The sequence below is a fragment of the Antechinus flavipes genome, chromosome 3 (assembly GCF_016432865.1).
Source record: "Antechinus flavipes isolate AdamAnt ecotype Samford, QLD, Australia chromosome 3, AdamAnt_v2, whole genome shotgun sequence".
Taxonomy (NCBI): domain Eukaryota; kingdom Metazoa; phylum Chordata; class Mammalia; order Dasyuromorphia; family Dasyuridae; genus Antechinus; species Antechinus flavipes.
In genome coordinates this window covers 496432522-496504610 of record NC_067400.1, presented here as the reverse complement: position 1 = coordinate 496504610, position 72089 = coordinate 496432522, and the positions used below count along the sequence as shown (strand labels likewise).

At 32.5% G+C, this 72089-nt stretch overlaps 1 protein-coding gene across 3 annotated transcripts; it reads left to right on the top strand.

The window, feature by feature from the left end:
- Window positions 1-25323: 25323 nt before the first annotated feature.
- On the top strand, window positions 25324-44270 carry DCUN1D5 (defective in cullin neddylation 1 domain containing 5). 3 transcript variants are annotated; one of them, XM_051986886.1, is made up of 8 exons: window positions 25324-25714; window positions 28201-28292; window positions 34664-34734; window positions 35204-35295; window positions 39896-40004; window positions 40099-40203; window positions 41436-41538; window positions 43941-44270. In XM_051986886.1, the coding sequence occupies exons 1-8, from the start codon at window positions 25629-25631 to the stop codon at window positions 43994-43996; spliced, it is 714 nt and encodes a 237-aa protein (XP_051842846.1). In that variant the 5' UTR covers window positions 25324-25628; the 3' UTR covers window positions 43997-44270. The 3 variants fall into 3 exon arrangements, with proteins under 3 accessions (XP_051842846.1, XP_051842847.1, XP_051842848.1); XM_051986887.1 differs by lacking the exon at window positions 25324-25714 and adding an exon at window positions 26189-26929; XM_051986888.1 differs by lacking the exons at window positions 25324-25714; window positions 28201-28292; window positions 35204-35295.
- The last annotated feature ends 27819 nt before the right edge of the window (window positions 44271-72089 follow it).

Here is a 72089-nt window from a genome sequence, read left to right as displayed (position 1 = left end):
GGCTACAATCATCCTTCATGCCCAAATGAAGACTGATACCCTACTTTCACCTTTCTATTATGTATTTTCATTCCCCTTTAGAATGGAAACTCCTTGATATACTGTCCTTTTTTTTTCTTTTCTTTTCTTTTCTTTTTTTTTTTTTTTTGCTTTTATTTGTACTCAGTGCTTATCACATTCCAGCACAGAGTAAGTATTAAAGTGTTTAATAAATGTTTGTTGAAAGCCATTCTCCAATTGATAAATAGTCAAAGGATATGAACAATTTTCAGAGGAAGAAATTAAAGCCATTTCTAGCTATATGAAAAAATTCTCTAAATCACTATTGATTAGGGAAATGCAAATTAAGACAATTCTGAGATACTACTACATATCTCTCAGATTGGCTAAGATGAAAGGAAAAGATAATGTTAAACGTTGGAGGGGAAGTAGGAAGACTGGGACACTAATGCATTGTTGGTGGAATTGTGAATTGATCCAACTATTCTGGAGAGCAACTTGAAACTATGTCCAAAGGGCTATCAAAATGTGCAAACCCTTTGATCCAGCAATGTCCTACTAGACTCATATCCCAAAGAGATCATAAAAAAGGGAAATGAACTCTCATATGCAAAAATGTTTATAATAGCTTTTTTATAATGGCAAGAAACTGGAAACTGAGTGGATGCCCATCAGTTGGAGAACAGCTGAAAAAGTTATGGTATATGAATGTTATGGAATATTATTGTTCTGTAAGAAATGATCAACATGGTGATTTCAGAGGGTTGTGGAGAGACTTACATGAACTGATGCTAGGTAAAATGAACAGAACCAGGAGAACATGGTACACAGTAATAAGAAGATTGTGTGATGATCAACTATGATGGATGAGACTGTTTTCAACAATGAGGTGATTCAGGGCAATCTCGAAAGATTGGGACTTGTGATGAAGAGAGCCATCTGCACCCAGAGAGAGAATTATGGCAACTGAATGTGGATCAACATCATATTTATACCTTTGTTCTTGATGTTGTTTACTTGGCTTTTTCTCATTTTTGTCCTTTTTGATTTGATTTTTCTTGTACAGCATGATAAATGTGGAAATATATTTACAAGAATTGTACCTGCTTAATCTATATTGAATGATTTGCTGCTTAAGGGAGAGGAAGATAGAGAGAGAAAAAGGAAAATCTGGAACACAAGGTTTTGCAAGGGTGGACGTAGAAAATTATCTTTGCATGTATTTTGAAAAATAAAAAGCTACTGTTAAAAAAATAACAAATAACAAATAAAATAAATGCTTGTTGACTGAATGACTCTTATGTCTATAGAATTCCTCTACTTGATCAGTCTTATTTTGAGGGTTTTTTTAATCTAGATCTATGATTTCATAGATTTAGGGAATTCTTAACAAGAAAACTTCCCTTTACTAATTCAGACAGCAACTATACTACAAATTATAGACAATATTTACTTATTATTTGTATATTATATCCCACAGTAGATTGTAGCCCACTTCATGGAAAAGATTCCTTTTTTACCTATGTATAATATCTTGAATCTAGTAGGTACTTAAAATATTTATTTAGCATAGTTATTTGGTTTGATTTCAGAGGGCAAACTGGGGCTAATGGGTAGAGATTTTAGAGAGACAGGTTAGTTCCCTGTAAGAAAGTAAAAGTTTCCTAATATTAATAGCTGTATAAAAATAGAATCCTTCTTGAGGAGGTAAAAGGCTCCCCATCATTGAAAATGTTCAAGTGTGGGCTGGTTGGCCACTTGTCAAGGATAAATAAAATTGTCAAAGGGATTCTAATTTAAGCATATAGATTTGCCAGAATACCTCTTAGGTTTCTTCCAACTGTAACATTCTTTTCTTCTGGTTCTGACGTCTTTCCTTTTAACTGATATATAAGGGCCTTTATGACTAATTTATATGATCTGTTTTCAAAGACTCCTGAAGGTAACTGGTATTTGTTTTGTATATCATGATTTTAAGTAGCTACAAGAGCTAATTTGATTTGAGTCTAATATTGAATTAATCTTTGCAATTATCTTTGTGAAGAAAATATTTTGATTTTGACTTTGTATCCTCAAATCTGAGCATAATGCATGAAGAAAGAATAAACACTTACCAACTCCTAGCTGAATTAAATTAAATATTCTACCTTCTGTATTTTTTAGTTGAATGATGTCATTTAAGGCCTTCCATAGTAAAGAGCTCATTTTATCATCAAACTTTTTTTCCCATATTAACAGTTGACCAGGCATAATTTGGCTAAAAGCAATTTGTTATGGAAATTCTGTTTGCAAAGTAATCTGTACAAATGTTAAAAGTTTAAAAAAATAATAATAAGTAAAATGTGGCAGGGAAATGTTTCAGTTTTCTGTAAAAATGATGGAGGTCTTTGAGGTTATTTCCAACTCTAGATTAATGGTATTTGACCTCTGAACACACTGGCAAAATCCTGATTGTGACTAGATGTGCCTATTGGCCATAATATTCTATAGATCTGAGCACAATCATCCAAAATGAACTTAATTTGTAAGTTATGCCTAGTTAACCAATACTTTTTGAATTTCCTCCTAATGCACCATCACCAGGACTGAAAAAGAACTGCTCAGAAACCAGGTAAGAATTCATTGATGGTTGCCTACTTATAGCTGTTATAGTCAAGTCTCTTAGATAACTAAGTCTGAGCAGAAGAGTTCAATTCACATAAGGGGCTAGAAATTATGGTGGTGATTGTTTGGAAACCCTTCTCCTGCATGTTTTTTGAGATCCAAAAATTTGCAAGAAGTTTCTGAGCTCACCAATGTCTACATACAGAGGATAAATAACTGTGGAGTTTAAATTTCATTGGTAAGTATAGAGGTTTGATTAACTTAGCTTGTGGAAGGAATGAGGGCAAAGGAGATGGTCCTATCACTATGACCCCTATCTTTTCCTCCTCACTTGTGACCTCCTATACTCCAGAGTAAGTCAGGTGGTATAGTAGGAGTTCTTTTAGGGGAAGACCTGAACATCACTTTCAATCAGAACAGGCAGAGAGGCAGATGATTCTCCCTTCACAAGCTTATCCAACCCATTAGTCAATTAACAAATTGAAATATTAGTGTAACATGTTCAAGGAAGGAACCTAATTATGGCTGGGAGAGCATCAGAATAGTCAAACACTGTGCTTTCTCCTTCACAGTAAATCTGGCTGCATGCATTTGTAATTATCAATTGAATGAAGTCTTTAGAGGCTTGCCTGATTTGAAATGAATCTCTCTAAGTTATCCAGCAGTCATAAATGGAGTAACCCATTGCATTGTGGTCTCAGAGTTTGAGAAAGTTTTCTAGGTCAGGAAACCGAACAACTTCCATGTTCAGCCAGAAAATCTTTCTGGAGGTCAGATCCAGTTGATTAAAGTCTGGGAAACTCATTCCAGTTGTAACTAGAACCAATCCCTTTTTCTTTATCCTACAACCATGAGATTACAAGCCAATTTTTTTCCATTTAGAAATTTGCCTTTGCTACTACAGAGTAATAGGAAAGAACCTGCGTTCTCTTGTAGAGACAGTACTGTGAAAAAAGTTGGCATCATTATATTCTGGAGGATCATATAAGATATTGCTTGCCAAAGGAAGTGGGGAACTGTCACTAATGGGATTCTGGGATGATGGGTTATAAACAAAAGGGCTAGAGAAATGGTTAGGGATTTGACAGAAAGAAAAAAGGCTTTGAATGGTTGCTATAAGAAAGGAGATAGGGAGTCAATAAAAATAAAAATATTGCAATATGGAGTGCCCAGATGATTTAAGGTACCAAAGATTTATAGTAAATAAAAATAAATGGTAAATAACACTTCTGTGAGTTTTTCCAATAACATACAGCAACTTGGAAGCAGGAATGGAAGACTCAAATTATCCCTAGAACTGACGATTTCTAGGAGAGGTACAGAGGACAATTAGGGGCTAAAGGAAATAGAATTTTTGTTTTTTGGGCCCAGATCAAGAGTGTAGGTAACTCTCTGGTATGAAAATGTACTCCATTAATACAGTTCAGCAACTTATATATAACTTAAAGTCTTAGGGAGTTGCTAAGATTTCTGGTCTCTGAAGTAAAGACTAGGGTCAATAGCAGTTTATGGCTTGACCCCAGTGAGCATCTTGATTTTCCTGATAGTGGATTCTGGGATTTATGTACAGAATAACCAGCTTAAACCCTTATCTCCCAACACTCTCCACTGTTTCTGCCCTACTATGTTAGTCTTCCAGGATCATCCCTTCTGAATCCAGCTCATAGTAGTTATAATACAACTCCAGTTTTAGTATCAGCCACAGCAATTATATGGAAACCATTGGGAAAACACAGTATACCTTTGTGGCTAGAGCAAGTGCCCATTAAACGGTGGGATACTTTCCCCTTTTCATTTTGAGTGGAAGCCAGACATGGATCCACTGGAACAAGTTACATTTTCTTTTTGTTCTAATTCATTCCTTTTCCAAATTCCAATTAACATTGATACACCACCTATTTCCAATTATAGTTAGCCTTAGGGTCATCTACAATTCATCACTTACTCTCTCCACATTTTCAGTCAGGGGATTATTTTGTTCTGTCTCCATACTCTCCTCAAAAAGATACTTTATTTCTATTAACAGTTACCACCCTAATCCAATCTCCCCTCACCTCTCAAATGGACTACTCAATGGTCTCCTAATTGGTCTTCCATCTCTAAGTCTCTCTACTCCAACTCACATAACTGCCAAAGGGATTTTTATTTAAGTTCTAATTTGACCATATGACTCTTCTACTCAATAAACTCCAGTGGCTCCTTACTGACTCTAGCATCCTATATTACTTCATTCCTTTCAAGATTCTATTTTTAATGTAAGTTTTATAAGGTATTAATTCAAAATTACATATATATAGTTAGAAAATAGATATATATTGGGATGACGTGTTCAAAATTTTTTAATGAAAGGGATAGATGATCAAAAATTACTGGACTAGGGAAATAAGAAATTAAATGATTTATACAACATTCTATATCTAGTTGAGTCTGCAGGAGGATATGAATGTGGGTCTTTGTGACTTCAAAATCAGCTTCTATCCATTACAGGACAATGCCTCGAAGTTATTTATTTTTCTCTCACTTTTATATCCTGCATGTTTAATTGAAAGTTTTGTTTTGTTTTGTTTCTTTAATGTGGCTAAGGTCATCATCCAAAAAGATCTTGGTGACACCATGACAGCAAACAGGTTCTGGCAGGAAGTAAACTGGGACATATACCCATGGGTGGTCCCATCCTCATATAGAGACCAATGAGACCCTGCTTTACTTTTATTTCCATTTTTGTTCAACACATTTGTTTCTGCTACATTGAAGGAAGTTTTCTTAATAATGGCTATCAATGAGTCATTCTTAGCAGGTTCGGGGATAAAAGCCAGCTTAATAACTGGTCATGAATCATTTCTACTCGATGTCCTTCAAAACACTTTCTCTAGCTCAGTGGAAACCAACGTGTTCATTAATTTGTGTTTTATACACCACAGCAATAACAAATTTCATAGATATATAAGGTAAAACCATTTGTATATTTATTTTAAAATCTAAAATTGTGTTCTATTTTTGTACTTTACAAAATTTTTAAATAGTTTGGTTATTTTATGTTAGATGTTTGTATTTTATCGATACAAGATCAATAAATATTACTTAACATTTTTATTGTACTTTTTCAATAAATATTTTACTTATTTACTTGTTGGTTAATAAGTTGTTTGATGGTTGGTAAGGGAGTCTTCAATATAAATTAGTCATAACAAACACTCAAATTTCAAAATACAAAGGAAAAAAGGGATGAAGCTGGGGATGATTACCTCTGACTAAAAAAGAGCCATCAGCACTTTCACAAAAGCAAAACAGACATGTTAATTCAGGGATTTTTGTTTTGTTGTGTTTTGTTTTTACAGATTTCTGAGGATGGATAGGTTAAGAAAGCCAGGATGGCAGAAGGAAAATTAGGAAAAACAAACTAAATGCTTTAAGGAACTTTTAGGCCATATGGAGTAGTAACAGAAAATAAATTATCATGTCCCAATAGGAGGAGGATCCTGTAACTACACCAGGATGCTGAAAGGAGAAGTAACTCCATATAATCAGTTGGTTGGAGGAACTGGGAATATTTAGCCTAAGGAAGAAAAGAAAAAAGATTACTTTCTTGAAGCATTTGAATAACTTTATGGAAAAGGGAGGTAAGAAACTTATTTCTGCTTGACCCTAGTGGGGGGGAAATAGTGCTAATTTGTGGAAATTACAAACAAAACAAAACAACAGATTTCAGTTTGATGCTAGAATATTTTTTGTAATTAGAGTTGTCTTAAAGTGGAATTATCGTCCTAAGATGGTACCTCTTAAAGCAGAAACTGAATGATTACTTTCAAAGAATGGTTTAGCAAGGATTTTTATTTAAGTAGATATTAGAATGTAGAGGGAGAAGTCATTTCAGTTTTTTAGATTGGAGTATAAATATGAGGATCTTGCATTTGTTTATTTGTAGTGTTCAGGTTTTTAAAATATCCACTAACTACTTTTGGTAGAAAATTTATAAATTCATTTCTTTTCATTTACATTTTTTATTATACCTTTTTATTTACAAGATATTTGCATGGGTAATTTTTCAGCATTGACCCTTGTAAAACCTTCTGTTCCATTTTTTCCCCTCCTTCTCGCCACTCCCTCCCCTAGATGGCAGGTAGACTAATACATGTTAAATATTACATTTTTATTATTAAGAAAAGTGTAAATTTCTTTGTTTAGTTCAACCACCCTTCATAGTATTTTGGAATGGGAAAGCCAGCAAGTTTTCACAATAATACAGACGTATCTTATGTTCTGTCCCTATTTTGTCATAATTTTGGGGGGGAAAAAGTTCCTTAAATGAGCTTTTCTTGGTAAAGTTGATTGCCACTTAAAAAAAACTTGAAAAAATGTATGAAACTCATTTTTTGTATTTTAATATAATAATATCTATGAAATACACAATGGATCTGACTTGCTTGAGTAGTCATTTTTTAAACCAGTTTATAGATCTGCATTTTATCCTGTCATCAAGCTCCTCCAGGTTACTGTCTAATCTAATTCTGCTGTATTATATAAATTTCATTTTTGTAAAAGTAAAAATTTCTCTTACTGTAGAATTATCATCAATAGGTTTTAAGAAGATAAACTTCCTCCAACATCAGTTTCAATGATATATTGTACATACGTAATCAGAATGGCATTTTTAAGTAAATATATTTCTTTTTTCTTCTTCAATACATTATAGGAAAATGCCAGTTTCTTAAATGGTGACAAAAGTCTTCAGATATATAGATAATTCCCAATATATCATCAATGCGACTCATTCCAAGATGTCTTATATATAATCAGGCATTGTTTTAACTATATCTGTAATTTTAACTATATCTGTAACTGGAGGCAATACTGATATTTCTCCTATTGAATAAGGATTTTGACTTCTAGTAGTTCTATAAGCAACTTTATATAATACATCCAATCTTTTTATAAGGCACAAATGATTTTTACAAGTTTTTTTGTTTGTTTGTTTGTTTTTTGCTTATTAAAAGCATTTATTTTTTTAATCACTGAATCTCCTTATCTTCCCCAGGTTGGAAATGCTGTGGTCATTAACAATCTGTACAGAAGCTTTGATTTGCTATTTTTAATCTGAGCCAGTTTGCCCCTCCTTAGGCAGTCTGGTGGTCCCCCACTCCTGGACCTTTACTATCTTTGTTCATGAAGTGAAGATACTGTGTAAGGGGCACATAGGAGTTGGTATACATGGAAAACATCCAGCCTCTTTCAGTTCTTGAGACAGTCTTTGAGTTCTCTTTAAACTTCTAGTTGCATCAGGTTCTAAAGTTACTCCAGTCACTTTGGGCTTCCATCCTTCAGAGGGAGATGGATGAGACCAACTCCATTTCAGGAAGCTAAAGAAAAAGCTCTGGGAAGAAGCTGACATGGGAGGAGCTGGCAGTCACTGTCATGTCCCTAACTGTAGCTTATTACAGTAAGGATTTTGGGAAATTTCCCTGTGAGTAAGATTGAGAAAATTCTTTCTCTTGGTTGAGCTGAATTATTATGCTCCCAGTGGGAGAGCTCCTTCACTCTATATTGTCTGGTCTATATATTTTTCTATGTACACCTTCTCTGATTTGTTATGCTAAAATTTTGATAAATGGGTTTCTTGGCTGATTGCTATGTGTTTTCATTGTAGAGCTGGTTAATTAATGGGAAAAGAGTCAAGCATTGGATATAAAAGTTGGTATCCTTTCACAATCACTCTATGTTAAAAGAAGGATCAGAAATTAGATTGAACCTGATCACATTCTCTAAACTAATAATTTTTATGAGAATAAATATATATAATTCTAATCAAATACCTCCTATCTCTTAGAGAAAGGAGGAACTGGAGGTTGGGGGATGGGGAAGGAGAAGCTAGAAAGGTCTCTATTCTGCCCTGCTTCCAGCCACAGATACTCTCATGCTCCATGTAGCAGGCTCTACAACATGTGGACCTTGCTACACATGAACTTTGCCATATTATTGTGTCTAGCAAGAATATAATTTGGGGGGAAATTCCCACTTTCTAATTACATTCTCTAAATACATTTTCAAAGTTTAATTTATTGGATTTCATTATATTTTCATCTTATGTATATACATAGAAAACAATTTTTTTATCAATAACAATACTTGTGATTCTAAATTATGATTGTAGTATATTGTATTTTTTAATTTTTTATTTTTTTCCATTTTGTCTTGTCTTAGTTTGTACTAAATAACTTGTTCAGCTGCTAAAATATATTTTTTCCCTTCAGATTGGATTGTAGCTATTAATTATAAAACAACTATTGACACCCATTGACTCAAATTTGATTTCTTTTGTGCATCCATCTTAAATTATTCACTGTGCTGCATTTGTACTCAGTTGAAACAAATTTTCCAGGGTGTTAGTCTTGCTTTTTACTTTGATCTAAACTTGTTTTTATTGAAGGAAAGGTTTTTAAATTTTTTTTATTTATGCAGAAAGTCCATTAGAAAATATACAATAATTTTGACCATTGCTATGTGTTCCTTCCCCCAAAGAATCTTGTGGGAGGAGGTATTTAGGGATTTCCCTGAAGTATGAAAAACTCTGGAGTAGAATAAAAGAATTACAGAGATTAGTGACTCTTTTATAAGAAATACAGAGGTAACTATTATATAAATAATAGGAAGGGCTACTATTGCTGGGGCATATATCTGGGATTTGAAGCTTTGAAGGATTTTTCAAACATGATGATAATTATCTATGAAACAATCTAAAGACTATGAAGTCCTCAATCAAAAACTGAAGACTTTAGAAATATAGATAGTGTTTTTCCTTCTGATGATTAAATTCTGATAGTTAAAGGTTGAGACCTTAGAAGAGAAAATCATATTTAGGAGGTAAAGGACTATGATGATGGTCTCTAAGAATAGATGTGGTATTCGAACCATGGCTTAGAATATAGGCTCAATCCTAGAAATAGAATATTACCTAAAATTCACTGGGAAAAAGTTAACTTGGACAAGTTCTTATAAATCTGATCAAAAGGCCTTTAACTAGAAGAGGGAGGATAAGAAAGATTGGGAGGAGAAAGCAATTGCCAATATAGATCAACAAAGAAGATATTAAATACCCTGTTAAAATAATTTGCTCTGTTATGGCTCAGAAACAATATAATGGTCCTTAAATCTTTTCAGCCTTATAGAATTTATTTTAGACAAAAAGTTTAATTTCAATCATAACTGCTTTGGGTCTTCAGTTAGGAAAATTACTAATGGTTAGAGAGATTGAACTCTCTGTCTATATTTATGTAGTTACCCCTGGATTCTTAACAGATGAGGCAAAATTAAGTTTTCTAAGAAACATTTGGATACTGAAATATCAGAAAATGTTATAGTACCTATGGCTAAATAGGCATTGGGAAGGTAACCTGGAAAAGAGGTGACAATTTTTTGCAATCTCCTATAATCTGGGTCATCTGCTCCAAGATGTCTACAGATTCAATGACCCTATTTTTTATTTCTCTTTTCTGACACAGCTCAGACCTAGTTAAATTAAGTGCTCCTTAGAGTTGTGCTAGAAAACCACATACTCCATTTTCTGGAATTCCTTCCCCTTTTCAACTCTCTTAATAATTAATAGACAAAACCCAGAGACCAAGTCTACCGGAATAGATTTCTCATTTGGCATCATTTTACTTCATTCAATGGCTTTCAAAGATTTTTTGCACTTAGTCTAAGGTCTTTTGATTGATTGATTGGTTGATTAAGACATGTTTCTACTTAAAGTATAAGAACTAAAATGAAGTAAAATAGTTTCCACCTCTTTATGCTTTCCTTCCCAATTTGAACATTTACTATTATCAGCAAATCTGTTGCAATTTTGGCAAATGTCAAAACTTGGATAGCTCTTTTGTCACTTGAAGAAGTTCTGTTTTAAATGCTTTTCCTCTCAGTGCTTTATATTAAAAAATGTTAGGAGAAGTTCATAATCAAATGCTTTAATTTAATATTCTTCTGTATCTATAAGAATTAAGCTGTGATTTTAAAAAAAAAATCCATTGTCCAACTCTGATTCAGAAATGGTTTTCTTTCTGAGATGGGCAGAAATGGAAAAGAACATGAATCTAAGAGTCTTTAGAAAAGTAGGTCCTCTCTTTTAAGGCAATCAATTCCCATCTTGCTAGCATGACTATCACATTCAAATCAACAAAAATATTAACAGGCTGGGCAAAATAACGAAATTAACTAGTGAACAACAAATTAAGCTTAATTTTTTAATGTCATGTGAAACTAGAGGGTTGTTTTGATTTTCATTTCTCTTATTATTAGTGATTTGAAGCATTGTCTGATGCTATTAATTGGCTATTAATTACAATTGTTCTGAGGACAGTTCATTCATATTTTTTGACCATTTAAAAATTGAAAAATGTTTTGGTTTTCTATTTATCTGTGAATTGTCTATGTGCATTGGATAGTAAAGACTTGTCAGAGATAAAGATTTTTTTTTCCTATTCAACTATTTCCCTTCTGTTCTAAAAGCATTAAGATTGTTTCCCAGAATTAATAGTTTTCAATTTCATGTAATCAAAATGATATATTTTACCTTTTTATGATTTCTGCTATCCCTTGTTTCATTAAGAATATTTCTTCTAATCTTAAAGAAGGGAAAGGAACCTGTATGTGCACAAATGTTTGTGGCAGGTCCCTTTGTAGTGGCCAGAAACTGGAAACTGAGTAGATGCCCATCAATTGGAGAATGGCTGAATAAATTGTGTTATATGAATATTATGGAATATTATTGTTCTGTAAGAAATAACCAGCAGGAGGATTTCAGAAAGGCCTGGAGAGACTTACACGAACTGATGCTGAGTGAAATCAGGAGATCATTATATACTTCAACAACAATACTATATGATGATCAATTCTGATGGACCTGGCCATCTTCAGCTATGAGATGAACCAAATCAGTTCCAATGGAGCAGTAATGAGCTGAACCAGCTACACCCAGCAAAAGAACTCTGGGAGATGACTAAGAACCATTACATAGAATTCCCAATCCCTCTATTTTTGCCCACCTGCATTTTTGATTTCCTTCACAGGCTAATTGTACAATATTTCAGAGTCTGATTCTTTTTGTATAGCAAAATAACTGTATGGACATGTACACTTATTTTGTGTTTAATTTATACTTTAACATATTTAACATGTATTGGTCATCCTGCCAACTAGGGGAGGGGTTGGGGGGAAAGAGGGGAAAAATTGGAACAAATTTACATTCAAGGATTTTGATAAGGGCTCATATTTAAAATATATAGAGAATTGATTCAAATTTATAAGAATTCAAGTCATTCTCCAATTGATAAATGTTCAACAGATATGAGCAGACAATTTTCAGATGATGAAATTGGAACCATTTCTAGCCAAATAAAAAGATGCTCTAAATCACTATTGATTAGAGAAATGCAAATTAAGACAACTCTGAGATATCACTACACACCTCTCAAATTGGCTAAGATGACAAGAAAAGATAATGACAAGTGTAGGAGGGGATGCAGGAAAACTGGGACACTGATGCATTGTTGGTGGAATTGTGAACTGATCCAAACATTCTGGAGAGCAATTTGGAACTGACCTCAAAAAATTATCAAACTGCTCATACCCTTTCACCCAGCAGTGTTCCTACTGGACTTATCCCAAAGAAATCTTAAATGAGGGAAAGGGACCCACATGTGCAAAAATGTTTGTGGCAGCCCTTTTTGGAAACTGGAAACTGAATGGATGCTCATCAGTTGGAGAATGACTGAATAAATTATGGTAAATGAATGTTATGGAATATTACTGTTCTATAAGAAATGATCAGCAAGATGATTTTAGAGAGGCGTGGAGAGATTTACATGAACTGACACTAAGTGAAATGAACAGAATCAGGAGATTATTGTAAATAGGAACAGCAAGACTATATGATAATTAATTGTGATGGACATAGCTTTTTTAAACAATGAGATGATTCAGGTCACTTCCAATGATCTTGTGATGAAAAGAGCCATCTACATCCAGAAGGAGGACTGTGGGAATTGAGTGTGGACCACAACATAGCATTTCTAGTCTTTTTATTGTTGTTTTCTTGCATTTTATTTTCTCCCTCATTTTTTTCCTTTTTGATCTGATTCTCTTGTGCAACAAGATAATTGTATAAATATGTATACATATATTGAATTTAACATGTATTTTAACATGTTTAACATATATTGGATTACTTGCCATCTAGAGAAGGGGACACAGGAAAGGAAGGGAAATTTTGGAACACAAGCTTTTGCAAGGGTCAATGTTGAAAAATTATCCAGGCATAATATTTTGAAAATAAAAAGCTCTAACAATTAATTTAAAAAGAATATTTTTTCTATCTCTGTTATTGAAAGCATATGATCTGATTTCTTTCTAATTTTGTGTATTATGTTTCTTAATATTATTACATATCCATTTTGAAATTATTGTAGGATACAGTACATGATGTTGGTCTAAGACCAATTTTTGTAAGATTACTTTCCAGTTGAAGATTTTTTACAAGGTCTTATCAATTGCTATTTGTTTTCTAAGTAATTTATTTTCAGGATTTTTTGAATATTGAATTATTGAGCAATTTTTCTGATTATTCCTAGTTTAATGTGTAACCTTGATCTAGTTCTTTATTTTTTAACCAGTACCAAATAACATTGATTGGCCAGCTAGCTGGTGCAGTAGATAAGAGTGCCAGGTCTAGAGTCAGGAAGATCTGAATTCAAATCCATTCTCAGACATTTACTATCTGTATGATCTTAAGCAAGTCATTTAACCTTGTTTGCCTCAGTTTCCTCCTCAGTAAAATGAGCTGGAGAAAGAAATGGCAAACCAGTATTTTTGCCAAGAAAACTCCAAGGGATCACAAAGAGACAGACATAATTGAAATAATTGAACAACAACAAAATGATGTTTATTACTGATACTTTATAATATAGTTTGAGGTCTAAAAGTATTATTCTATCATCATTTGCAACTTTTTTGCATTATTTATTATATTATTATAGTATTTTTTTGTTTTTCCAAAGAAATGTTCTAATTATTTTACCAAGTTCTATAAAGTATACCTTTGATAGTTTAATTAATATAGCATCAAAACTATAACTTTGGAAGCATTATAATTTTTACTATGTTTGCATGGCTTGGTAAAACGTTGAATATTACCCCCAGCTGTGTTTAAATTGCTTTCTATTTCTTTACGAAGCACTGTGAAATTCAATATATCAAATGTATTTTGGTAGATTGATTCTTGAATGTTTTATGTATTTTGTATATTTTTTCAATATCATTTTTCTTTCCAGTATTGTCTGCAGGATTTCATTATTATTTCATAGAAAATCTGTTGGGTTTTGTTTTTATTTTTTACCCTGGAATTTTGCTGAAGATATTGATTATCTCAATTTTCATCTTTGCTCTTTCACTAGGATTTTCAAAGTGAACCACCACATAATCAGCAAATAGAGACAAAATTATCTTCTCCTTAACTATTTTTCCCCTTTATTTCCTTTGTCATTTTGTTACTGATAAGATTTCATTAATTATATGAAACAATAGCAAGAAGAATGAGGATCATTGCCTTATCCCTGTATTTATTGAGAAAGCTTCTAGTATATTCTCCTTGCATATGTTGTTTTTTTTTTGTTTGTTTGTTTTAGTTTTTGGTTTTAGAGATGGTTTGAATTTTAAAGGAATTCTTCACTTACACTTTCTAGTGTTTTTTTTTTAAAATTTTTATTTAATAATTACTTTATATTGACAGAATCCATGCCAGGGTAATTTTTTTTTTTACAACATTATCCTTTGCACTCGTTTCTGTTCCAATTTTTTTCCCCTCCCTCCCTCCACTCCCTCCCCTAGATGGCAAGCAGTCCTTTATATGTTGGATATATTGCAGTCTATCCTAGATACAATATATGTTTGCAGAACCGAACAGTTCTCTTGTTGCATAGGGAGAATTGGATTCAGAAGGTATAAATAACCCAGGAAGAAAAACAAAAATGCAGATAGTTCACATTCGTTTCCCAGTGTTCTTTCTTTGGGTGTAGCTGCTTTTGTCTGTCATTTATCAATTGAAACTCAGTTAGGTCTCTTTGTCAAAGAAATCCACTTCCATCAAAATATGTCCTCATACAATATCGTTGTCGAAGTGTATAATGATCTCCTGGTTCTGCTCATTTCACTTAGCATCAGTTCATGTAAGTCTCGCCAGTCCTCTCTGTATTCATCCTGCTGGTCATTTCCTACAGAACAATAATATTCCATAACATTCATATACCACAATTTACTCAACCATTCTCCAATTGATGGGCATCCATTCAATTTCCAGTTTCTAGCCACTATAAACAGGGCTGCTACAAACATTTTGGCACATACAGGTCCCTTTCCTTTCTTTACTATTTCTTTGGGATATAAGCCCAATAGAAACACTGCTCACTTTCTAGTGTTTTAAGGGAAAATGACTATTGTCAAAGATTTATTTTGCATCCTTTAAAATAATCAGGAGGATTTGGTTGTTTTTGTTTTTTAATGTGTTATGTCCATTGTTTTCTTAATGTTGAATCAATCTTGGAACCCAATTTGTTCACAATGAATGATTTATTGGCTGAGTTGTTAGTCTATAAGAATTTTATTTTATTTTAAATTTTGGAGTAATATTCATTAATGATATTGGTCTGTAATTTTTTGGTTTTTTTTCTTTCTATGCATTATTCTTCCCTGGTATAGGTTTTAGAAGTATACTTGGCTCATAAAAGGAGCCTAGTAGAGTGCTTCCTTTCTCAATTTTTGCAAATAATCTATGTAATATTGTATTGGTTCAAATTGTTCTTTAAAAATTTAATAAAATTCTCCTGTGACTCCACTAGGGCCAGAAGTATTTTTTTTTGAGTAGTTCCTTTTCAGCTAGTTCTATTTCTTTTTCTGAGATTGCATTATTTAAAATCTCTATTCGGTCTTCTGTTTAGGTATTATATGTTCTTCTGTTTATGTTTACTTTAGGTATTTCTTTTATATTCTTTACTTTATTAGCTAGTAAGTTCCAATCATCCTTTTATCTCTTCTGGCATTGTTGTGATTTTTCCCTTTTTAAATATTATTTTATTGGTTAGATTTTTGTTCTTTTTTAATCAGGTTGGCTAACTGTTTAGAGATGTTACTGACCTTTTCAAAGAACTAATTCTTAATTTTGTTTATTATTTCTTTACTATTTTCTAATTCCATTATATCTAGTTCTCTAATTTTCAAAAATCTCCTCTTTCATGCTTATTTCAAATTTATTTGCTGACTTTTGAATATTTTAAAACACATTTCATTTCCTGATCCTCTCCTTTTATGGATTGTTTTTTTCCCTGCTAATGTAAATATTTAGAGGCATAATTTACCTCCCTTTGGAGGACTGCTTGAGCTATTTCCAAAGAATTGTTTAATTTTATAATTTTTTTTCACATAGTTTCTATGATTTTTCTTTGATCCACTCAGTGATTTCATTTTCAAGTTTCCTTTTGAGTTTGTGCCTTTTCTTTACACTACTTGAACTGTTACTATTTTTGTTGCAATATAGTTCACAAAGCATGTGTTTATCATTTCTGCTTTTTTAAAAACATGTATTTTGAAACATAACTTTGCTCTAATATTTTGTCAATTTTTGTAAAAGTTTCATGTGGTGCTGGAGAAAAATGTATATTCCTTAGTAGTCCTACTTAGAAGATATCTAAAACTTTATGCCCTAGTTTTTTCCAGCAATTTGTTCAATTCTACATTTTCCTTTTTATTTATTTATTTTTGTTATACTTCACCCAATCTGAAAAAGAGACATTAAAATCTCCAGCTATTATGTTACTCTCTATATCTCTTTGTAATTAATTTAATTTTTCTTTTTATGAATTAAGGCATTATGGCATTTGGCCTATGCAAGTTTTATATTGATATTTGTTGTCTATGATTCCTTTCAGTATAATGTAGTTTTCTCATTTATCTCTATTTATATTGTGAATCTTTGTTTTTGCCTTGTTTAACAGCAAAATTTCAATTTTTAAAAAACAAATTACTCTGGGGATAGTACATTTTGTTCCAATCCTTCATATTAATTTTGTACTATCTTTACTTTTTACTTATTTACTTTACTTTATTTACTTAGTTATTGCTTTGCTAAGCAATGAAATGTGGAATTTTGTTTTCTTATCCAATCTTTCATTCTCTTTAATCTTTTTGGATTGTTTGATAGATTTGCATATAAAATTGTGAGAATTAGCTTTGTATTTTTTCCATTTAACTCTAATATTACTTTTTTTTTACTTAGAATTTTTTTTGTTCTTCCATAAATAAAATACTTTGCAACTTCACCTGATATTTCTTGATCTAGATTAAGGCAACCCTATTATTATAGTCTTGCTTCCATGAAACTCAAGTCTTCATTTTTCTGGTGTATTATTTATCTTTCTTTAATTTTAGAATTTTCTTAATATTAATTCTTTTCTTTTTCTTTTTATCTAGTTATCTAATTCTCTTATTTCTATTTCTTTATTACTTTTATTTGATTATTAATCCCCCCTATAATTTTTCCTATTATATAACTTTTTCTTCCTTTTAAACTTGTTTTGTTAGTTTTTTACTTTGCCTGTTTCTAAAATGAATTTCTTTGTCATTCTCTTCATTAATTCTTTTTCCTTTTCTTTCCAAAGTTGTATTCTTTGTTTCAATCTTTATATTTGCTTATTCCATCTTTAACTTTTATGTTCCTTATGGAATTAAAACTTCTAAAGTAATAGTTCTGATTTCCCTCTTTTAAATAATTTTTGTTATGGTCTTGTAGATCTTGTACTCATCTCCTTTATCTTCTCTGTAACATTCTTATAAATATCAATTCTTACTGAAGACAGAAAAAAAAAAAAAGAAAGGAAAGATCTGTATTAACAGCCAATCATGTATCCTCAGGCACTGTAGTATCCACTGGCAACACCAATACATGTCCAAAAAGAAAAAAGAAAAAAGACAATTCTGGCCCTTAAGGAATTTATATTGTAATGGAGCAAAATAACACATAAAATGGATCTGAAAGGAGGGGAGGAAGGAATTAAAGTAGCTGGTGTTGGAGTGTGACTTTGAAGTCCAGAGAAAGCCAGGAACAGAGCCAGGAGGAGAATGAAAGCACCAAATGGAAGCTCCAGGAGGAAATCACCATTACAAGAAGGATGGGCTCGGTGGAAGAATATTTCATGGTGAGTGGGCCACAGAGGTGGTAGTTGTTTCAGGTCGAGGAGGCTCAAGGTAAAATAAATAGAATATAGATGTTTTACCTCTTGCTAGAAATTATCCTGTGTTCTTCATTGTGCAGTACATTCTCTCCGCTGGTTTCTCCTTGATCATTTTCTTTCCCATTTGTCATGAAATTTTTTTTCTGGGTCCATTGTTTCCTACCTTTCTTGATAATTGTTGGCTATACAAGAATTTAGATTCTTCTACCCTCTGAGCACCAAATACTTGCAAATTATAACTATGGTAAGATCCTCATTTACCATGTGTGTATGTGTATGTATATATTCCCTATTCTCCACTATGGGAGTGGACTCCTTCCACCTCTGAATTGAAATTTCCCCTCATTTTAATCCCCACCTTTGGCATTATACCTATCTTTCTGTAGTGCTTTTTACTGAATACTTACTTCTGTAAGAAAATAACTGTCCGAGTTATTTTCCTTTTATTGTTTATCATTGATTTGATTAGGTTATATCAAACATTCCCTGTTATTTTCAACTTCCCTTTGTCCCTTTTGTATATCCTCTTATTTTAGAGTTTACTCTCACAAGAAACATTAGTTTTCCTATAAGTTGGGTAGAAGAGAGCAACTTTATGAGGTTTGGGGACATGGTATTTGAGTCCTGTTCTTCAATCATCAAGAGTCCTTTTTCTTTAAGTTGTGCTTTCATATTAATCCTCTTATGTCCTTTTAGGAATAAAAGGTTGTTTATGACTCCATGAGTGACTTTTCTTTTCTAATTGTTTTTCTCTTTTAATAGTTTCTATTAATCAATACTTTCTAGTAATTATTTCATTGCATATATTTTCCTACATACATATATATGTATAGGCATACATATATATGTATATATGTATTTCCATTTTCTGAGGCATTTGAATATTACCTGCTCATGTCTCCTTTGTGTAAGAATATTTCAAATGACTTTCTTTTAATAAATATCTATCCCCTTACACTAATTATTCAGCTCAAGCTTGCATAGCTTGGCATTTGTTATTCTATTCCTTTCTGTGGTTTCTGGTGGGTGCAGAATTGTCTGTTATTTGAACTTTCTTTCCTTTATATATTTATGGGATTTATTTATTTATTTATGAAAGTTCTGGAGAGTTTTCTTACATTAATTCTTGAATTTTGGTGTTCAAGTTTTTTGACTTGCCATATTCTCATCAGATGCCTATCACTTTTTAATTGTTTCTAAATATCCTACCTCTAAGATCAATGTTCTTTTAACATTTTATTTTGCTTCTCTTCTTCCCAATTGTTCTATATAGTCTATATATTATTTATATATTAGTGTCCATAATCAGATTGTTGTCTCATTTCTCTGTAGGGATGCTACCATGGAGTAATTTTTTTTTAATGTTCTGCTAATTATTTCTACAGTCAGAAAATCTATTTGCCATCTGTTAAGTTTCACATTCTCTGTTTTTTGAAGTATTCAATTTCTTTTGTCTTGCAAAAAGACTTTTTTTGATGTCTTGATGGGCATCTACCTTTCTGTTTCTTCATCTCCCCAGTTGATTTGCTGCTAATCTTATTTTTAATATATTCTCTTTCATTTACTCATTCCTTTTTCCTTTGATTTCTTGGGGACTTCCCCTCAGAACTGTCTAGGCATTCTCAGTTTCTGCCTTAAGAAATATGGCCCGGGAAGAATTGAACAGGCCCCCACCTTGATGTCAGTTCCCCTTCCTTCAGCTTTAGTACCTACCTCCCCTGCTCAGCCTCCCCTCACAGGCCTATGTCCTGAGTGATGCTATAGCACACTGCCTCTTCAGCAAGACAAAATTCTCTCTGCTTTCTTTGCCTCTACTTCTTTCCCAAAGTGGTGGAGGAGAGTTAAAGACTGTTGCTTGTCGCACAAAAATGGAGTAAGATCCAGGGCTGGGCCTGATTGCAGAGACTGCAGCAATCGCAAGAAAGTTCTGAATGGTTCCAAAGAACATCAGTGGGGTGGGTTATGTCAGGTCCTGAGGACTAGGAAGGGAGAGGATGAAGGGTGAGTGTAGTAGGAATTAGCTTTCTTTATTGTTAATTCATCATTTTTCTCCTTGTTAGGATTCTTGGTATTTGGGCCTGTGGCAATAGTTAAAATTGTTTTTTCTCTTGTGAATTATTTTAGGGAGTTTTAGAGAGTTCATGAGGACTGGAGAAAATGTCTGATCCTCCATCTTATTAGTTATACCACTTCCAAAATACTATGTTCTAGCTTTTTTTTTTAATGCCAATCAAACATTTCTTTGAGAAGAGTACTTTCAAAGTCTCCACTTCGATGTGATTTCAAAGGTTCCTGGAAAGATGTCCATATATTGTTTTTAGAAATACTTGTCTCACAATATTTTAGCAATTATAGAAGTTTTATAGTTTTTGTTTGAGTATGCTTTTGCCTACTTGTGGAGTGTGGTCTGTTATCAACAATACATGACATAGTTTTCCTATTTCTTTCCAGAGATAAGTCTGAGAAAAGAAATTCTAAAGATTTGCTATTGCTTATATTCCCCAAGCATCATACAGTACAGTTTAGAAATATTTTTCTTTATATACATACATACATATGTATATGTATGTATGTATATAAAGAAAAATAAAGAAAAATACACACACACACACACACGTGTGTATAGTGATATGTTCTGAATATTACCAATTGCTTTGTGGTACCATTTATGGGATAAGTGACAGTTGTGTATAGCACTCAATTGCTCATCTCCAACTTCTCTTGTTGTGGTAACAATAAAGTGTCTTTGGGGACTGACATCTGTGCCCATTACTACCTCCTTCTTAGTTTATTTTATTTCAAGCACTCCTTGAATATCAATCCATGTTAATATTCAGCAGCACTGAGACTCACCATGTCTTTGGCCTATAGATAGTCTTCCAGCTTATCATAAAATGCTTTGTATTGTTCCTTTTAGCATAAAACTGAATTTCATCTGAGTCAGGAATCCTGCATTTCTCTAAGTTTAAGTTTCAATTGTACTTTACATTTGATGGAATTGAAAGCTACCTTCTTAGAGATGGATGAATTATTCTGCCGGTACATATAGCCTGTGGAATTCTCATTTTTCATTTAACAGTTTCTGAATTTTTCCATTACTTCTGTCAACCCAGTCTTGATGTTTGTGAATGTTTTGACTCAGAGGAACAATTGTAGTGCAGTACACCAAACCTTTGAAAACTGCCCAGACAGGATCTACAAGGTGGTCAGAAAAAGTGATACAAGGACATACTCAAGGTCTCTCTTAAGAACTTTAGAAATGATTGTATGACATTGGAGACACTGGCCCAGGAACACCTATCATCAGAGAAGGTGCTGTGTCCCATGAACAAAGCAGAAATTTAAATAGCTCAGAAGAAACATGTGATATGCAAAGTTAAGAGAGTCCACCCCAAATAGAATTATGTCTCATCTGTGGTACTGCACTAGGACAAATTAACTTGACTTTAAAATAGTGATGCCATTTTGGTCCTCTTCGAGAACCATGGGCAATAACCGATCATGCTAATATTGCTTTCAGTAAAGACTTAACAGGTTGCTAGGAAAGACAATGTATTCGTTCATTTTTATTGTCTCTTTTGCTGTGGGAAGTGAAGTTTAAGAGAAAAAGTATGAAAGCGGAAGAGATGAGACAGGACAGTAAATCAGAATGGTGTGTGATGCATGAAGTCAGGGACATATAGACCTAAATAGGACGGGATATACCAGTTAGCAGAAACTTAAACTGAAGTTCATGACAGGGGACAAAAGAAGCAAGTGAAAGGAGGAATTTATTTCCATATCTGGCCTTCTTTTGCCTATAGCTGATAAGATTGCTAAACTGAAAAGCATTCCTGGCTAGCAACAGAACACTGAATGGAAGAAGCAGCATTCATCAGAAGCCCCAGTCTCAATAGCTCTCAGGTCGATGTTTCAAGCTTGATCTAGAGGGCCTTAGGTGACCAACTCTATTAGAGGCACAAATGAAATATCAGTTAGAAGCCGTTTTGATTCCTATATTTTGCTTACTTGTAGAGGAAGCAAGCTTGCAGAACTAAACTTAAACTAAACTTTTACTAAAAAGTAAATGTGTTTTTAAAAATTACTTTTATTATTTCAATACAAAGAGCAAAAAGGTATATACAATAATCAAGCATGTTTATGCTAAGGTCACCATGACCAGTACTGAGCAAAAATTTAGCAAGGAGGTGGGAAGAAATGGGGTTTCTAAGTAAAATGGTGCTTAAGAGCAGATTCCAATTGCATAAAATCCATGATACCACACTTCATAAATGAACACGGATATCAGAGAGAAGAGCTAAAAGATTAAGTCATTTTTTAGGATATAGAAAATTTGGCACTTCCCTAGCATTTTGGAACTATGGGGGAAAAGTACCACAACTATAAGATGAGCCTGCTACTTCTAGTGCCTGAATATTTTTGTGAAATAGGTTCAGTTTAGTGTCTAGAAGTGTAGCATTCCCAGGTGGTTAAACAACATATATTTTCCATGCACCTTCTGAGGCCACTTTGCATTTTAACTAAAGAGAATTGCTTAAGTGTAATATTTCATATAAAATTAAAAAAAAAAAACAAACTTGCTTTAGGATTCCTTCATATTTTTACCCCCCATGTTTATATATATGTTTCATCAACAGGATTTTATACATTTTTTTTAAACATTAATTTTCCTGCAGGGCCCACACACTGAAAAGAACATTTGATTGGGATGCAAGACTCATATGCTCTAGAATCTATTTTACAATAAACTAATTATATCAGGCTTTCATTAATCACTTGACATTTGTTTCTTTTCTATTCAGTGAAACTCTTCTATCTCTTAGAGGTGTAAAGAAAAACTAAATAAAGATACTTAAATTAGCACATTTTAGGTTATTATTTTTGGTTGCTCCAGGACTGATACAAAATTATTTTAAAAGATTTACTCCTGCAGATACTCTCCTCCTGCTCCCAAAGGCTAAAAGTTCTGTCAATGATCGATCACAAGCCAAGTGGTGCTAGAGATTCAAATCCAGTCTTTTTGCCCACTACCCTGTCCTGTATTTTGTGTTTCCAGTACTTTAAAAAAAAAAAAAAAAAGCTTTTTGTTTAGGGTTTTTTTTCCTCAAACATTTTTTTAAATAATTTGCTACAGAACATAGGATATATGTAGAATGTAGAATATGTAGAACATTCTAGAGAATAGAGTATGCAGAAAGAACAATGGAATAACAGTAAGCTTTTATCTTTTATGCACGTGTGGTAATTACATGACATTTACATTTTTGAATGAGGCTGAAATGATAGCATTCTAAGCTATGAAAGTGGTAGCATTATAGTAGACAATATCATTGAAAGTCCTGTGACCTGAATGCCAAAAGACATTATTCTGTCATCTTTTCCATTCATCCCATACACAGTTTAGGGATTCCTATTACCTATCTACATTACAAGAAAATGCTAAATAATGCTTTAAAGTGTGTCCTCAACAACAGAAGTGTAACCCCTTTGGGAACCTTTTGAGATTCATTTAGCACAACCAATGAGTTAAAGAACATTTATTATGCTCAAGAAAAAGACTGAAGCAAAAGATCATGCCATTTATAATTGAAATAAACTTTAAAGATAATCTAATAGAATAAGGCAAGGTACCAAGAGTGTTTAAATGAACGAGAGTGGGATAAGATATGTAGATTATTGGGAATGGGACAGTTAGAGAGGGAAAAGATGGGAGGAAAAGATAAGGGAGGGATCCATGAGTGGGGATGAAGTTAAGAAATAGAAAAACAAGTTAACAAGTAGAATAAGAGTTAGCAGGGATAGAAAATAAACGATAACACCAAACACAACAATGATGATCAATAGTAGAATTTATTAGGAAAAAAAAAGTAGGGGTATTAATCAATATCAAAGTCAACTTAAAACCAATCAAGAGATAAATCTATTGTCAGCCATATTAATATTGTTTTAGGTATATGTACATATATGTGTATATGCCTATATACGTATGTATATGTATCTATATGTATGTAAGTATATTTTTCTATGTATGTATATGTGCATGCAGGTATGTATATATATATATATACACACACATACACACACACACACATATATATATACTACATATACACACACACACATACACACACATATATATAAATATCTGTGTTTAACTGTAGCCTGCTTGGGGAAAGGGGGAAAGAAAGAAAGAGGGGAGGGTTAAAAAGTGCACAGCAAAGAACAAAAAAAAGCTATCAGAAAGCAAAGATGAACAATTATAAATACAATGTTTACTGTTTTCTTGAAATGAAAATTTAGTGGTACATATTTTGAATCTTTCCTGATGTCCCGCTATACACATAGCAATGTCTTTTTCTCTTTTGTTTTTTCTTATTTTTCATTTAAGTTTAATAAAAAAAATACAACATATTTTTAAAAAGGGAGATAAATCTAAAGCCCACGCCTGAGAAGCAAAGTATTATAGTAATTTACCCAAGGGAAACTGGGGTCTTGATTCCAAACACAATGCTTTTCTCACTGAGACCTTTAATGTAGTCGACAAGAGCAATAATATAAAAATCTATAACTGTGTACATAATGTATACAAAATGGAAATGAAGATTAGAAACACAGAGATGGACCAAAAAAAACAAAAAAAACAAAAAACCCAAGCCTAATTTAAAGACCTCATTGCCTGACCCAAATTGACCCAAATATTTTCTTCCCTATATTTCCCAATGATTGAAATTCCAATGATTAGCAAGCATGTCTTAAGTATATAACCTGGAATATAGTACCATTTATCAGAGAGAAATCATACAAATTAATTTATCTGGTTAGATCCATTGTCACTCATCTTTTGCTAAGAAGAAGATAATAAATTTTAATATGAAGGAAACGTCTAATAAAATATCTGAGAATGGAGTGCTCACAGTCCGGACTTTCTGAGGAGGAATCTTGGATAGTCAGAGACAATTTGTATGATATTAGGAGGAGGATGTAGATAAGGGGTTCTTAAAACGACGTAGATAAACAGAGAAGGGAAGGTTGAAAGTGTTTCTTACCAAGGTGTCCAGTTAGCACAGTGCCTGGCATATATTAAACTCTTAATAAATGCTTATTGATGGATTAATTTGGCGGAAACAAGCCTTTCATTTACTAATTTTGCCCCGGTTCCAGAGGCTCCCCATAACCTTCACTGTATGGCAACTAGGGCCAATCCTGTATTATAAGAACTGTGGCTTTTAGTGAAGCTAGTTTGAGCAGAACATAGGAAACTGATAGCTTCAGAAACCCTCAAGGGTCAGAAAGTCAACACTTCTCCTCGTGTAGAATTCATAGAGAGAACACGTGCACGTAAACCCCGCCCACCTTCGCAAAGCCCACTCAGATCACGCCCCCGGAGGAGGAGCCCAGTACTTGACCCCGCCCTCTCCGAATGACCCGTTCCGCTGCTGCTGTCACTTCCTCCTCCGTAGATTAGTGTCCGGGTCGTATTGAGCCTCCTGCTCCTGGAGTCTGTGGCCAGAGCAGCCGCCGCCGAGGCTGAGCCGCAGGGGCCGCCGCTGTGCCAAGAGGAGGGAGCGGAGAAGAATCAGGAAGGGAGGCAGCGGCGGCATCGGGCCGGGCCGGACCGGGCTGGCGTCTCTGCGCCGCCTCCTTTTCCTCCTCTCTTCGGGGACCGGGGACCAGCGCTGAGGGGCCGCCCGCGCACGGCTTCCCCTCTCTCCACCGGCTCCGCTCCCCTGCCCGTCCCGCGGGGGAGGGCGGAAGATGCCGGTGAAGAAGAAGAGAAAATCCTCCGGGGCGGCTGCGGCGGTAGCGGAAGACGGAGGCCTCAAGAAGTGTAAAATCTCCAGGTAGCGCCTCCCTGGCCCGGGCCTTGGCCCCGGCCCCTGCCCCTGCGTAGCCTAGTCTCCGGAGGGCGGGAACTGGGGGGAGGCGGCGAAGGCGCAGCCTAACCCGGTCCGAGCCTCACTCGCTGCCTGAGGGGGGCCTGGGCTCGGAGGGGGAAGAAGGCCCTCGGCCTCAGACCCACGGGGGAAACGTGAGTGTGAGTGTGCGCGCGCGCAAAGCTCGCGGAACCCCTGCCTGAGACCTCCCCCACTTATGGGGGCGGGGAAGAGCCTCCCCGCCCTGGGGTCCGTCTGCTGTGGGGGGCGGGGTCGGGTATAGTGCCCGAGGGGGGATGTGGGGGATGCTCTCCGACCTTCTCCAGCCTTCCCTGCACTCCCTACGCCGCCCTCGTGAAATGCTCCCCGGGAAGGGGTGCAGATCTGCACGGGTCACCTCCTGGAATTTCTTTACAGAGTATGAAGGGAGGAGCAGAGCTTGAGAAGTCTTGACTTGACAACTGCCTTGGGTGTGGTACAAAGGAAAGGAAAACTGCCCCTGCCATCCTCGACCTCCCAGCTTGACATCTCTGTGAAGGATATGTTTTAACCTAGGAGATCTCTGAGGGAGGGTTTTTAAATCAAGGAGCACTAAAAACGGGCTTTTTCAGTGCTTTGCCTTAAGGGGACCGACGCGTCACCTGTGCCAAAACCCCCTCATCAGTACAGAATACGGAAAGCCTGGCCTCCCCACAGTTTCGTGATTAGGGTTCCTATAAAGATTAGCAATTTACTTGATAGACGTCTTGTGTAACATCTTTGAAAAGGAAAGGACAAAGCTTGGCCAAAGGAGTATATCTCTGAGGACTTGGATGCTATTGCAATATTGTGGGGGGTAGGGTAGCTCATTGAAAGCAGGGACATAGCATGATGGGCATAGCAGTTTAGGCTTAGGGAACTGTTGGGTCCCTTTCGTTAGATGAGCTTGCTTGAGCCCAGTGAATGGGAGGTTTTAGAAGCCAGTATAAAAATTCAGATAGACTTCTCTCTTGAAGCAGTTTCTTAGCTTTTTAATAGCAATACTGGAAGTGGTGAGAATCACTGTTTTTAGGCCTTTTTTCTAGACAGCCCACATGTCTTTCTTCTACTGTCACTTCAGTAAAAGAAACTAAAAGAAGAATATTTCTTTGCTCATTAAGATGATCAGTGACACTTCAGTTTCTATGTTGCTGTCTTAATGAGGTGATTATTGCTACCTCATTCTGGAATTTGACTGCCATTCCTCTACTCAGTGTTTAATGAACATACATTAAAAAATACTTCCTGTGCTTTACTAAGTCTGGCATGTAACTGACATTAAGGTGACTTATTTACTATCAGAGAGATTTAGAATTTTTTAAGAACTTACATTTTTAAATGCCTTCTAATAAAAAGGCATTTCTATAAGTACCATTATACTTAGCTATTTATCCAGTGTGCTGAATATCAGCATCATCTCAGTACTGATCATTTGTTTTTCTACATTTTTACTTTTTCTGTATTTTTTTATGCTCTTTCTGTATTTAAATTTATCCTTAATTCAGGATAAGTATGCATGGAAAGCTGAGAAAGTTTTGAGTTCCTCAAACTAACCTTTTTTACTAGTTGTGCAAGGCTTGATTGAGTCCTCAGCGATAAACCGGGATGACTACTGGTCTATTAAAAACTGAATCCTTTGTTTGAAAGTTCTATGACTCTATCTTAAGTCATTGTGTTTTCAGCTTTATTATTTTCATAGTAATTTGAGATATAAAAATTATTTGAACTATATTAAGGCATGATCTGGAAAGGAGCAGTGTATGTTATTGATGAGTCGGTTTATGTGAACAAAACACATTTTATAAGTGGATGATTAGAATGAAAAACCCTTGACTTAAAACTATGGTTCCATATTACGTTTTTTCTTTTTTTTTTTAAACCAAAGTAGAGAATTTATAATCCTTTATGGTTTTTTAAGTGTGATGGGGTGGGATTTGGAAGACATTATGGTACATTATTTATGTAAGTATGTAGAATTGTGCTTTTAAAATGTGTGGAACATTTATTAATTTTTTCATTAAATAGAAAGTTTGATGAATATAATGATTCTTGTAAGTAAAATGAGTAATAATCATGATACATCAGTTACAGTACTGGGATTCAGAAATTCCCAGCTTTCAATCTTATATTCAGACCACTAGATTACTTTGCTTCTCATCTGTGGTATTTTGAAATATGGGCAAATGATGTTAAAAAAATTTTTTTGAAATAATGATAATTGAAGAGATTTTTTTTTTGTTAGCCAAAAATTATATGATTTATGCTGTTTGAAATCGCTAGTAGTAACATTCAGTTTTTCTCTATTATGACAAATTTGTATTGATAATTATAACAGTTTAAATTGAATTAAACTTGAATGGAAATTATCCATTTTTAAAAAGGATTTAGAAAAAATAACATTTTAGGCTTCTTTGTGTGTGCATTTTTTTTTTAAGCTATTGCAGATCACAAGTCCCTGCTAAACTAATAAGTGGAGAGGAGCATTTTTCAAGCAAGAAGTGCCTGGCTTGGTTTTATGAATATGCAGGTAATAAAATTATTGTTACAGTATTTCTTTCACATGACTTTTTAATATTTAAATTAATGTGACAAACATACAAGAATTGATGTGATTTTATTCTTTTAATATTAACATTTTTCCTATTAGGTTATTAATAATAAAAAAAAAAACCCGCACAATATTTTTTCTACTGGAGGCACATTATTTCTTGAAAATAAAATTCCACTTTTCCTCAATTCCTCCTACCTGCCTCCCTATCACTTCTGAAACTGAATTATTTACAGTAGCTTTATTTAAAATAAGGCAACTGAAATCTTTGCTTATATACTGCTGGCAAAAGAGATATATGGGGGCTACCACACGTAGCCTTGTATGTGTGAATATATATAGAATTAAAAATTTGACATAAATTTCTGTCTAAAAAAGTGGGTTTTATTTGAGTTGAATGGTCCCAAGAGTATATCTGAATGGAAACTGAAAGCGATTTAGTATCATGAAAAAATTATTTTAGGCTAGGGAAAAAAATATTATCATCTCACATTTCTAGACAACCCCAAACTCCCAATTGAAGAGAATGAACTTGTTATTTATATACACTCTACAGATTGTTGACTTGCTGTGCAAATTGTGCAATTGTTAGAGACAAGTAAAAATCATTCTTTATTTTTATTAAGGACACCAAATATTGTAAGAGTATTTTTATTAAATCCCTTTTGTATTGCTTTTGTACCTCATAAATTGCTTTCTAGAGTAGTGAATGTAAACATTTAATTAACGTAACCTTTCCTTTTGTGTATTTATATTGTTCGTATTGATGATTTTGTTTTTGTGGCTATTTAAAATTTTTGGCCTTACTCTATAATTATAATCTCTTATTTATATAAGGTATAAAATTACATATTCAGTTAGCTTATTCTTAGAGAATATAGAATAAGAGAACCAATTTTAAGTTTGAGTAAGATATTCATTTTTCTACTGAATGAAAATATCTAAAGTCTAAATTATGTTCTAAGAAGTAGCTCTAATTCTTACAGTACATTGTTCTTTAAAAAGAGTTGTAATTATTTTATCATTAAACTTTATTGAGATGTGTTCTTGTATTCTTGATTGGCATACTCTATACTGCAGAAGCCCTATAGTCTATAAATAACATTTAAATTGCTTAGTATGTTTTTGAACATGGGTAAATAAAGGCACCCAATTTGGGCAAGTGACTTCATTTCCCGGGGTTTTAATGTCTTAACTATAAAATGAGGATATTGGATAAGATGGCTTCTGAGCTCTTGTCTAGCTTTAGATATTTGATTCTATGATGTATCTTTCTTTAAAGAGTTAATTTTGGAGGTCACTTAGAGAAATTGAGAATAAGAATAGAATTCTAGTGTCCTAATATAGAAATATCTAGTAGAGCAAGCTAATTTAGTATGATTCTCCTAGTTCTTAAAAGTATACCCTGAGGAGTAAATTGAAGATTGAGTTCATTTCTTTAAACTTAGGTTAACTGTTAGTGCATTGAAATATTTAATGAATGATTACTGAGTTAACTAGAATTTTGTCTATTGGTAATCAGATCATACTACTTCGATGAAGCAACTTTAGTAGCATGATTTGGTTTAGAAAGAACCAAAAAACCCACACTCGCTGAAATGAATAAATTTAATTTCTGGGAAATTGTTATTCAAATGGAAACTTATTGTTAATTTCCCACATTTACTTTTTGAGTGCAGGTAGATGAATGTAATCTTTAATGCAAAATATTAAAGCATTAAACACATTTTTAACTGATTTTTATTTAATCTTCTTGGTCTATGCAAAGAAGATTCTTTCCCTTAAGTAACTAATAAAATTAAATATTAATACATTATTTAAACTTACTGTTATTTATCATTTTATATAAGAAAAGAGGAACCAAAGGGTATAATTAAAATTAAGATTGTAATTTAGATTGCATGTAGATCTTTACAAAATTGATGTCAGCCAAATAGTATGCTTCAGAAATTATAGGATAGTCAGTACCATATTAGACAAGATAATCAGAAAGTGGTTTGACCATACTGTTCCCTTTTAAATATTAAGGAAACTTGGACCTTATTTTACTTGTAGTGCTCGGTAGTATTAAGCCATGTACTTGGTATTAGTTATGATTTGCAAAACAGCACTTTCAATACATGTTTTGCTTCAAGACTTGCACAGCAAATCTTCAAGTCTTGCTTTGTTTTGGAGACCTTTTCTGCAATAATGTTTAAGCTTGGAAAAACTTCTCGTTTTAAAAAGGAAAGAAGAATTGTGATTAAGTGAACTTGAACCCATTTCTGTCTTGTTCACAAGAGACATGACATAATTAAATTTTTTATAAGATTGGTGGCACCAAAAAATTGTGGTGGCTTTCTGAACTGATCCATGAAGTACTTCAAGAGAGAATTAAAGTGAGGGGGTAGGGAATCCAGCAGGAATATTTTGGTATTAAAGTAGAATTGTGGTCAGTATACTTCAGACTGTTTCCAAGTACATTTTTATTATGCTATCCTAATATTACCATTAGAACTGCTATACGAAACAATTTATAAAAACAAAAAGAATAATCAATTTATTATAGGATATTGATAAAATATACCCTAACACCAACACTTTAATTTTCTAAAATTAGAATCATGGAATTGAAGAGTTTGAAGGATCCTCAGGATTATTCAGTCCAAACTTTATTAAAAACATGAATTCCACATACATTATCTCCATCATATGGTCATCTAGCCTGTTTGAAGACCTGCAGTGATGAGGAATTCATTACACTACATGTTTCATCTGCAAGCAGCCCATTTCATTTTTTTAAGAGTTGTGATGGTGTGGCAATCTTTACTTCTTCAAGTTATGTCCCCCAACTCCTGCAAACTAATGCTTCTATGGAGTTACCTTACTTTGAACTTCAATAAACTTCAGCTTTTCAATGTCCCTTTTAAAGTAGGGTGCATAGAATTGAATACCGTATTCCACATGTGGTGTCCTGTAAGGACAGACTATAGTAGTACTATCATCTTTCTTAATCTCTCCAGTATACTTCTATTAATGTAACATGAGATTATATTAGCTTTTTTGGGGTTCTACGTTGTACTGCTGACTCCTGTTGACCTTACAATCCACTAAGAGATGTGGGATTGGGTTTGTTTTTTTCATAAGTGCTGCCTTTTGGCCAAATCTCTCCTATCTTGTACTCATTTGAACCCAAGTACAGTGTTTTATACTATTTTCATTTTATTAGACAGGCTGATAGGCAGTGAGTCTTTTAGTTCTTGAGCCTGTTATTTAATATATTAGAAATCTGCCTTCCATAGACGTAATTAATAAAGATGCCAAGGAGTGAACCCTCTTGCATTTCACTAGACTCTTGATCACAGTCTTTGGGTTTGACTGGGACAGTTAACCAATTTTGAATCTTACTTAAATGTGTTCTCATCTAGTCTAATGTTTTTCTTCTCCTCAAAGATATGTGACATTGTTATTAAATGCTTTGTGAAGTAAAACTATGCTATTTATCTAATAATTCAAAAAAAGGAAATGAAGATTGTATGACATAACTTGCTATTAGTGAATTCATATTAATTTCTGGGCATGATTTCACCTCTTTGCTTTTTTATAAATTCACTTCAAAGTTTTATAAAAAAGCAGGTGACAGTGCCTTTCTATTCCTTTTGTTTTTCATTCAGCTTTGGAGTTATCTATGTAATCTTAAACTATAGAAAACTTTTCTTAGTTGTGTGCATTGATTATTTTCCTTTCTGCATCAGTATCGCCTATTAGTTATAAATCTTACACATTTTATCAGTATTGTCTATTAGCAATAAATCTTACACATAGAACTATAACTATTTATCCTAACAGAAAAAGAAAAAATTTGCTTTTGATTAGAGTTCATATATCATTCTAAGGAGGTTATATATTTTTTCTGTCTAAGCCAATGTCTATCAGTGGACAATTTCAATGAATTTAATAAATATTTCTCTTTTAAATATATTGGTTTGTATTTAGCTATTGAGCCTTTTGTTATCAGAAGTTCTTAAACTATCGGAAGAATATTAAAGAAACCAATAATTTTGTGAACAAAAGAATATGTTCATTCTTTACTAGAATTAAAATTATTTATGTGCTAACAGTCCTACAAAGGTGTTTAGCCTTCAACTAAATTAGACTGTTAGGATGAGAATGAAATTCTCAGCTAGATTTAGCCTGCTTATTTATAGATTGGACCATTGATAGACATCAGAAACTTCAGTAAATTAAACTTTTCTACTAAAGTAAGATAACCCAGCTCATCAGAAAAACAGCATTGAGAGGGACCTTAATGATCATTTTTTCCCAAATTTGTACATTTTATAACAGAGGTATCAAATTCAGAACTCTCATGCTTTAGATTTTTGCAAAACCCCCAAAAGAGTGGAACAGTTTAAAGTGTACTTGGGAAATAGTTAGCAAAATAAATAAAATATAATATAAGATAATATTAATTTGTGTTTTTCTAAGTCGTTATGTAGCTTGCAGGGATCTGTTTATGCTTGGACTTTACACCATTATTTAGCAACAGTATCAAAGGAGTGATTATACTGCCATTGCTTAAAGTCCTCTAAATGAATGGTGATTCTATTACCTCCAAAGATTTTCTATATATACTTTGGGCTATCTATGTCTGGATAGTTCTGATAATTAGAAAACTTTTCCTTATATGCTAAATTTGTCTCTTCAGTTTCTACCTTTATTTTGAATTCTGCCTTTTGGAGCTATGCAGAAATTGTTCTAGTTCTTTTTCATCATAATAGTCTTTTCATATACTTGAAGATAACTGAGACTTCTCCGAAGATATCTCTGAGAATTCTCTAGGCTAAATAATTCCTGATTGTTTAATTGATTTTTATATGTTATGTCCTAAAGACCCTTTATCCTGATGTCCTTTTAACATTTTCCTTTCAGAATGGACTCGGAATATTGTTACAGATTTGGTCTCGCCAAAACAGTACAAGCAGAACTAGCATATCCGTGTTCCTCTTTGCTTTACCTCTTGTATGAGCTATGGCATCTCTTTAGTCATATCAGATTTGACACACATTGAGCTTGCAGTCCTATTAAAATACTTAGATCTTTTTTAGAAAAACTTCTGTATAAATACACCTTTCCCATTTTCTACTTGAAAAATAGATTTTTTTTTTTTTTTTGAACCCAAGTATAGAGCTTTCACGGTTTTTTTATTTGGCTTCATGTTTAGTATTGTCAGATTATCTTTGAATCTGACTCATATCATTCAAAGTACTCAGTATCCTTTCCAAATTTGTATCATGCAATTCTGTTAAGCATCTCTAAATGGTATTTAGTAGAGGATCAAATGCAAGTCCTTTAAGTATTCCCCTCAAGACTACTTTCCAAATTGATAATGAAACTTTAATATGTAATTTATAAAAATTCACTTTTGGTGATGCTATTCTTTCAAATTGTGAAAACAAAGAAGATATTTTTTGAACTTTTTAAAAGTCAAGAAGTGAAATTCCTAATTAAGGCCAATTTGTCATAATATAGGGAAGCCTGTCATATTTAGTGTTAATGAATGAGAGGCAGTATGGTAGAGTGCAGAGACAGTCAAACTTGAAGCCAGGAAATCCTGAGTTCAAGTCCTTCCTCAAATGATCTGGTCAAATCATTGAACTTCTCTGGGCTGCTGGTCACTCTTAAAAGTTGCAGGAAGATGCCTGCCTTCATCAATAAAGGAAATATCCTTATACCAGTAAAATTATAGTTCTAGTTCTAACTCGTGTCTTTCAAAAAAAAATTAATGTAACTTTTGAAAATAACTCCATAAATCACACTTGATATTGTGGTGTCTATAGCAGAAAGCCTTTATTTTGATTTTTACCAATGACCCTAGTAGTTATGAGATCTTAGAAGCAAATCATATTTCCATGAATCTCAGGTTCCTTCATTTGTAAGATTATGGGATTAGAAATGGTCTTTCTAAAGTTCTTTTCAGATCTTAATTCTAGACTGATGTTTACTCTGGTCTGTACTTTGAGGGACAGGTATTAAATATACTTCCTTAAATACCCTACTGCCTTAATACATAGTAGATGCTCAGTAAATATTTGATTGGTACATGTGCTGAATTAGTATCCAAGAACCAGAATCCAAGTATCCAAGACATTTAACTTAATGGCTTCTTTATTTTTGCATTACTTTAGTTTCATATTGTAAAGTTATTTACTATTTAAAAGTTACATTATTCCTGAATTTTGAGTGGTTTGTAAGTTCAAAATTTTCAATTTTTATCATAAATTTGTATAATTCCTAGTAATTTTTATTGATGTTAAACTCTATATGACAATAGACACTTATAGATTTTTTTTTCATTTTTGTTTTTGAAGGTCCTGATGAAGTTGTAGGGCCAGAAGGAATGGAAAAGTTTTGTGAAGATATTGGTGTTGAGCCTGAAAATGTATGTTTTATTTTTGAGTATGGTGGGAGTAACTTGTCAACTTGATTTATTTTTAAGTAGAATTATTGTGAGAGGATTGGACTAGATAATCTGTAAGGCTATCCTAACCCACCTGCCCTAAATTTTATATGATTTCCTCTGCCTGTTTTACCCTGGATTTACTTGGTTATTTTCTGGTTTCTTATTTAATTTGGTTTCATATTTTCCTTTCCCATCAGAAAATACTTGTGTAAACAGAGAGAGATTATGCCTTCAGTAAATGGTGATGGAATGTTTTAGCCTCAGGAATTTAGTTCATCTAAAATTCCTTAAAATTTGGAATTTTTGATAATTCCAAAGGCTATGTTAATAGTTAAAAATTGAAATATTTATGTAATTGTTCTCCATAATAAACTACAGAAATTATTATCTCTGTGCTGACTCTCTTCCCCTTCCCTCCCCCCCATCCTTTATGTTCTGTTCTTTCCAGATTATTATGTTAGTTTTAGCCTGGAAATTGGAGGCTGAAAGCATGGGATTTTTTACCAAGGAAGAATGGTTAAAGGGGATGACTTCATTACAGTAAGAGCCTTTTAAAAACAAACAAACAATAATAAAACCCAACAAAAACAACTCATTTAATAGCTTTTTAAAAAATTTTACCTCTGTTTTGTGCTCTATAATTTTCTCAGAATCACTGATGAGTATTTGTGAATCTTTGAGTGAATATCTATAAAGGTTTTTCTTATCCAATTTTGATTGTGGTTTTATTTTAGCCCATGTGCATTAACTGTGTACTTGAAAGGATAAAAAAAGCTTTCCACCAAAATGCATGATTGTTAAAATTCATTGGTCCTTTTGATTAGGGAACTATGGGCTCATAGGTTAATAAGATGTCTGCTTATTTTTCTGCATATAGGTATCTAGTTTGTTAGGAGGGTTATTCTCTGAGTATCTTTATGTCCAGGCCTCCTTTTTCTGAAGTCCAGTTCTGTCCTTAAGGATGATCACAGAATTTTAGAGCTGGAAAACTCTATCATCTAGTCCAATCCCCTCCTTTTTGCAAATGAAGAAACTGAATCTTCGGTTCTGACTTGCCCAGGGTCATGCAAGTATTGTGTGTCTAAGGCGCAGAATTTAAATTTAGGTCTTTGTGACTCTGCATCTAGCCCTCTTTTACTATGCCACTCTTTTCCTTGGATAATATATAGCAGAGGTGGATTTAAAATTTTTTTCTATCTTTAATTTTCATGTAGTTAAATTATTAATTTTTTCCACTTTATTAATCTTACATTTGCCACTGAAATAATATGGGTATTTTCTAGATTTCCAGAGTGTAAATGTATATGAGTTTACATTTACTTTTATAAAAATCCTTACTGGTTTGAGCTATATATTTCACTTGTTATATTTTATAATTGTCTCTGGTTATATATGTCTTTATAGAACAGTTAATTGGTTATACTAATGTTTTTGTCTCTTTTTAATTTAGAGTAGATTTTTTGTTTTTGTTTTAACCAAAATTGTCATGACAGTACCTTGTTTTAATTATGCAAAAGTAAGACTATATAAAAATCTTGTTAAAGCTAACTTGTTATGCTAAAAATAAAGCATTTTGAATACTTCTAAATATTTAGCAATTTGTGCTATAATAGACTTATTAAAAAGAGCAGTAATTAGCCAGCCCATAAACATTGCATAGAATTTATTCAATCTTCTTAGATATCTTACAAAGCAGAATAAAATAAAGTAATAGTCCAGAGAATAGACATGGTTGAATAATCCTAATATTTGGTCCTATGATCTAGGATTTATTTGTATTGACCAGAATAAAATTTCACTGCCCTAGTTGATCTGAAATTATTCAGTTACCATTTGCAAAGCAGTCTTTTTTTAAAAAATTCACCAAATCTTTGTTGTGTACTTTCTATGTGCTAGCTACAGTGGTTATAAGTAATGCAAACATGTTCAGGTAATTTTAGGTATTTTCTTAATCATCTTCTGGAACATTATTTGAAAGCTCTTAAGTTTATGCCTCAGGAAACTGCAATAGAGTGCAGCTGAGGAGTGTACAGAAGATAATAGCAAATTGTGTGTGTGTGTGTGTGTGTGTGTGTGTGTGTGTGTGTGTGTGTGTGTGTGTGAGCAGCTCCCTCCCTGATGCCCTTTGGGCAACTTGTTTATAACTTCGTTTTAGAGAATTATTTAGGATGTTGAGATACATTAAATGATAATGCCCATTATCACATAATATATGTAAGAGGCAGGGTTTGGATCTAAGTCTTGCTGTCTCCAAGGACAACTTTGGCCTCTACTCCTGACTGCCTCATGTATGAGATGTAAGAAGAATGTACTATATGTTCATAGACTATATGTTAATCTGGTATTTCAAAAGTTTTCAAGTAACTCTTATGTATAAATGGGCAGTTTCAATTTAGAATTGGTAAATTCATATATTTAACTCAAGCCATCCAGCTTTTCTAGATTAAAAAAACCAGAATTACCTTGTTCTTTCCTCGTATTTTGATCATTTATTTTGTTAAATCTTTATTCATATTCCTCTTAAAATTGACGATATAGAAAGGCATTCATTCTAACTTTGCTTTTAACATCTCCAAGAAATTATGATTTTTGTATATTATATAATTTTCAATAATCATAGAATATGGAAGAATTTGCTTTTCAGGTTTTTATTTTATGTTACAATTATAAATTAAGAAATTTGTTTTGGTATAACCTTGGGGAAGAGAGGATTTTCTATTCATTTACTAAGAAAAAAATAGTTCTGAGGAAAAGATGGATGTTATGCTGGTGAGAGAGTATCTTTGAAAAGATTTTACTTCACCCTAATGCTGAAAAGAGACAGGTGAAAAATAGAGCTTAACAATATTATCTAATTGTTATATTAGCGAAAATACCATCAGGAGAAGAGTAAGAAAGAGGATTTAGATAAGGAATTTCAAGTCTACATACCAAAGATGAACCAAAATATGGTCATTATTGCGGAGAATGAAGGGGGGAAACACATGGATTTATTTACTTTGGGGAAGAGGATTCAGAGAAAGAAACAGGAGTATAGACAAAGACCAGGGATCAAAGTTTAGATTAAAGTCTGTTTAAACTTGAGGTATCTCAGTATATTACAAAATATTTGTTGAAAAATACTAATCTAGTCAGTGTCCATGACTTTTGGGAGAGAACTTTATTTAAACCATTTTAAGCACTAACGTCTTTCTTGATTTTTAAGATCTTGAAGGACAGAAGAAAAGATTATGTAGCCTTTCTTCATAATCTTCATGCATAAATCCTTCATCTTACAGTTTAAACTTATAATTTCTTGAAGATATGAAGAACAACTGGTTTTTTTCTGTATTTACATTCTTTAAACATATATACGTGTATCAGTGTATTTACATATGTTCATGTATAATTTTTTAAGTGTTGGCCTACTTTTTAAGTGTAGTTTACAAGATTTTTCTTTTGTTTTAATGTACTTATCTCTGGGATAATGAGTTTGTCTTGAGTCAAAGCTACTTTTAATATAAATGTATGTACCAGGGAATTAATTTCAGTGAATAAGGGATGCCATATTGACTTTCCTAGATCTTTCATTTGTCTTCATGACAATGAACATACATTTTTGAAAGTTATTTGTATATTCCATAGTAATTTTTTTTGTTCTTTGAAAAGCTAATGGCAGTTGCCATTTGTTAGAAAACCATCTCTCAGAACATTTTGAAAATATAATGCCCTGAATGTTGCTCTCTGGCATTTTTTTACTTTGACTTGTTCATATATACATGACTTGTTCATTTTTATGTATTGTTTTCACATTTGTCTTTCTTGATGGCCTATTGCTTTATTGTATCAATATATCAGTCTGCCCAATCATTTGCCAACTCTTGGTCATTTGATTTTTTTTCCAGTTTTTCACACTGGTCTTGGAGTCAGATGACCAGAGTTCAACTCTCAGCTCTGAAAAATATGCTTTCTACATGAAACTTTTCCTGATTATCCCCAATTGCTAGTGTTGTTCTTCTCAAACTGTTTTATATTTCACTGCTTTGTATGTGTGTATATATTTACTCACTTTATATTGGTGCAGTATATATTTTTATATGTATTTGTTGTCTCCTATATTAGAATGTAAGCTCCTTGTGAGTAGGGATTGATACATTATTAGTGCTTTTCTTCTAGTCCCTAGCAGTAGTGCTTGACCCATACCATATGCTTATTAAATAATTGTTTAATTGATATGACTTACGGAGAGAAATGAAAATAGGCTGCCCACAAAAGGCTTTAAATTTTGGAGATAATGATGTCAGTGGATATATATAACTTACTTTACAGTTTGCAGATCACTTTACACCAACTTATTAGGAATATTATTAGCTTTGACTTTTGTTTATCAGAAATAGATGTTTTAAATTAAGACTGAAATACTAATATGATCTCTTCTCTTTCTGCCTCTTAAAACCTTCAGACTTATTTTTTAATTTTTTAAACAGTTTGTGGATTACCTCTTATGACAAGTTTTTTCTGAAAGGATTTTCAGAGCAATTGGCAGGTAGAGGCCAGATTAGTCAAGTTCCCTTGTATTGTCATTAGTTGTAACTATTCACTATGATAATGTTGTACTCAGAAATACTGTTCTGTTATTTCATATTTTAAAATATTTGTGAGATACTTCATAGTAGTGGAGTTCTGTGCTTAAAATCAGGAAAGCCTAAGTTCAAATTTCACTTCTACCACTAATGCTTGTATGACCCTGGGCAGTTCAGTTCACCTGTATGTGTCTCAGGTGATTCCGAGGACCTATAGTCATGACATTTCCCTTTGCCTGGTTGGAGTCAGCTCCTTCTTTGATTCCCAACACTAATATAGGACCTTTTTGCTGCTTTTGGGGTTGGGGGCTGAATTAGAATATGGTAGAGAATGGGTGATTTTGTATCAACGGGTTTTTTCCCCTTAGAAAGTTATCAAAAGAATGGATTTTTTTTTTTAAGTGCCATGTATAGTACTTAGCATAAAGCATACTATGTGTATTTGTTGTTATAGATTTGTAAACATTGGCATTTTCAATCTCATTTTAATTATTTAAATATTAAACATTACAGTCCTGTTTGTACCCTAACTATGGTTTTATTAACCTCTTGATTATAAAATTTGGTTTTTATTTAAGGTGTGACTGCACAGAAAAGTTACAGAGCAAATTTGATTTTTTGCGCTCACAGTTGAATGATATTTCATCTTTTAAGAATATCTACAGATATGCCTTTGATTTTGCAAGGGTAGGTGCAATTTTTATATTTAGTGGTTTTTAAAGAAAATCCTATATACTGAGACAGTACTTTTTTCAAATTATTTTTTTCCCCCAAATTTTAGGATAAGGACCAGAGAAGCCTTGATATTGATACTGCTAAATCTATGTTAGCTCTTTTGCTTGGAAGGACATGGCCACTGTTTTCAGTATTCTACCAGTACTTGGAGGTATCTTGTTTATTATTTTGAAAATGTCCAGTTTTCCATTAGCATGATACTTCATGAATCAACTCAATTTTAAGACATAGAGATTTCAAGCTTTATATTTTTCTTCCAGTCTGCTTAATTGTAAAAGACAGTATAAAAATTTGTAGTAAATTATAGATATCATTGATTAATAATCTGTAAAACAGCAATTAATTTCTAAAATTAGGTTTGTGTTTCATTGCTGAATCATTACAAATAACATCTTGCCATGCCAAAAATTCTGTGTATTTACTGTGTCAAAACAGATTCTTGGGCTTTTTGACCTATAAGAATGTTTTTCTTTACTCTTTCTTAGTATACATCAAATAATAAGGTTTGTGGTACTCTCTAAGCTATTCCAAAATAAAATCCAGAGACTTGCATTTATATATCTTAAAATTATTAATGATCCACAGATACAAGGACCCCAAGACTTCTACTTTCATCTAATAAGTCCAGACTTGAAATATACGTAAATACTTATGTCATAATTTTCTACTTTCAATCAGAACACAGTTCTTCTAAAAAACTATATACTTATATATTTGGGCATTGACTATATATATGTGGGCATATGCAGAATACTCTTTGGATTATAGTTGCTGCCCTTGAAAGGGAAGAGTATCTTATCAGTCAGTATATTTTATCTATATGGTACTATTTTAAAAAATTAACTGTAGTCTTCCTCTATTTGATTTCCATCCTGTAATTATGTTGGCTATTTTTTTCTGTTTCTCATGCTTTCTTCCAAATATTTTACTGTAGTTGTTTGTTTTTTTTCACTGAAGACAAATTTCTTGCAGCATGTTTAAAAAAAAAAGTTTTCTTTAAATTATGCTATGGTGAATGTAATAGTGTAAAAGTTCATATGTTGTATGGATTTGTACATCCAGAACTTTTAAAAACTAGAAGCAAACTTCTCTGCAAGGAAGTCAACTGCCTTCTTCTCATTATTAGTTTGGAAAAGAAGAAATTGCAGTGAATTTAAAAGATGTTTAGTAATTAAAAGCAGATTTCATAATATAAGGAAATAATCATCTTTTAAATGTATATATACATATACACACATTATATAATCAATATTTATTTGGAACAAAAGAACAAAATGCTTAGGTTGACCCTAAGAAAAATGAAAAATAATTTGCTAAGGGTGTGTCCACCAATCAATAAATGCATGCATAGTATTCCAAGTATCTATATTCCATTTTTCCTAGCAATCGAAATATCGAGTTATGAACAAAGATCAGTGGTACAATGTATTAGAATTCAGCAGAACTGTCCATGCAGATCTTAGTAACTATGATGAAGATGGTGCATGTAAGTATAATGTTTTAATCTGAAAATAGATTGTTCTTAGACCTGATACTGTAAGATGACCTATTTAAATATTTATCATTTGCATAATTCTAGCTTAAGTTTAATAACAACTATTTCCCTTAAATTAAAATAATTTAACAATGTTTAAAGAATGCTGTTGTGATAATTCATTTAAAATCCTTGGATGTCCAGTTATTTTCTATGTTCTTCACTTACCTTCTATGTTCAGCACTTACCTTCCTTTAGAGAATAGTCAATTATTTTTTTTAAAAGCTTATGTAAAAAAGAAAATATCCTTATAAAAATAATCTGAAATCATAGTCATATTTTCTATCTTTCTGAAGAAAAAAAAATAACAGAAAGGCAAAGCTTTTTAAAAAAAAAATCTTACAAGCATGATTCCCTCTACTTAAAAGTGGTGATCAAATTTGAACAACTTTGTTGTTGTTGTTTTTTTTTTTTAATTAATGAATGCTCAGCTTTGTATTAGGGAAGATACATTAGTTCATTTAGCTGTCTTTTAGCATTGTGGGCACACTTTTCAAACAGTACAATTCATGACACTCCTTTATAGTTATAAATATTGAGTTTCCTTGGCTAGAAAAATTACCCAGTAGTCAGTCAACTTTCTCTCCAAACTAATCTGGCCTTTTGAATAATTTTTTGATATTTTGTTATTAGGCTGGTATCCTTTCCCAAACTAGAAAAGCTCTCAGCCACAAATTACCTCCATATTGTGATGTATCATAGTTGTACTTAATTTTAGAAGTGGTGATGATTAATATTTATGTAGCACCTACTATGTGTTATGCACTGTAATGACAAGAACATGATCTAGTATTTAGATAGTGCTTTAAGGTTTGTAGGAAGCTTTATAAATATTATCTCAATTTGATCCTTTCAGTCTGAGAGTATAGGTCAGGGGTCCTCAAACTACGGCAGCGAGCCAGATGCGGCAGCTGAGGACGATTATCCCCCTCACCCAGAGCTATGAAGTTTCTTTATTTAAAGGCCCACAAAACAAAGTTTTTGTTTTTTACTATAGTACGGCCCTCCAACAATCTGAGGGACAGTGAACTGGCCCCCTATTTAAAAAGTTTGAGGACGCCTGGTATAGGTGCTATTATTATCCCACCATTTTACAAATGAAATAACTGAGACAAATCGAGTTAAGTGATTTGTCCAGTATTATGCAGCTAGTTAGAAAGTATATAAAGCAGGATTTTATTTCAAGTTTTCCTGATTTCTAGGTCTACTGCTTTATCTGTTATGCTACCTGGCTTGCTTATTTTAGGTACTATAGACTACATACTTTCACAACCCCTTCATTTTAACGTATGTCTTGAGACTTTAAAAAAAAAAAAAAGACTGAAACAATTAATTAAATATTCTGTTCTTGTCTTGGTCATGCAAATCATTTTAAGAAATGATTTGAATTAATGGACAAGGCACACAAATTCATTTGACATACTTCAAGGAGTGATATGTTTAATGATAAAATGTAATTCAAAAATAAATGAACCACAGTGATATGGGAGCATAATCTTATGAAACATTTAATGGAAATAGAATTTCTGCATTTAAACTAAAAAGAAATCAGCTGAAGAAGTACCAGATAAAAAGAGAGCATGGAAAGAGTTTTAGTTGACTATAGGATATGGCTTTTAAAATAATCGTGGAAGTCTGAAACAGCATTAATAGAAGCAAGTCTAAATCAGGAGAAATGGTAGTTCTGGTTTCTTTTTCCTTTAGTCAGAATGTGGTCTAGAATATTGTTGAGTTCTGGGGATAACATGTTAAGACTTAAAACTAGATTTCATGGGGAATAACTAAAAGATTTTTAATCTGAAGAAGAGAAATCTTAGGGTGAGAGAATATAATAATTACTTTCACCATTTTTCTGATCTCTCACTTTGAAAGCTAGTTTATTGTGGTTAGTTAGGTGCAGAGGGCAGACCTAAGATCAGTATATAAAGAGACTCTGACTTTTATATAAATATACCTTGCTAACAATGAAAATAGATTGCATTTTGAAGTAGTTGCTTGTCAGTGGAAGTGTTCACACAGAGGGATAGCCCATTTGCTGGGGATTTTATAGAGGGTATTTCTATAGTTAGTACTTTGAGTGAGTGAAATACTTAATTTGCTTTAAAATAAAGTGCCCTGTGATCCTCACATTCTACCTCTTAGAGGTTTTATTATTAGTCTCATTTTATAATACTAAAATATGGAGTATAGACAACATAATGTGAGTTTTTAGGAAGGGGGCTGGAAAGTTTTACTGAAAAAAAGGTTTTGTGGATGAGGGTGGGTTTTGGAATAGTCCTGGAAGAATTTGGGTAATTAGGAAAGTAAATTATTTAATTTTCACTAATAAAAGTTTTTTTCCCCCATATTTTTAGGGCCTGTTCTTCTTGATGAATTTGTTGAGTGGCAAAAAGTCCGTCAAGTGTCATAGCAAGAACTATACTGAGGAAAATGCAGACCTTTTGATGCCCACCTGTATACAAACTAAAATGAGATGAGGAAAAAAACCCAAGGGGCGCATTTTCATTCTTATGAAAGACTTCTTATAGTACTTTTTTTTCCTTTTTTTTAAGGAAGTTTTCTTGTTACATGTGATATGGGCATTGAACCACACCTTCTGAGACTGAAAAATTGAAGTTTATGTTTTGAGTTATGTTTATAACTTTTATTTCAGAACAATAAAGATTCAGATTTGTGACAAAGGCTTTTAAGTGAAGATGTCCCTTGAATACAAGTGTAGTATTTATTTGAAAAAATCAAAAATTTGACATTCTAATTATCTAAAATCTACTTTGCTATGAATTTTTGAATTTGCAAGACTTTTTTCACTCCCTTAACAGAAATAATTTAAATTTTTATAATTATTCTAATTGTATTAGAATAATTAGAAAACTATGGTCTTCTAACAATAAGGCTAATTATACCTCCCTGTGCACAATTAGGATGAATAATTGTTGACTTTGGATCTTTGATGCTTGTTTTTCTGTTACAACTATTAAATTACTCTGCATATGGAGAATCCTATAACTTTTTAAAGACTTAACAAGGTCTGTTTAATCTCACATGCACATATCTTAAGAATTTTAGAATTGGGAAAGCCTATGATAAGTTATTTTCTGACCACTGATTTGCATCCTAATTAGCACTCAACATTGCATATATGTGCAACACATATAAAAACACATTTCTTTTTTGAGTATTTGCATTTATGAATACACTTAATATTTTTGTAAGTTAAAGTTCCATTTGCATCTGAAAAACCAGGATTAGACATGTTGAGTTCCTTGATGAATCTTACTGCCTTATTGAGGATCCAGGGTCATGGCTAGCTAAATTTGGATAGCTTTATGTTGTTCACACTTCCCCCCCTTTTTTTTTCCCACAACCCCTCTCAAATCATTCTTTTGACAATCAATTTAAGGGACTGAATACTCATTATTGGAGATATTTTTTGTTGTAAGAATTAAACTAGTTTAAAATTTTCACTGTTGATGAAAACAGAGTATTGCCAATATTCTCATTGCCATTTTAAGGAAATAGTTTGTAAAACTTTGTTTCAGTGATCACTTTGTGAGGCTAAGGAGTAAAGGGATAATTTATGAAAATATTAAGTTTTTTTAATAGTCTTATTTCTAGTAGCTGACATTTCAAAATTTATAAAGCACTTTACAGATATCATTTTTGATCTTTATAATATTCTCTATAAGTTAGATGTTATAGGATTTATAATTTTTAAAGGTTAGGTAATTGGAATTCATAGAGGTTACATCATTTCCAGAGGTCACACAATAAATGGTAGATTACAGACTCCAATAAAGGAATTTTCACTTAAGTCTAGTGTTTGTTCCAGGATACCACAGCTAAATAATGAAATTATGGTTTGAATACTTAACCAGATTTTATAGTAAGAGCTAATGTAGAGGTTAAAATATATACTTCTTTTGATATCAAATACTTAATAGTTGAAAAAGTTTAGATTTTTATTTAAATGACCTTTGGAGAGTTTTATACGTAATTGATTATTTGTTTGAATGAGACAAGATCCTTACTTTAAGAGAAACATTTAAATATTTAAAATGAACATTTTAAAGATACTTTGTTTAAAAAATAATTTGGGGCTTGTTTGCATTTGTGCATTTACGGTGTATCTTTGAAAAAGGAAAACTGCTGATTGGGTTTCACACAGTAGGAGTTTGACAGAAAATAATTTTAAATATCCCTTTTGAAATTGATAGATGTGAAAATATTTCATTTCCCAAAGAAGTCTGTAAGAATTTTGAAAGTTGAAAGTCAGTAAAATATGCTAAAATAGAAAATTGAACAATTAAAAAATAACAGACCTGTTTATTATTCTCTACCTTCTCTGTCCATTTCTTTTATATATTTATAGAGATTCACAAATAACTCCTTGGAGTCAAGAGAAAAATAATTGTTCCTGTGAGTCTTTCCTAATGCCTTCATCTTATCGGCACAGTATTGGCTGTGTTTTTTCTTATCCTTCCCTGTAGTTTGGTGGTAATTAATACTTGAACAATTTAAATCAGGAGATCAGATGGTAAAATAAAGGGTTTTAATTGTTAAAAAGCATTGCAGTTTACCTAGAAATCTAAGAAAGATACTTGTCACTCTTTGCACTTGTTGATCACCTAGGATATTAGAGCTAATAAGCTTCAAATGCCTCATTCATATTTATTATAAGAACTAAGATTTTTTGTAGCATTTTTTCTTGCATGAAATGAAATGCTAGAGATTCGAGAAGGTGTGATCCTGCTCTTTGTTCATATTTTAAATTGGAGATGATGAGTGATTCTATTTTATAGATGGTCTCAATAGACTCCTAGTTTTCTTTTTCTCCAAGTCAGTAGTTTATACTTGAGCTTTATGGATTCAAAAGTAAATTGCCAGGAATGCTGACAATAAAAGTTTGCTAGAAGCTATTTTTATTTATGTGCTACCTTGCCATATGTGTTGTGACTTTGGGGGGAGGGAGACAACAGTGTTTTTATATGAAGTAAATCATCTTTGATGCCTCATTGTGTCTTGATGACCCTCAGTTTTTAAAGATTATGCCAGCAGAGTACAAGCCCTGGCAGGCTCTGCCACAATGGAAAGACAACATAGAATTGGCATTAGCCTGTGTGAGCTTCAGAGGAGCAACCTTACCAAATGGAATTTTTCCTTGGTCTTGGTCATGTGAAAAAGAAAACCATAATATCTGATCTTGTTTCTTCTGTGATGGTGCCAAAGTGTTAAGCAAATTGATCAAAATGTTCTAAGAAATACATTTTTACTTCTCTGGAAACATTAGATTAACCCTCTTAATACTTGAAATACAGTATCTTTGTTCACTTACTAACAAGTAGAAATGCCAGTGGGGAGACTAAATCATCTAAATGTTAACATTTTTTTTTTTTGTCAATGGAAAATAAAAGAGGAAGTCATAACTAAATAGAAAGATGATTCACATAGTCTTGTTGGAGAAATAAAGAAATTAGCAGAATTGACTTTGTTATCCGTCCAAAGTCAAGAAACATCAATTTGTGGAACATTTGGTCATGTCATGTTGCAGTCCTCATGATCATTTGCAAAAAGAGGGCAGCAAAGATATTTTTAACTTATGTGCCAAAAACTCTTGAATTGCTGCATGAGGAGGATGCTGAGAAGAATAAGAAGCCCAGGAAAAAAGGGAAAACAGTTAACAGGTACAGACCTCTTATGCCTAACATTTCAAGGCAAAAGTTTGAAAGTAGGGGATAGTTAAGCATGAAATAACTTCAAAAGAAAAGATGAGTCTGTTTTGACAGGATGTGACTGATTAGTGAAATTTGAGTCATTTCTGAATTATCTGTGTCAGGTGGAACAACTGACTTGTTAAGTCAAAATGTGTATTGCATAGTAAAAGTGAGAAAATTGCTTGGAGCAACTCCCATTTTTTATTTAAAAGGCATCAATACAGATTAGCAATTCCTAAGGAAAGTTAACATGTAAATTGATTGCCAAAATAAGATCTTTAGGACAAACTATTTTATCTTGGAATTTTATTTCTATTGCTTAGTGAATGTTTGTTGCTAAGAGATGGAACCCTCTGAATTTTATCCTTTGGATACCACGTTAGTGATTTTCTAAAGATATATATATATATACACACGTATTTTAAGTAGAAGGTGGAAAATGGATTATATGTAAAACCTAGAAAATAAGTGTAAGGAAATAATTCATTATGAGCATAGTATTCAGGAAGTGTGCTCATAAAAGTGCATATAAGTTGATTCCTTCCTTTTACCTCCTTGGCTGTTAATGTTAAGAAATAATATGTGATAAAGGATTTCCTGTATTTAGTATATGAGGAAGATGTAAGAATGCTAACTTAATTTTATTGCTTGTGTATTTCCTAAGACATTTTAAAACCAGTACAGTGACATTTTATGGATTGGTAAATTTTTTTATTTGCAAAACTCCTCTAACCTCAATTTTGTGGTACAAATACGTGGACAGGTTGGTTGATTTGTTTTTTTCCCTGTAATACCATCAGTTGAAAAGGTGTAAAAAGCTTAAATGCTTTCTGAGTGGGAAAACCTTAAGGAACTTAGAAGTTGTTTGTAGCTTAAAACAAGTAAAACTAAGATGTATCTTTTCCCCTAAAACAATGGCAACAATAAAAACAACTTTCTTGAAAGAGCCTGACATAAAATCGTAGTTATCTTATGCTTTCCATAGCACCAGGCCAGAAAAAGGGAGTAAATTCTTGATTTCTCACGCCCACATTTTGATTATTCTTTTGTTATCATTTAACATACTCTCCTTTGAGATTCATTTCATTTACCATCTAGTACTAATTTTTGTTGCAGTGAGCTGTCCTCTACACTTTTTTTATAGGCTCTTCTTCTTCATTCCCAAGTTCTGTCTTTATACTTAGGGACTTGAATATTGCATGTCAGTGATCCCTTTGAACTATCACCTATTACTTCTTTGTCCATGATGCTAATCTTTAAAATTATCTTCTCTGATTATCATGATCTCCTATGCTTTTGTTTTTCCCCTTACCTTCTAAATTTGTTCTTTTCCGCTCTGAGTTCTATCTTTCCACTTTTCCCTGTTCTAATCTATTATATGACCTTACTTCTGACCTTCAGTCTTGTGACTCATGTCTGATTAGTGTCCATTTCTTTGCTTTTTTTATCTTGCTCTGCTCTATTGCTAGTAATACCTTGCCAGGATCCTAACTCTTTTACTTGTATCATTTGTTTACTCAGTGCTTATATGTTGTCAGATATTTCAGGAGAAAATCATATCCCCCAAGTTTAACAAATATTAAGTGGGTTTATTTGCATTTTTTCTTAGTAGTATTGAAGATAGGTTATCTCTTAAATATCCTAAATTCATTCTTAGTACATTGCTAATTCCACTTTTTTTTTTTTTTTTGCTGCTTTTACTATTATGCCCTATATCCAAAATTATTTGTTATTTTTTCTTCCTTTAAAAATTTGGTGTTTTCTTTTTCCATTGAATTAAATTTTCAGATATATCCTGTTCCCTCTAGAACTCTTCTTTTTAATAAGGGTTTTAAAAAAATACAGCAAAACTAGCCAATTTACTAACCACATTTGATAGCATATACAATATTGTACACCATTGTCATCTGTTTTGTAATGAATGAAGGTTAATTTTATCTTACGTACATTTGATGTTTTTTCTTTGTACTTGTGTTTTCAATTCTGTTTACTTCCTTAATAATTTGTATAAGAATTTCCATATTTCAGAATTCTAAATGTCTGTTATTTCTTAAAGCTCTGTAATTATATATGTATTTGTAGTACAGATTTATTTAACCATTCCTCAGTTGATGGGCACCTACTTTGTTTTGCGTTCTTTGCAACTACAAAAATTTGTGAATACAGCAAAGCTTACATTCTTGTGTTTCTTGTGTGCTCTGGAGTAGTTATAACAAATCCTTTCCTCTTTTAAAACTTTGTAGATTACCTCTTTAGATTCTATGTCAGCAGGAAGCCTGTTACTTTACTGAGAAAATGGAGGTTATCTCTTTTCAATCCTATCTTCCATGTTTCACACTTCCTCATATTTTGTAAGGATTAAATCAGATGTTAAGTAATAATTTGCTCAGGGTTATCCAGCTGCACTTTACTGGGAAAATGGAGGTTATCTCTTTCCAGTCCTATCTTCCATATTTCACACTTCCTCATATTTTGTAAGGATCAAATCAGATGTTAAGTAATAATTTGCTCAGGGTTATCCAGCTGCTAAGTAGTTTAGGGTGGAATTTGAATTCAGCTCTTTGAAGTCCATATTCCATTCATTATATTCTACTGCCTTATCATCCAGATCCTCCCAAATACTCTTCTACACATTCCATTTTCCTTTTCTCTTGGTTAATGCTCACCCCCTCTCTGCTTTTGATTCATCTCCTGTCTCTGTCAGGAACTTTATCACTTCCTCTATTTAACTTCAGCTTCTCCTTAAGCACTGGTTCCTTCCTTGCTATTTCTTTTATAGTCGAGCTTCTCGAAAGAATTCTCTATATTAACTACATTAATTTTTCTTCTCTCGTTTTTTGACCAGTTGCTGGGAATGTTTTAAAATTTACTCTTCACCAGAACTGCACTCTCCAACCTTAACATCTCTCAACTGTTTACCTTTTCTCATTCATTTTGCTTCATATCTTATTACATTTGACATTGAGTTAACCCTTCTTCTCACTTGTCACAAATTTTTATTTGTTCTACTTTCTCAAAATCTCAACATCCCATGTCTTCTTTTACTTAGCAACTATATAGTACAAATCACCTGTTGCCTGAGTTTACCTGGTTCTCCCTTCCTCAATAAGATGCTCTACAGAGCTACCAAATAAAAGTATGAAATAACATTCTCTTACTCAAAAATCATTTGTATCTTCCTCAGGGGAAAGTAAAAATGTTTGCCATCATGTTAAGCCCACATTTAAAGGTGTCCCCCAGTTAGTCTTGTATTGTCCTCCATGTACTAGTTTTAGTCTTGCTGACCAGATAGTTATAAATAACAACCACTTTTGCCTCAGTGCCTTTACAGGGGCAGAAACCCCTATATCTGGAATGCATTTATTTTCAAAGCACAGCTTAGTTTATCCTACACAGACCTCTCTTGGTCCCTCACTCTTATAAATTATTTCATATATTTTTATATGTATTTTGTACTTATATGTCTGTGTACACATTGTAGCCCAACATATCAGCTCCTTGAGAGTAAAGACTTTATATTCTTATTCAGTGAGTCCTCTGTAATAGATTATTAATAAATATCTGTGGTTAGTAGAATTTATTACCTACAAAATGCGTTTTGTCAAATGAAACTTGAGTCTTGTAATCTTATTTATACAATAGACTGAATATGATTAGTTAACATTTTTCTTCATAACTGATAGCATAAAAATAAATTTTGTTTCATATTTATTGTAAATCTTGAATTGGTGAAGCTAATTAGCTATTGTTCATGAGTATTATATATTGTGCATTTATTTGTGCAGATTGTACTCAAACTTTGAGTGATGATTATTAATGTGTCTATAATAGTTTATCCATACCTATAAATGTAATGTGGTACTGTCCTTTTGTTTTGTTTCCCAGAATGTGTTTTTTTTTTTTTTTCCACAGACTGATAGGTCAGTTAAATAGGTTTGAAATTTGTTACCCAAAGAGTGGTGATTAATAGATTAATATCACCTGGGTAGAAATCTCCAATGGTGTGCTAGTGAAAGAAAGTTGATGAAAATTAATAAGGAAAAATATAAAGTGCTGTACATAGATTCAGAATTTCACCGCAAAGTGCAATAAATATTAATTAAGCATTAATTCTTCTTATGATAATTGTATGATAATTCTAGGACTACAGAGATTAAACTCCCTGGCCTTTAGAGCTTGCATTCTGGTAGAATGGAATATAGGTGAACTACAGAAATAATAAAATTGAGTAGCATGGAAAAACCCACAACACCTTTTTTTTTGGAGGGGGGGTGTTTTTTCTTGGTGGATTGCAAACTTTATGAATGAACAGTGTAGTGAGGTAACAAAAAGTAATAACATTTTATTAAAAGTCTAGAATAAAGAAGGTGGTAGTTTTACAAATTTTATTTTTTAGTACAGAACATGACTGAAGACAGTAAAACTACCACTGTCCTCAGTCATGTTCTGTACCAAAAAAAAAAAATTAGATAAGATTTAAGAAGGAGAAATACATACAAGAATACATCCAGAAAAGGTTACCAACTAAGGTAAAAAGACTGAAATGGTTATTATATCAAGATAGGAAAAGGTAGAAATGTTTAGCTGGGGAAAAAAAGGGAGCTATAAAATGGTATTCAAATATTTGAAGGGTTGTAGTAAAGGCAGCCTTATTTCCTTGCCATTAAAAAGAGGGTAGATTTGTGATCAACATAAGGAAAAGTTTCCTAAAAATTAAAAACTTCATGAACAAAATGAATTGCGTGTTATTAAAAATCTTGGAGCAAAAACTAGATGAGCACTTATTAGGGATGTTATAGGATTCATGTCTCCTTTCTAAATATTATTTTAAGATTCTTTGGTTTCACTTACATGTTGCTGTTTTATAAATATTACTAATGTATACCTTAATACTAATATTTAGTAAGAATCCCTTTGTCCTGTGGTTAATGTTTTATGGAACCTGATAAGTGAAAGAGAAATTATTATTCTATTTTCAACCCAACAAGGTATAAAAATATTCACTAATATTTATAGTTAACCTATGTCCTGGTTGTTTGTTCCATGGTTTGCATTATCTATCACTAGTGGATTTTCTTAATTTGCAACAAAATAATTTTTTCTACTAATGGCTTCCTGAAATGGTACTATATTATGTAAATTCTTTAATTCTTTTTTTAAAAAACTTTTATAGCTTTAAATTTAGGATAAATGTTCTACATAGTTCACAGATTTTTTTTTTTTTTTTTTTTTTTAGTATAAAGATTCCAAATAATGTAAGGCATTCAGATGTCGAACACTCAGTTCACAAAATCTACTGAGAAATCAGTGATGCTTTTGTACATTAGCCAGCTTTTATAAACAATATTGTTTTTTAACCAGGAAGCTGAACACTATCATAGTTGGTTTTTGCAAGAAAGGTAAGTATTTGAAAGAGATAGGATATATAGAAAATGTGAGAAAGCCAAGAGTAAGAAGGCTAGATAGGTTGTTCCATTTTTTTTTTTTTTCACTTTTTAAAAATGTATGGAAAATAGGTTATGTACTAGGTGTTTTTTTTTTTTTGTTGTTGTTGTTTTGTTTTTTGTTTTTTGGTCTTTTATAGTATAAAAGGAAATTGATGTTAACTTTTTAAATTAGAAAAAGGGTTAAAAGACATTTTCTTATTTTATTTCTTTGGAATCTCCTATTGTGAAAATTTATTCTATTGGTGCAAATCAACACATTTATCATCTGTCATATGTCTTAAATGATATATATGATCACATAGAGATCTAATACATTTTGACATTGGAAGCATAAATACTATAAACCTTTGAGCTTTGTTGGCCAAGAAATTTAAAACATTTTAAAGGTTTAGAAGTAAAAGTGAACTTTTAGGAAAGGAACAAATCTACCAAAGCCTCATCTTTCAAACTGCTTAGGAAAGATGAAGGAGTATATCTCACAGGGACATTAGTTTTTCCCAGAGAAAAGGAAGGGGAAGAAGATAATTTTTTTAAAAATCTCCTTGAAGTAGCTTGGTCAGCAATTTAGGTTTTGATTAATACATGGTTTATGTCCTGGATATTTCTTTCAGTCTCAGAACTCTCTGTTCCATGTAAGTCAATCTCCACCTACCATAATGGTTCCTTGGCAGTTATGTCTTTTACTGTCTTCCTTTTCACTTTCATTCCCACACGCCCTTTTACAGGTCTAGGGTTGGAGAAGATCAAAAGACCAACTTCTTTGAATTACTTCCTCCTGTGGACTATGCCAAGGATGGGTTGCATAAGTACCTCTTGAACCCAGATCTCCTTATGAGACTCCCTCTTCTTTTAAAAAAAAAAAAAAAAAAAAAAGAAAGAAAAAAAAAAGCTTTTTTATGATTGGATAGTTTGTATTCAATTGAAACTATATTGTCCTTTTATCAAAGTTTTTGATGTGCTGAGGTAAATGTATTATTTCCCCTTTAGTAATGAATTTAGCAATGAGATTTATATAATATTGTAGTTATTGTAGTTGACAAATTAAGATTTTTTTTTGAATAGGTTAAATACATTTCTATCATGCCTAGAAAATCCAATTCAAAATTAATTTTTCAGTTATTCATAAATTAAAATAACTTATTCACATCAATTTACAGTGTTTTCATTTGTCTTTTAATATATCTGTACAGCCTATGATTATTGATTCAATTGCATTCTTATGAAGAGAGTACCATTTTTAGGTAAAAGTATTTCCACAGACTATAAACCCTTGTGATTTTGCTTAATAGATGATGGTAAATTAATTTCTACCTCCTCCTATCACTCTCCCTCATTTTCATTGTAGAAGTTAAGAAAATTCAATTTAACAAATATTTAATAAACCCTTATATGCAAAAGCTCTGAGGATACAAAGGCAAAACAAACAATTCCTTCAAGATTCTTAAATTCTTTTTCCCCCTCAGGAAAGCTAATTTTAAACATTCATTTTTGTAGGATTTTGTCTTCTGAATTTTTCTTCTTTCCTTACCCCAGCTTCCACCACGAAAGTAAGCAATCTTATATGGGTTAAATATGTATTATCCTTTTAGACATATTTCCATATTTTGTTGTGTAAGAAAAACTTGTGGCTCCATGAATGAGATATTTCAGCCCTCTAAGTCTTTAGACTATTCCCATGCCTATAGTGAATTATAATCCACTATCCTCATTGCTGCCTCTTAGAAGTGTTAGAATCCTTCCAAATGTGTACTCGGGTACCATGTCTTTTAAAAAGCCTTTCCTGATTCTTCTAGTTGTGCTTTCTCTCTCCTCAAATTACACATGCATCCTAACCACTGCAGCAGAATTTAAACTAAGAATGTATACTTTTTCCTAAAGAGGGAGCCACTGAATATTACTAAGGAGACTTATGTTTTAGGAAGATCATTTTAGCAGCTTGGTGGAAAATAAAGACAGAGAACAAGAACAATTGGGATACTGTTATAATAGTCCTGGTAAGTTGTGTTTAGGATTTCAACTAGGATGGTTTAAAAAAGGGACAGATAGGAAAGCTGTAATGGTAGGAGAGTTGGAAAGACATAGCAATTAGCTAAATATAGGGGTTAATCGAAATTTAAACATGACTTTGAACCAAGGTGACTTAAAGACTGTAGTGACCTCAGCAAAAATAGTAAAGTTTGGAAGATTTATTAAATTGCGGGTGCAGAAAGAGAGGTATGGGAAAGAGAAGGGATTCTGTTTTGTTACTTGTTGAGTTGAAAATACTTATGGAATGTCTAGGTAGAGATTTCTAAGCAGCCATTTGGCATTGTAGAAGTAGAGCTTATGAGACAGATTAAGGCCACATAGAGTTGTAAGGCATTTGTATTGAGAAAATAAACCCATGAGACTCAACGAGACTAGAAAAGACACATTCCGAGCCAAGTCAGAGTTCAGGGGTATACCTATTCTGAATAGATAGTTGTGAATGATAGAGAATTGTCAGTACTTATTTAATACTTATTCTGCTCTATTGAACCTTATTTGTGAGATGCAAAAAAAAAAATAATAATAATGTTCACTCTTCTATTAAAGAAATTAAGGACATTTACTGAAATTCAAAGTTATCTTCCAATTTTTCTAGTATTCTTAAATGAAATGTATTTATTCATCTATATCTTGTACTTATAAAGAAAGCTTAAATGTTACTTGGGAAAAAACTGTGGTAAAATATGTCATTGATTGCCACATTTATAAGCCTAAACTAAACCTAATTAAGGAAGGAAGAAAGCCTATCCCATTGATTAATTCTCAAAGAAGAGAAGCAGCATGGCTTTAGAATCAGTTGTCCAATGACATATACTGGCAGTGTGGAAGAAGTCATTCAACCTTTCATTGTCCAAAAAAACTTTTTTATATTAAATTTCAGAACAGATGCCAATCTGAAGTAGAGAAAGTTTCCTCACTGTGAATTCCCTAAACCAGTGAAATCCAAGATCTGCTTAAAAAAAAAAAAAGTCTTGAAGTAAAATTTATCAATTTGTAGACTACCTGTATATATAAACTATGTACTAAACTAAATTACATATAGCTTAAAGTATTAATTATTACTATTTTGGGGAGGATTCTTTAGAAAAAATAAGATTTGCTGCTAGTAGCAAATTTTTGCTAGCTATAACTTTTTTTTTTTTTTGAACACCAGATGGCAATCTTAAATGTAAACTTGCTTTGGGAAGCATTTTAACTTAATTTATTCCCAGGCTTCAAGGATACTTTAAATGATATGATTATAGTAAATAAATATCTTTCCTCTTTTCCCGGATGTTCCTATTGTAGCTTTGGACATTCATTCACTATAAACTTTAGTTTTTAACTCAAAATTATATAAATGTATGATTTTATGCATTTTGCTAAATCTGAAATTATACTGAACACTATATGTGGAAACATAATTCAAAGTCAATCTGAATACAAGAAAAGGATGAAGTGAAGTAATCAATTAACGACTATTAAATGCCTAGTATATATGCCTTGCAAGCTATTCTTCTGGGTGATAAGAAAAAGGGGGAAATGGTTTTTTTTCTGTTCTTCATTTTCATTTCACTCTTAAGTATATCACTTCAAGATACTTTTCCTGTGTCACTGCTTCAACAGAAAAAGAAAAATCTCGTAGTGATTTTCTAGTAAAATGTTAAAAGGAGTGGGGAGTAGCAAGATTAGTTGGTAAGATTGTATATTACAGCTAGGAAAGGACCTTTGAAATAATTTAGTCTAAAACAATATAGTTCAATATAAAACACTTTTAAAAAGATTTTTGAACATGGCTAATGTGATAATTTGTCTTGTTTGATGATGTATATTTGTTTTGAGAATTTTCTTTTTCATTTTTTTATTTACTGAGGGGAGAGAAGGTTGTAAATGCTTGGTTGTAAAAGCAAAATTAAATTTTGGAATAAAAATTAAACATTTAGTCCAATTCTTTCATTTTATAAATAAAGAAAATGAGATCCAGATAAAATTAAGGGATTCGAGATCAAGTTGAAAAATAGCAGAAACGGATTTTGAACTCTTATCTTCCTAATTCCAAATCCTATGTTTAGTGCTTTGCATGACTGAATGAAGGAATGAATGAATGAAAAAATATGTATTAAGCACTGTTTTGTGTTGGTAAAATAAATTTTAAAAAACCCAAGCAAACCCTAAAACTAGATAGCCAGCTTATATTTTAAAATGGAAAGAGAACAAATAGTAATTAGAATAATCGATCAATGAATCCTTTCAAAGAATGATAGTGTTGTTTTGTTGTCCCTAGAGCAAGAGGAGGAAAGGGCCTTGGGGTACTGTAGTGCCAGGTGGCAGGAAGACAGCTGGAATGCAGCAAGGTGGATCTTGAGCCTGTTAAATATAGTGAATTCTCACTTTTAAGTAGAGAAAGGGATGGGCTTAAATTGAGTGATACCTTGATGGAAGGTGATGCTTTTGCTATTTACTAAGAATATTGCCTCAAATACTTATAGTTACTCAACCATTGCATATGTAGATACTCAGTGATGGTACCAGTCTGAAAGGCCAAAAGTAGGGACTTGATTTCCTCCTCCAATATTTTTATTTAAATATGGTGTATTTGCCATACTATAAGCCAGTATTCGTTATTAATTTGCCTTTAGGGAAGATAATTTTAGCTTATTTTAAAAATGAAGACCTAAAATTGTGAAGTATTTTCAGTGCTCTTTGAATCAGAGAAAAGTGTATAGTAATTTAAGTCAGCAGCTATTTATTAAGTACCAAATATTTGCCAGGCACTCAGCTCAGTCCTGGAGATAAAAAGAAAGGTAAAAAAAAAATTTAAAAATAGCCCCTACTTTCAATAAGGAAGACAAGTGAACAGCTATGTGTAGGCATGATTGATATAGACAGGATAAATTAGAAACAATCTCAAAGGACGGGCACTAGTGCTAGCACTAAGGTTCTCATTTACAAAGGTAGAGTACAGGAAGCTGTGGGATACTGAGGAAGGAATTATAAAAGGGATTTCCTTGGTATAATGAGTACATAATTTTAGAGTTCATAGTAAATAAATATAAATTATAAAACCACTTTATAGAAAAGCATAGAATGATAGGTGTGAATCTAGAGAGGATCTTGGAGATCATTTTTAACACCCTCATTTTAGAAATGAGGGGATGCAATAGAGTAATATAACTTTGCAGCATAGTCAGTAAACATGGTTTTGTGAATTTTCTCTAAAACAGCACATGAATAGGAATGAAAACAGTGGTTGAAGGGAGTAATCCAAGTCTGGTAGTTGACAGAACAATTGGGAATAACCTAAGGAGTCAAGGGACTTGAGAGAAAAGGATAGTATAAAGTTGAATTACTCTAAGGAGTCCAGATGGTAAGAGAATGTAGCCAATGTATGAATGATGTCTGGAGAAAGAATTGAGGGATGAGATTAGAGATCACAGTAAGGATGAAGAACAAAGTTGAAGTGTGTGAGGCAGGGGGAAGGATAGAATGACCAATTCCAGCATCTGTCAAGAACCTGATGACTTTTATTAAAATAGAAGCAAAGGAAATGCATGAAACAGGAATCTTATGATCTTATGATTTGTCGTCATGGATATTTTTTCTTACTCTGCTCTTGGGGTTGCTGTCTTTTAGAAAAAAGGAAACCACAAGATAAACTATGAAGAAAAACTCATAAAATCTTATGGCGTGTTTCCTGAAATTTTAAATCTTAGTGAATCATAGTGGTATAGTCATTGACAATTTGGTCACAAAACTTAATTAGTTTTTATTACAATGAAGAAGCTGGAAAAGACAACTAGTCACTATCTGATTAAAGGAATATCTTTGGGGGGGCAAATAAAAAGCAAGCTACGTCATTAACTTGGTCATTTGTGATTGATTTAAATAGTACTTTTTCCCTATGTGATTATCTCCAATATTTTTTCATAACTCCTTTCATTCTCTATTTATAGACCAAATATCTAAGATGGACTTCTGTTTCTATTTTCTAAGTTCTGTTTCCTAATTTTGAGTTTGATCAATTTTTAAAGAAACTAATTTCATAGTGTCTGTTTTGACTTTTGTATAATATCTAAAGATATTTGTATAACATCTAAAGATATTCGTACAATATCTTTTGTGTTGTTTACATATCACGACTGGTGCTATTGTCAGTGTTGAACTATTTACAAAAGAAAAACTAAGTCAAAGTTATTAACATATACTTCTCTCTAAAGTGTACCAATTCTTTTAGAGTAGAAACTATTTGTAACGATTTTCAACTGTATCCAATTCAGTAAGCCATTCCCCTTTTCCTTACACCTCTACCCAACTTATTTTATTGTCAATTTAAAGAATGGTTAGATTACTCTAACCATATGACTAATGGCAGGAAAAGTATGTATTGATGCCTCAGAAATGTTCATATGAGTGATAAATGTAAGTATACAGCTATCTATCCTAATATAGATCAGACATTGTCTTACCTGATTTATTCTTCAAAACCAAGCCTCACCTGGCCTATCAAAGTAATCATAATTCTCATTAGTTAGAATGATGGGGAATACTTTTAAACCCCACCACCACCACCAACATATAATAATTTATTTGTTGAAATACAACCCCTACAAAATTATTTTTAAATTTTCTAAATAGTTACTAATTAGTTATAATAAATATAGTTAGGAAAACTTTTTCTATAATGTATTTCAGAGATATATTAATTTTCCTTAAGGTAATAACTTACAAATTTTTTCATTGTATTTTTAAAAATGAACTAAAACATTTTACAATGAAGTCTCTGCCAAAGTGGTCTTATTTTAAAGATGGGTCTGACCATGTCAATTCTCTTCCCCCAATGCCTCAGTAAAATCACTCCAATAAAATCCAGAGGCTCCCTATTGCCTCTGGGATCAAATATATAAAATCCTCTGGCTTTTAAAGCTTTTCACATCTTACCCCTTCTTAGTTTTATAATCTTCTCATATATGATACTCCATCTGTATTTTGTGTATCTTTTCATTGGCTATTTTCCATGATTTGAATGTTCTCCCTTCTTACTTTTATATAACTTACTTCTATTTTCTTTGATTTCCTTCAAAACTAGTTCACATCTTTTCTGCAGGAGTCTTTCTTCTCCCCTGCCAACTGTCTTAGAGTAAGATAACTTAGTTTTAAATCCCTGCTGTGAAACTTTGCTTCTTGTGAGACTGGGCAAATTATCTAACCTTTCTGGGTCTTCATCTCCTCATTTTAAAAATGATACTATTAAATTGATGATCTCTAGGATTGTCTCTAGATTCACACCTATCATTATGCTTCTCTATAAAGTGTATTTATAGTTTATATTTGTTTAATATGAACTCTAAAATCTTTCTGAAATGGAAGGTAGTAAAGTGGATTGAAGGCCAGCCTTAACTAGGGCACAGATTGAAATTCTGCTTTTTTTACATATTATTTCTGGCATAATGTGTAAATCATTCAACTGACCCCTCAGTGCTTGAGTCAACTTTTTAAGATTAAATTCCAGAGGAATCACTGATCTTTGTGTTAGAGAAAATTCCCTTTACCATTAAATTATTGTTAAAGGTTCCACAACATAACATTTCAAACATGTGTCAAACCCTTTTTTACCCTTGAGTACTACTGGTAAATTTCAGCAATGCCAAAATATGCCACTGGAGGTCACTGGCAGGCCTGTGACTAAGGGAGAAAAGAAAGCAATTGGAAAATGCAGAAAAGAGGAAAAGTGGTCCCAACAACTGGTTCTGTTGCTGTAAAGTGCCTATGCTTGTTCTTTGGTTGAGAAAACTGCCAGAAAGGAGATGCACAGAATAAAGGAGAAACAAAAACTTTTTTGGACCTCTTTAGATGTATAATGGGACAAAATTTTTGGGAAAAAGTAGAAAATGCATTATGGAAAGATGTTTTATAGGGCATCTGGGTTAATTGGCATTTTTTAAGTTAAAAATTAATAAAAATGGAAAAAATAAGGTGAAAAATAGAAAAATTTTACTTATAAAAATGTGAACATAGTTTATCTTTACCTTTAAACTATATTTACATTTGAAAAATCATTTGTTAAAAAACAAAACAGACACTATATTGTTTCTCAAAGCAGATAAATTCTTTAAAAAAAATTTTTTTTCCTGAATGTACATTCATTCTTTATGGATCTTATGAATCATGTTGGGAAAGAAAAATCAAAACAAAAGGGAAAAACCACAAGAGAAAAAAAAACAGAAGAAAAAAATAAACTCAGCATATGTTGATTTACATTCAGTCTCCATATTTCTCTCTGTTAAGTGCAGATGGCATTTTCCATCCAAAGTTTATTGGGATTGCCTTAGATCACTGAACTGCTGAGAAGAACCAAGTTTTTTATAGCTGATCATTGCAATCTTGCTATTATTGTGTACAGTGTATTCCTAGTTCTCCTTATTTTGCTCAACATAATTTCATGTAAATCTTTTCAGGCCTTTCTAAAATCAACTTATCTTTTTTATAGAACAATAATATTCCATTACTTTCATAAATCATAATCTATTTAGCCATTCTCCAACTAATGGGTATTTACTCATTTTTCAATTTTTTGCCATTACAAAAAGAGATGCTACAAACATTTTTATATATATATGTATGGGTTTTTTCCCCTCCTTTGTTATTTCCTTTGTGATTACAGATCCAGTAGTATCACAATTTGATAGCCTTTTGGACATAATTCCAAATTGCACTCCAGAATGGTTGGATCATTTCACAACTCCACTAGCAGTGCATCAGTATCCCAGTTTTCCTGCATCCCCTCAAACATTTATCATTACCTTTTTCTATCATTTTAGCCAATCTGAGAGGTGTGAAGTAATAGTTCAAAATTGTTTTAATTTGCATTTCCCTAATCAATAGTGATTTAGAGCATTTTTTTCATATGACTACAGATAGCTTTAATTTCTTCATTTGAAAATTGTTTGTTCATATCCTTTGAGCATTTATCAATTGGGGAATGACTTGTATTCTTTTAAATTTGATAGAAATTAGGCTTTTATCAGAAACATTAGCTATGAATTTTCCCTCCAGCTTTGTGCTTCCATTTTAATCTTATTTGTGCAAAACCTCTTTAATTTAATGTAATCAAAATTGTCCATTTTGCATTATAAAAAAAATTGCAACTAAAATAACCAACTTAGGAACATTACCTTTTTTATTGTAAATGTAAAGCTTAGATAATTATGGGAAAAGAACTTGACATACATTTTTGTAATTAATTGGGAATTTGTCTAGCTTGTTTTATAGAGAAATAATGCTCCTGCCAAAAGTTGGAGAACAAGGTCTAAATAATTTACATCCTGGATTATTGGACCTTTGACAATTGAGTTTACTTTGATGAACAAGTATATTAAAAAGTATACTTTTTGAATTGCCAGAAAGTTCGAGTGCCTTATGTTGACTAATCACCTCCAAATGTTGTAAGGAGAATACTTAATCAACTTTAAAGCATTTTATAGATGTAAATAGTTGGTTTTATATATGTTATATTTCTTTTCATTCACAAACCAGTACTGTACTATATGATACTGTATTTATGAGTAGTAGAAAGAGCATTGAGCTAAGAATCAAAAAGCCAAGGTTTTGGCCCTGGTTCTGGCCATTTACTCTCGTCATATAATCTTGTATTACTTTCTTAAGCTATTTCCTTTCCTATAAAATATAATAATGATGATGACAGCACCTTGTAAATTCAAAGTTTCATATTATTGTTCCCTAAAACTGAAGTGGATTTGTGATTTCATTAATCTAGTTGTTCCTCTCCCCCTCCCCTTAAAGATATGTAGGTTTATGAACTTCACTCTCCTTAAAAATATTAGGAATCAGTTTAGTGCTTCTGAGGAGCTAGGGAATTCAGATAGTAATTCAGACACAAGTATTTCCTCTGCATCTGATATCTCTGTGACATGTATTAATTGCTAAAGCTATAAAGAAAAATCAAAATAGTTCTTTCACTCAAGAAGCTGATATTCTACTGGGAATAGTGGTAGTTAACATGGAAGCAGAAAATAAAATTCAAAATATTTGCACAGTAAATGAAAAATAATCTTTAAAGGAAGAGTAGAAAGCACTAAAAACTGCGATAGTGGATAGAAAAAAATTCCTTCTGTAGGAATTGTCATTTGAACTGAGCATTAAGCTGAGTTCCCTACCTTGGGGATCTAAAAGTTGGATCCAACTTTATCCAACTGGATAAAGGTGAAATTTGGAATATTGGATACAAGTTATAGAAAATAGTCCATTTGGCTGAACATAAGATTGTAAGGGGGTAGTAAAGTGAAGTTAGACTGGAGAGTTAGGGTTGGATTCACTTTATGAAAGCCATTATATGACAAGCAGAAGTGTTTTTTATTATTATTATTATTTTAGAGATAATAATGAGTTTCTTGAGCAAGACAGTGACATAATCACAACTGTGTTCTAGAAATGTTGACTTGCCAATGAAGAATTGGAGGGTTGAAAGGTTAAAATCAGAAGGACCAGTTAGGAGCAGAAATGGGCACTGGACCTGTGATTTTCATTGGTATGATGTACTCCCAAGTAAGGGAAGTCCCTCTGCAGTTCAGATGGTCACCTTTGCTACAACTTAAGAGTCTTGGAAAGCTACTAAGAATACTCAAGAACTGATTTAATCAGTCATATGGCCAAAATGTAGCCGGGGTAGGATGAGAACCTAGGTTATTTTTTTTTGGGGGGGGGGGATCTTCAAAGGTTATTCTCTATCCACTACATGATTCTGCCTTTCCAGGTCAGGGGTAATAAAGATTTAAACCAGAAGAATGGCTAAATTAGTGGGGGAAATTCACAAAGTGAAGACAACCTGTGGAGGTAGAATTGATAGAACTTGGAAGCTGGTTAGCTACAAGAAGTGAGGAGGAATAAAAAGTTAAAACAAACTATTGTTAGACTTTTTTTCAACTATTATGAACTTTGTGGTGCTGCCCTTAACAGAAATAATAAAATTAGAAAGAGGAGAGTTTTGGAGAATGACAACATGTTCAACGTTGAACCTACTGAGTTTAAAATGCTAGAGAAACATTCAAATGTAAGATACACAGTGTCAATGATGATTGGCAGAAAATCAGGAGACAGAGAAGAGCTGATCTGAAGATTTAAAAGTCATATGCTTAGAGATCATAGTTGAACCCTGGGTTGATGATGACATTATTAAGAAAGAGAATGTAGTAATCTGTACCCCCCCCTTTTTTTTTGACTGTGGTTATTTCTGTAAGCAAAGGATTGCAGTTGGCACACATTTACCCATTAATTCGATATTTTATTCTTCCAAGGAAGGTATCTTCTCATGTGTGTTCTTTGAAGTTAAGTTTCTTGTGTATAACTTTTCATTATCAAATTTGATTGTTTTGTGTTTATTATTCTTTCTACTTACTTGTTTTCTTGTCTCTGCTCCCTAAACTTTGCATTGGTTATTTTAAGTTTTTCCATGTATCTCTGTATTCATTTAATGACTTTTTGTTTTCTTTTGCATGGGTCTATTATTATTTGAGAAATTGCTTGATGTTCCACTTCTCTCCAAATTAAGGAAGTGCTGGGGCTTTTCTTGTTAAATACAGTAGTGACAGTGGCAAAAACTAGATGAAATACAGTGAGAATATCCAATGGGCCAACTTTATCCCTGCCCAAATAGTACCAACCCTATGTATAACTATATAATCACTGCCCAGTTCATGGCTCTCAGAAGCTGTTATTTTTTAAATTTCAGGAGAGACATAGAATGTATTTATGTTCTATATCTGTAAGAAGTCTTCTATCTACCCTGGATGTGTTCTGAATATATCTACATCCAGATTCTGATTAGTCCAAACAATGAATTCCTGAAAGTGGTCATATGTATTCAAATTCACACTATTTGAAGCTATGATTATATAAAATATGGTTATTGGTTTTAATCCATATGTTGTGTGAATTCAAATAAGGTGACCCTTTCAAGGAATTTATCATTTATATTAATAAAGCCTCCATGTATTTATATGTTCTCATCCTCTTTAAAAAGAAAGCTCCTCAAAGGTAGGGTGCTGTGTCATTTTTGTCTTTGTATCATCCTTGATCAGATTAGCTGATTGATTGGTTATTGACCTGTATTCTGCTTTCCCTATGACCTCCAGAGGTTATATTCTCTTGACTGATAACTTCTGGCTTCTGTTCTGGTTCTTTTGTGTCCTCTTTGCACTTTTGACTTTCTGCATTGTTGTTCAGTTGTTTCAATCTTATCCAATTCTTTGTGATTCCATTTGGGATTTTCTTGGCACAGATATTGGAGTGATTTGCTGTTTCCTTCTTCAATTTGTTTTATAGATGAGGAAATTGAGGTCAACAGGGTTAAGTGACTTGCCTGGGGTCTTCTTCCTAACTCCAAGCCAGATGCTCTATCCACTGGTTTCTGCTTATCTGGTTTTGATCCAGTAATAGAAAAGCATGGGACTAGGAGAAAGGGGAAACCTTGATTTCAATCCTGCCTCATATATTTATTGCCTGTGTACTCATGAGAAACTCACTTAAACTCTCAGACTCAATTTCTTTATCTATAAAATTAAAATAATGATTCTAACAAAGACCTATCTGACAGGGTTAGTATGAGGAAAGCTTTGCAAATCTTAAAGTGTTGTGTGAATGTCAATTATTGTTATTAATCTGCACTCAACTGCTTCTTTTGTGATCCTGCTTCTTATTTACAAATTTCCCAGGTGTTAGCATCAGAGCACAGTACTGGTCCTTAAATGATATAAATAAGTTATTTTCAACTAGCTTTTGCAATAATGGTTCATGACAACCATGACTTTTAAAATGGCTCCAAATTCAGAAGTTTTTTTTGACAAATTGACTTTTTCTTTAGCCTCTTTTTTAAAAAAATTCTGAAACTCAGCCTTTTTCAGCATTTTAATTTCCAAATTCTGTAAATATAATCTCAAATTGGTACCTCTTAGTTTATAATTTCTGTCTTCAATCCTATAAAGAATGTCCTGATGATGTGTGATTAATTGTCATTGTTCAGAAAATACAACCACAGGAAGTGAGTTTGCTTAAAAGAAATGGAAATAATCTTTCATTTGTATATAAACTACTAGCCTGTGTTTTGCTTAATTGAATCTCTTTAAAAACCCTATTTATTTTATAATGTTCAAATTGATTCTTATATTCAAAAGCATACTTTATTTCTTACCTTTTCTTCATTTCTTCAGTGAATGCCTGACTTTTTGGAAAATAGTTCACAGAATCTTTGGACTTCCTACCTACACCTTCTCTCATGCAAATTTTGACACTGCAATCCCACTTTTCGGTCATTTCTACTCACTTCTGGGAACTGTGTCTTGTCTGCAACTGTGGGAAACCAGCTGTTGTCAACACAGGAAATACCAACATCCATGTGTGGCACTATGACAAGAGTTGAGAAGAGCAGACTGATGATCATGAAGGCCAAGTAAAGCTCAAAAAAGTATCTACACATTCACTAGGTCAATCCAGTCAAATTTGGAAATATTTATTTTGCTTGAGGATGAACCTATTTAGACTCAATTCCTTGAACATCCTCTTGATATGCTTCAGATCTGATCCTCTGCCATGCTTCTCTCTGTTTTTTCCCTTGGAGGTCAAATCTTCTCACCATTGATTATTCTTATTTCCAGAGCTTGGCTATGTCATTTCCTTACTGTATAAACTGATAGTTCTCTATTTTCTCTAGAATAAAACAAACTCTTTTATTTATCTTTAAAGCTTTTTGCATCATGGCTTCAAACTTATCTTTCCAGCCTAACTCTATACCACTTCTTCTGCACTCAGTGATGCAATCTAACTGGTCTTTTCTCTGTTCCTCACACACAACACTCCATCTCCCAGCTCTCATTTCCCGTCTCTGTGCTTTTGTGCTCATTCCTTATATCTACCTCATAGAATTTCTGTATTCCTTAAAATCATAGCTCGAGCACCATTTTCTAGGCAAAGCCTTTTCTGATTAATTACCAGTGCCTCCCTGCCAAACTATCTTAAATTTAACTATGATTTATTGTGAGTTATAAAGAGTCAAACACTACTAAAAAGAATGAACAAAACTATATGTATAATAAAGTAGATTGTTATACATATAATTATACTACATATATACTATATATATACATTATATATATCATATATATATACATATACATACATATATCATATGTTCAATCATTTCAGTAGTGTTTGACTATTGTAATGTTCTCTCTAAAATATAATATTCTCTATTTGGGGTTTTCTTGGGGTCTCTGGAAGCAGCCTTCATTTCAGTTCAGTAATCACCACAAGTGCAGCCAGGTGTTAAAGTTCAAATCCTTTATTATCTCTTTCAAAGTCTTATCCCCTTCACTTGGACCTTGGCTAGTTCTCTGGAGGCCTTCCAGAATCTTGGTTTCAGTGGGAAGCAAAGGAGGAGAGCCTGCCACCAAGGTAGTGTGAGATGGGATGAATCTGTCTGAAACCAAGGGTTTGGGCTTGTGCCCCAGCCTTCAGCCTCCAGCCTTCTGTCCGCTTGATTCTGAATCTCTAAATCTCCCTGGCTGAGGCTTCTAGCTCATATGCTACACACTGAGCACAAACCAATTATTATCAGTAGAAAATCATTATTTGTTGTAGGATTAAATCATTGCTAAACTAGATTTAACTATTGTCTCCTCAATTCCACTTAGTCCCTTATTTCAAGTTCTGGCCCATAACATCTCTTTGTAGGATTAAATCAATCATACTGAACCATGCTAAATTAGATAACTATTGTCTCTATCAATTCCACTGTCTTAGTACCTTGTAAGATTCCTTTGTTTCAATTTCAGAATTCTGACCCATAACACTTTATGACTCCATTGGGGGTTTTCTTGACAAGATACTAGAGTGGTCTGCCATTTCCTTCACCAATAAATTTTATAGATAAGAAACTGAGGCAAGCAGGGTTAAATGACTTGCCCATGGTTAGTTAGTTAATTAATCACTGTTAATTAGCTAATCAGATTTGAATTTTCTCAACTCTAGACCTGGCACTCTATCCATTGCTCCATCTAGCTGCACGTGTACACACACACACACACACACACACACACACACAGATAAAAAGAATAAAGATTCTTTTATTGGTATTTTTTTCTACTTTTGTACATAACAGCTAGATCACTATGTGGTACAGTTTATAAAATCTGTCCTCAGACAATTACTGGCTATGTGACCCTAAGCAAGTCACTTAAACTTTTTTCAGTTTCCTCAATTATAACGTGGAGATAATATTTATAATTTATTTATAATGCACTAAGTACAGAGTCTAGCACACACTAGGTACGTAATAAATGTTTCATTCTTATCTAGCATAATGCTTAATGATCACTTGTTAATGTATTTATTGTTTGATTGGTGTCTCATGCTTATTTTGTCATAACAGAGTATTTGCTTTCTAGTTTTTGGCTCCTTACTGTTATTGTTATAAATGGCTCAAACAAGGCTATTTTGCTGATATCCCCTAGTTCTCCATGGAGTTGCTTTGGTTGTTGGTCCTGGTTTGTCCTGTTTTTTTACCATCTTTGAGGAAAGGCAAGATTCAGAGAAATAGTACATATATGAAAAATAAACCTAGTATTTTAGTGGAATTATGATATTTAATTTTTTAATCATATTTTTAATCAGTCACTTTTATGTGAAGTTAAGTTGTGTTACTTAATTGTTTTAATTTAATTCAAATAGTTAAGCATTTGTTAAGTGCCTGTCATGTGTTATCTTAATTACTGGCATCAAAGTAAAGTTTTTAATACATTAAATTCATGCTTTATTTACAGAACAATGTAGACATGACATGGAACAAGCATAGATTATAATCAATCAGTGTGCTGGGCATACAAAATTATAATAATGATGATAATAATTATAGGAATAATAATAGCTAATGTATAAATATATATTTTATATATATATATGTATATAGGATTTACAAAGTACCTTAAAATATAATATCCTTGAATCCTCATAACAACACTGTGAGATAAGTGCTTACAGATGTTATTCTCTCTGTTTTATAAATGAGGAAAATGGCTCAGGAAGCTTAAGTGACTTGCTCATCTACAATCACATGAACATAAGCAGTTAATCCTTAGTGATTAAAGATTTATCAAAATATGCAGTGCAATAAATAGAGCTCTAGGCTTGGAATCAGGAATACTCATCTTCATGAGTTCAAATCTGATCTCAGAAATTTGAAAACTATGTGACCCTAGTAAACTCAGTTTCCTCATTTGTAAAATGAGCTAGAGAAGGAAATGGCAACTCACTCCAGTATCATTGCCAAGAAAATCCCAAAATGGGACCATGAAGAGTTAGACGTTTAAGTGAATAAGTAATCTAAAAAGTCATTTAACATTAGTTCAACTCTCCCTTATTAATAGACCTATGTTGGTTCTATATAACTATATAACCATCTAACGGTACTTTTTTATAGATAGTAATATGTGTTCTTAGTTTTCAACAAACCCATAAGACTTTCTGAGTTGCATTCCTTTTCTCCAAATATAAGTCAAAAAATAGTATCAAAATTTCTAATCACTATTCTTTCACCATCATCTCTACATAAACATTCACAGTTGTAAGCACTGTTTAAAAAAATATTCTATTTGATATTTTAGTAAAAATTAATGAACATATTCAATACATTGTAGCTTAATTAAATTTATACTAAAAGAAAATATGAATTAAGTTAAACATGATAGACAATTTATTTATTAAATGACTACTATATTCAGGGCTCTATACTAGGTGCTAGAACTACAAATATGAAAAAAAAAAGGTAGTCTTTGCCCCCTAAGTCCACATCAAGTAGATTTAAGATACCTGTACCTTAATAATAGAGAGGTCAAAAATGGTATGAAAAGTTTAAGAAAGGAAATCTCTTTCAGAGAAGTGATGATGAATGTATTCTAACTCCTAACAGAGAAGTGATGGAATCAAATGTGAATTGAGACATAACATTGCCAGTACACAAATGTATCTTGCTTTATTAGGTATATTTGTTATAAAACTTTTCTTTTTGATTGGAAAAGAGAAGAGGGAGAGAAAAGTAGCAGTTATTAATTGAAAATTAAATTACTCTCTTGAAAGATAAAAGGGAGATCAGGAAAGAATTCATGGAGAAAGTGGTATCTTCATTGGGCTTTCAAAGAGTATTCTTCAAGACAAGTGGAGGAAGCAGATGTAAATGGGTAAACTCAAACACAAATTGTTAATAAGCACCTGAAAAAAAAATCAACTTCACTGATCAAAAAGGTGCATATTAAAACAACTTTGAGATATTACCTCATATCTATCAAAGTGGCAAAAAAAAAATTTGATGAAATTCAATGCTGGCAGAATTAGCGAGAAATAGGTACACTCCAGTTCTGATGGAATTGCACATTTGTATAGCTTTTATGGAGAGCAAAACTATTTATAATCTTTAACACAATAATTTCCTTGTTGGAAACAAAGTATAAAAGTGTTGTACAATGCAGGAAAAGAATTATCTATTTGAAGATTTTCTTAATAGTATTATAGACAAATACAAAAAAAAAAAATGTAAACAACCTAAATGTCCAACAATAAAGGCATGGTTAAATAAATTATGAAACATTCAACTCATGAACCCAGAATAACATGGTGCCATTAACAGCAACAAGATGAGGAATTCAGAGAGATCTGGAAAGATATTTTTGAAGTTATGCAATACAGAAAAAAAAATAGAGTCCTTACCAGAAGAATGGAATACACACTGAATCTGAGCCCAGAAAAAGAAATTTGAATGAGAAATAATGGACAAAGAATTCTATTGGATGACAAAGAGTGACTGAAAAGGATTAGGTACATTAGGTGTTAAAATTAGTTAATTTACATAAATAGTAACTAAGTAAGGTTTTTTTGGTTCTATTGATTTTTATTGTTCTTAATAGGGCATGGGAATGAAAGAAACAAATTTATAGAGGTGAGAAAAAGCAGAAAAAAAGATTGAAGTACAAAAAGAATAAAAAGCTATCCAGTTGGGTTGGAACACAAAGTACATTTATTCATATACAGGAGTCATATTGAACAATCTGATATTATGATTTTCACATTTTATAAAAAGCCACAAAGTAGAATATTATAGTGATTTAAGATTCTTTCTGTAAGTTTCTTTGTTTGCCATAAAATTTCTCAAGAAATTGAATTAGGGAGTTGTATTTAAGTTTTATTTTCCAATATGATTTCTGGTCTAATAGATTACTTTACATAAGGACTGTGATGTTTAAGATGTGAAAGTCTTAAAGTACTATTAGATCTATTAAAAAAAAAAAAGATGTACTTCATATCCCTTGCATATAACTTATTTGTAAACTATTCGAGGTCAGGTACTATTTCATTTTGTCTTGACTTAGTGTAGTGCCTAAAGAACATAATAGATGTTTAATAAATGCCTGTTAATTGATTGGTACTCATTCCAATATCAATGGCCTTTATCATTGCTCATAATTTTAAGAACTTTTTTCTCCTTCCACTCATTCATGTCCCATCACCTTTAGAACCTGCTTCCAAATAGGCGTGCACGCGCACACACACACACACACACACACACACACACATCAAACACATTCTTTTCCTTATCTTAACTACTGCACCTTGCTGTGAACAAGAAACATGCAAGAGAAGATGTGGAAGGGCTGTGATCTGCAGAGGTGAAGGAATTATTCAAAACAATAAGCTTTTAGATTCTCCAAACACCTTATTTATTCTATCTCCTCAATGCATAGACATGCATTCTACAAATATGCTGTTAATAATAATATTATATTTGGATGAATTGAGAGATATGATAGTTCTTTTTTTGCCCATTTAAAAGTGGTGCTGATGTTCCAGAATCCTATTTTGATATCTTCAACTGTTTTATTAACTTATTTCTTTCTTGGCTCTCTACTTTTTCCCAACATCATGATTCTATCCCAGTTTCTAGGATATTGTTACTCAGCTCCAAAACAGGCAAGCTTCTAACATAATGCCTCAAACACCATTTGCTACTTTCTTTTTTATATAACTTTTACTTGTAACCTCAAGACTTAAGCATAGGCTTGGAGAATATCCTTCCCCTCTCAAAGGGATTAGCTCTTGGGCTAAACCACGTGGGATAGGATAGCATACATTATTTTGCATTTGTTTATAAATTTCTTTTAAAAGATTATTAATTACTTTTATGTGTATTCCCTCAGTGGTTAATACCTTCCTTCCCAAAACATTTCATATTTATACTTTTTAGAGGCACTTTGACGTAATGAATAGAGAGATAGCCTCAAAG

Excerpts from the sequence above, each read along its gene's own strand:
- DCUN1D5 (XM_051986886.1), top strand. The coding sequence starts at position 25,629 with ATGCCGGTGAAGAAGAAGAGAAAATCCTCCGGGGCGGCTGCGGCGGTA. Across the intron at positions 28,293-34,663 it reads TTGGTTTTATGAATATGCAG|GTCCTGATGAAGTTGTAGGG; the intron begins GTAATAAAATTA and ends TTGTTTTTGAAG. Across the intron at positions 41,539-43,940 it reads CTATGATGAAGATGGTGCAT|GGCCTGTTCTTCTTGATGAA; the intron begins GTAAGTATAATG and ends CCATATTTTTAG.